Source organism: Drosophila subpulchrella, unplaced genomic scaffold (genome assembly GCF_014743375.2).
Source record: "Drosophila subpulchrella strain 33 F10 #4 breed RU33 unplaced genomic scaffold, RU_Dsub_v1.1 Primary Assembly Seq18, whole genome shotgun sequence".
Taxonomy (NCBI): domain Eukaryota; kingdom Metazoa; phylum Arthropoda; class Insecta; order Diptera; family Drosophilidae; genus Drosophila; species Drosophila subpulchrella.
The window spans coordinates 1825288-1897376 of NW_023665515.1; the positions used below are offsets into that span (position 1 = coordinate 1825288).

Consider the following 72089-nt stretch of genomic DNA (forward strand, 5'->3'; position numbering starts at 1 on the left):
TAAATACAAACTTCTTTCCACCTATCGAATTGAATGGTCGATATGAGTGTGCTCTTATCGATTCTAATATGTATAATTCGATTCCAAATATTGATGAAAAAAATAACCTCTTCCACATCGGTGACAACGTTATTACAATTGAATGATATTACCGATTTCATTTACAATAAACTAAAAGACTATAACCTTGAAAATACATTTAAAATTCAAAGTAATAATAATACACTTCAAGTTGAAATAACTACCATGCGAGAGTCAGTTTACTTTAATAAGGAAAGATCGGTTGGACAACTGTTTGGTTTCCATCAAAAAGTACTAGAACCACATCCTACAAAAACCTATCGATCAGATCAGACCGTGAACATATTAAAAATAAATACAATTCGTTTGGAATGTAATATAATCAGCGGTTCATATGTAGATAATACACCGAATCATACATTACATGAGTATGGCATTAATGTTCCGCCTGGGTATAAAATGACAGTGACACCACATAACCTAAGTTATTCACCAATCAACTGTGAGGAAATTAGCACACTATCTATACGCATAGTTGATGTAAACGGCGATTTGAAAACGTTTTGATTCGCATGCACATTCGGTTAATAGAATGATTATTTCTAATAAAAGACGTAGCTTAAGTCCTCAGCCAAGCATTACTAATTGTAAAGCTATAGAAAGAGGATCAACAGTAAAAAGAAGCTCACTTACTTTGAAAAATAAATTTTTTTTAAAGTCGTTAGGCTTGAAGCTTCGAGTATAATATAAAAGGTGGAAAGGAAAACAATGAATGAAATTTTAAATGTTCGAGAAAAGGTTTACTCAGATGAGAGTATTTCGAAGAAAGAGTTTCATACTTATTCATTGTATAATCAAACATTTAAACCAAACGATGAAACTCGAATTACTATTCAAAATCAAGACTTGTACGTGCTTCCTCACGAAAGTTACCTTAATTTTCAAGGAATTATTAGAAAAGATTCACCGAATGGACCTACAACTGATAATGTTACCACTTTTTTTAAAAATACTTTTTGGATGAAATTAAGTACGAAATAAAAGTAGGGTAAAAGTAAACAAAAAGATAAAATCTGCAAAGAAAGAGCATTATAACATACAATTTAATAACTGTGTTAACTCAAAAAACAGATGGAACAAACTAAAACGGTTAGGTATTGGAAAATGTAAGCAACAGACAGAGTCTGAGGTGGATGTCGAATTGTTAAACAAAAAGTTTTTGGAAATAGATGTACCTGAAGCAACATGCAATCCGTACCTGAATACTCAACCCCTCTGTGATAATAGTTTTAGCTTTATATGTATAAACCAAAGTGATGTCCTAGATAGTATTCTGCATGTCAAGTCCGATGCTGTTGGTCTCGATAATATGAGTCCCAAATTTGTTAAGCTTTTGCTCCCCTTAATGTTGCCCCATGTTACATATACTTTTAACACGGCTATTACAACGTCTTTTTTCCGACAATATGGAAAAACGCCAAAATTTTCCCAATTCCTAAGCTAAACAATGACTATAGACCTATTTCAATATTACCTTTTCTATCAAAAGTCTTTGAAAACCTTATGTCCTCACAGATTCAACTATACTTAGCTAATAATTCTCTACTTGATGAAAAGCAATCTGGATTCCGTAAGAAAAGGAGTTGTATTACTGCAATCACTAATATTGTTGAGGATATAAGACAAAAACTGGACAGTAACTGCGTAACGTTTTTGACGCTACTTGACCACAGTAAGGCTTTTGATTCTGTGAATCATAACATTCTCTGTACCAAGCTTAGGAATATGTTTAATTTCTCAACTAATGCGACGAAGCTTATTAGGTCGTACTTAACGAATAGATATCAAGCTGTCGTCTCTGGGACACAAGTTTCTTCTCTCCGGAACTTATCCAGGGGAGTGCCACAGGGATCTGTGCTAGGCCCATTATTGTTTTCTATATATGTCAATGATCTCCCTAGTATCCTGTCTGAGTGTGAAGTACATTTATATGCTGATGATGTCCAAATATATGTTAGTAGACCCGTAACTGAAATACATGCCTGTGTTCGTATAAGTAATAAAATGTTGTGGCTAATTGAAAAATGGGCAAAGGAAAATGGCTTGGGTATAAATCCTAAAAAATCAAAGTGCTTAGTAATTGGTAAAAAGCAACTTTTAACACTTTCACTCCAAAAATTATATATAAACCATACGCCGATAATGAAGTGAATGCAGTTAATATAGGGATAACATTTAACAATACTTTATCATGGAGCAACCATATAGTCAAAGCGACAGGGCGTACATATGCTCTGTTGAGAAAATTTTCATTCTCTAAATCGTTCCTAACTGAGGAAGTTAGACTATTAATCGCCAAAGTTATCCTCCTGCCCACTCTCTTTTACGGCATAGAAATTTTTGGAAGTTGTGATGCGCGGGACTTGCGCACATTAACTGTAGCTTTTAATTCAATTGTCCGTTATGTGTTTAACTTAAGACGTTTTGATCATGTATCAGAACTGACATATAAAATACTTGACCTTAACTTGACCTCCTGGATCGATCTCAGAATTTTAATCTTCTTTCACAAAATAGTGACGAGTGGAGAACCAAAATATCTTTTCAGTAAACTTACCCCAGCCACATCTGTAAGAACCATATTACATATGCCCTCGAATACAAACACTGTGTTCCAGAAGGCAATTTTTAATAAATGGTATCCGGTTATGGAACAATCTACCGCACCAATACAAATCAATTAGGAGCGCAACTCAATTTTACAATAAATTTAAAGATCTTTTAAAATACCAGTACACATAAGTATAAAAATTAAATAAAATGAAATAAAATAAAAAAAAAAAATAAAAAAATAAAAATATATTAAAAACAATAATAATAGTAACTAAGAAAATTTGATGTTAGTCATTAATATTAATTAAGAGAGCGAGAGAAATTGTTTAAATGACTTAAAAATAATAATAATATAAAATATCAACTCAATGTGACTAGCGCGAGATTTATAAGTGTGCACTTGTAGCGCTAGGATATAAACAAATAAATAAATAAATGGGTGTGAGATTGATAAAACACGATTAATCGGTATGACTACAACCCTAAAAAATTATATATCTCTGGATAATCTTCAAAGTCAAAATCTATTAAATTCCGGTTGGAGCAGTGGAGACGAAATTTCTACGGGACCCCACTTTAACTTTTCTGTACCATTAAAAAATTTGTTGGGATTTGCTGAGGATAATAAAAAAGTTTTGTTAAATTGTAAACACGAACTAGTGATGGTCCTAACTAAGAATCTTGGTGATGTGTTTGAACAAACCAGAAATGAACAAACTTTTAAGTTGGAAATGATGAATATAACCTGGAAAATTCCCCATGTAACTCCGAGCGATTTTGCAAAAATTAAGATGTACGATATAACTAAAAGTGGTGTAAACCTACCAATCGCATTCCGGAGTTGGGATTCATATGTTAACCCCAAATTGGGGTATGGCAGTCAACACAGCTGGAATGTGAAATTGTCGGCTAACCGCGAAAATCCAGGATTTGTAATAATTGGATTTACACTAAATGGAGAACTTATCACAAATAACTTATCAAACTTGAAAGTTCACTTGAATTCAGAGTCATATCCATATGATAATCTGAATGTTAATTTTAGTAAGAATCAGTATGCACACCTATATGAAATGTATAAAAGATTTAAATCTAGTTACTATAATCGTGAATCACAACCATTTTTGACCACAAATGAATTTAAATTAAAGGCCCCTATTATTGTGGTTGATCTTTCATATCAAAACGAATCAGTGAAAACTGGTCCTATTGATGTGAGAATTTCAATAGAACTGAAGACACCAAGTCATGAAAGTACCCAAGCTTACTGTCTCCTCATACATGACCGTTTAGTTGAATATAACCCATTAGACGGACTAGTACAACGAGTTGTTTAACATTAGAAAAATGTTGAAAGATACTGTTTCGATTGATGTTCAAGGTGTCTTTGATAATAATAATAATTTTATTCTAAAGGAAATTGGAATTGTATTCGAAAAAGATCCAAACTTGAATAATTATACCCGTTACTCGTAGAGTAAAAGGGTATACTAGATTCGTCGGAAAGTATGTAACAGGCAGAAGGAAGCGTTTCCGACCCCATAAAGTATATATATTCTTGATCAGGATCACTAGCCGAGTCGATCTAGCCATGTCCGTCTGTCCGTCTGTCCGTCTGTCCGTCTGTCCGTCTGTCCGTCTGTCCGTCTGTCCGTCTGTCCGTCTGTCCGTCTGTCTGTCCGGATGAACGCTGAGATCTTGGAAACTATGAGAGCTAGGCTATTGAGATTTGGCGAGCAGATTCCTGAGCTTCTTACGCAGCGCAAGTTTGTTTCAGTAGAGTGCCACGCCCACTCTAACGCCCACAAACCGCCCAAAACTGTGGCTTCTACAGTTTTGATGCTAGAGTAAAAATTTAAACTGAAATGAATTGTTCTTAGCAATACCTATCGATTGATCCAAAAAAAAGTTTGCCACGCCCACTTGGACGCCCACAAACCGCCCACAAACTTCAAAAAATCGTAAATATGAACGCGGATATCTCGGAAACTATCAAAGATAGAGTATTGGGATTTCAGATTTAGATTCCGTAGCTTTGTACGCAGCGCAGGTTTGTTATGCGAATATGCCACGCCCACTCTACCGCCCACAAACCGCCCAAGCCTGTGGCGCTCAAAATTTTTATGCTAGATAAAAAATTTTAACTGAAATGTATTGGTCTCGTCAATACCTATCGATTGATCCAAAAAAAAATTTGCCACGCCTACCCTAACGCCCACAATGCTTAAATCTGTCTTCCGCCGGTAGGTGGCGCATTTAAATCTCGCTTTGCTGCTTGCATATCTCCATTTCCCTTTGGTCCCTTTAGCTGAGTAACGGGTATCTGATAGTCGAGGTACTCGACTATAGCGTTCTTCCTTGTAGTTTTTATTAGAACCACCATATGATTTTACTTTGCTAAATACAAAATCTCGAAAGACTGCAATTTGGTTAACCAATACACATCACAAAATTTTTTGGAACGATGGAGAAAACAGTTTTCCACAAACTCGAAAGTATCTTAGGACAATTCCAAGCGGAAAACAAATTATTTGTAAAGGTGTGGAAAAGAAACGATTTCTACAGAAGTTTTTTGGGAGTCGTCAGCTCATTAATGTCGAGGAAATGGGCTGTCCGTCATTAAACAGGTTTAAAGGAAATCGGTTTCCCTATTGTTAAACACACCTTAAGGGCGGGGTTTGTGCTCTTAACAATGCATACATTATTTTGACATTTTTTAAAAGTAGCTCCAAAACAAAAAAATAATTTTCATACATAATTTTAAAGTTGAGACTAGATGTGTAAAGGCCACAAAAAAATAAAATTAACAAAATGAAATTTCATGAGGAAATTGACCAATTTATTGAACAATTTAAAGAACAGATAGTTGGTCAGCATTTTCAATACCTTCTAAACACAAAAACTATGTTCACGAATCGAGGTGGACATGATCTCAAAACTACGAATTATGGTGAAGACTTTACATTTTGTAATCCAGAAATGACGTCGGAAACGTGCGCCTGCTTCTTCTATGCAAATCGCCGGAATCAAAGCAGAAAATTAATTTCTATATATAATAAAAATTTTCGCAATACCAAAATAAATGAATAAATGTATGTATGTAATGTGAATAAATACTTACTTGCGAGTTGTTGCGCGGTCGAGATTTCAACCCCTATTATGGGACGTATTAGAGCTAGCAGTCAGCCGTGAGGTCGTTGCCGCGAGGCTCATGATCTTGTCAATGAGCGTGCGCCTTCAGGCTTGTGCATGTGTCCCCTTTTATTGCGCTTGTCAATGAGCGTGCGCCTTCAGGCTTGTGCATGTGCCCCTTTTTGCGGTCAGGTAATGGACAGGTGCGCATGTTCGGGTAGCTCTTGCTTGAATCCCTTTTATGACATGTTTATGACCCATTTGTGGAAAGGAGAGAATCTTAGAGAATTCACCAGTTAAACGTTCTGCGGCGAAAACAAAAATGTTTTTGAAAATATTCCACACCTGAGAATCATTAACTTGTGAGATTTATTTTATTGGGGTTCTTTCGATTTCTAAATTAGTTTTACAATCATAGGAAACATTATTCCCCAACATGATCGGACATGTTCTCTAAGATAACCATCTTTGAATACTTTGGGTGTGCGACCTTTCACACGGGCACAGCAACACCTGTGATAATGAGGCAAAAGGGTACGTGATCACACCTTTCCCCAACATGATCGGATATGTTCCTCTAAGCTAACAACCTTTGGATACTATGGTTGTGCGACCTTTCTCACGTGCACCTTTCTCACCTGACTATTAATTGCACATAATGAAGGAAGGATACATGATCAATATTGTTACATGGGGATGTGGGGGCGATGGGGGCAATTAAGTATACTCTTTATAGACATGATCGTGACATTTGTATGAGTCCAAAGACCATTAAAATCACTTAATTTATTGGATTATGCTAATTGTCCCAGAACCCGCATACGTTAATGAGGTTGGGAGGGGGGGGCGGGTGCCATTAATATGCTAATTGTCCCAGAATCCGTCTTTCCCAACTACTTATAACTCCACGGTTCTACTTTCAACCTTCGGGAATAGAGCTTGTAATCCTACACTATCTCAATTAGCAGCTAACCACGTTAGCTCAACCTCAGCCCAGCTCTAGCATCGCCTGTGGTCTGGCATCGCAGTAACCATTGTTACCATTGTTGCGACACGATCGACCTGCCAGCAAAGCGTCCCCGTGCCAGCGACAAGTGATCATTACACCCTTGTCATTACACCAAATGTCCTAGTAAGTCTGCCATCCAATTTTTTAAGCGATAGTTTGTCGTAAACGATCACAGCATCCGACATTGGCCATGTTTACAAATTCGCAATATTTGTTAACCAGAGAAGGAGGAATTATGAGTTAGGGAGGTTAGGCACCACCTCCGTAAGCCATTTATACATGCATTTGTTATAGTATATATTTGAAAAGTTCAAAAGAATTTAAACCAGAGCTCGTAAATAACTATCGACACTTTCGATCTGTTCGTAATTAGTTCTGAATTTCAAATTAAATTTTATCAAAATCGGAAGACTATATCATATATCTGCCATAAGAACGATCGGAAAATTGGTGGAAAAAGAATATGAAACAAATTATAGTTTCGGTGTTTTTTGACATATTATCTTATACTATTGGGAATATCATTTTTTGTACTCTTAAATTTAATAATTAAAACTGCAAGCGAATACAAATATCGGCTTGCCGAAGTTACCTTCCTTTCTTGTTTTTATTATACCCTTGCAGAGGGTAAATGATATTCTTAAGATTAGACGCGAATTTGTGAAAAAACACCAAAGTTATATATTTTACATTTTCACTCTTATGGGAGCTATAAGACATAGTTGTCCGATCCGGCTGGTTCCGACATATATACTACCTGCAAAAGAAATAAGACTCATGGGAAAGTTTCAGCCCGATAGCTTAAACTGAGAGACTAGTTTGCGTAAAAACGAGCGGGTAGAAGGCCAGACGGACAGACGGATAGACGGACCTGGCTAGATTGACTCATCTAGTGATGCAGATCAAAAATATATATACTTTATGGGGTCGGAAACGTCTCCTTCACTGCATTGCAAACTTCTGACTGAAATCATAATACCCTGTGCAAGGGTATAACAAGGAAAAACGCTATGGTCGAGTACCTCGACTATCAGATTTCTGTTACTCAGCTAAAGTGACCAAAGGGATATGGAGATATGCAAGCAGCAAAGCGAGATTGTAATGTTACCTCAACATATGGATATGTGGGCGGCAGACAGATTCTTATGGGCGTTAAAGTGGGCGAGCCAAACTTTTTTTGGGTCAAACAATAGGTATTGACGAGACTAATAGAATTTTTTATTTAGCATGGCAATTGTGGGCGCCACAGGCTTGGGCGGCTTGTGGGCGTTAGAGTGGGCGTGGCATATTCGCGTAACAGACTTGCGCTGCGTAAAAGTTTGTGGGCGGCTTGTGGGCGTTAAAGTGGGCGAGCCAAACTTTTTTTTTAGGTCAATCGATTGGTATTGATAAAAGCAATACATTTCAGTTAAAATTTTTAGGAGCCACAGTTTTGGGCGGCTTGTGGGCGTTAGAGTGGGCGATGCACCCTGCGCTGCGCAAAAAGCTCAGGAATCTGCATGCCAAATCTCAACTCTGTAGCTCTTATAGTTTGCGAGATCTCAGCTATCATTCGGACAGACGGACATGGCTAGATCGACTCGGCTAGTGATCCTGATCAAGAATATATATTTTTTATGGGGTCGGAAACGCTTCCTTCTGCCTGTTACATACTTTTCGACGAATCTAGTATACCCTTTCAATCTACGAGTAACGTTTTATGCACTCAAATAATCTAAATGATTTAATTGCTACTTTTCCAATTTTTAAGCAAGCCTGTAAGCCTTTTGTTTTATCCGTGTTGTTTTGTATATTAGTTGTTGTGTTTTTGTGTATTTTCTGCCTTTATAGATATTATGCTTATTTTATTTTATTTGTATACATTTTTAGATAGGTATTGACTTCGAAAAACGATTTCTAGGGAAGTCCTACCGGCTAATGACTTTATGAGATAATACCATTGAAAAACTAACTTCGTTTTTCGATGAAAATCTTACAAATCCATATTATATCAGCTTATTTTCCGAAGTTAAGGATGGTGCATATGTCAGTGCCCTTTTTCAGTTAAATATAAATTAACTTTAGAACATAAAATGTTACTTATACCACAAATACCATATAATTTCAATTCTCTCCTCAATTGCACTTACTTTAAGTTGCTTATTGAAATAAGCTCTATTAACAATCTGCAGGAGGAGCAGGAACGGAAAAGCGCAAGTCTGAGATAGACAAAATTCGAGTACAACCCTATATGGTGGTGGCTGATAAAAATGATGGCGAAGATCAAGAGTTTTTTTTTTTGTTTATACCCGTTACTCGTAGAGTAAAAGGGTATACTAGATTCGTCGGAAAGTATGTAACAGGCAGAAGGAAGCGTTTCCGACCCCATAAAGTATATATATTCTTGATCAGGATCACTAGCCGAGTCGATCTAGCCATGTCCGTCTGTCCGTCTGACCGTCTCACACCGTCGATTTAAGCAATCTGGCGGATAGAAATTGAATTTTTTACTTTTAACAAATTTCAAAAATAGTTTGTCAGTCGATAGCTAAATGGTTATTTAGCATATCGATAACAACCAAATCGATAGTTGCACTTTAAATTATCAGCTGTAAGCTTTTGATCACAACATTTGTTGAAACTGCTGTTGAAAATACAATGTGTACGTTTGCAAATTGTGCTGCAAAATTTTTTAAAATATAATTTTTAACTGGTTTTTTGCTTTTTTCAATAATAAAGGTATGTAATTACATAACAATAAATGTTTTGTGACCTGTGGATATATGTTATAATTAGTTTATGGTAAAACAAACAACTTTGGTATCTTCTTAAATGTGACTATTCTTTAACTTCTGTAGAGTATAAATAATTATATGTTAATGTCGTTCGTCTTCTTTGTGAAATGTCCAAGATCTGCCGCAGCCATGTGCAGCTCACAAAATGGTTTTTTTTTAGAGACCATGTCAGTCTGCAAGCGTAGTCTTTTTTAAGTATGGCGCAGCGAAAATGATTCTCGAAAAAGATTTTCAGCCCTGGAGAACTATATTTATTCAAATGCTATTGAAAAATCGAAATGCGCGGAGGAGAAGCATGGCTTAATAGCTGAAAGCATTCAAAATTTTTGCAAAAGGCTTTCTGTAATGTGGAAAGAATGCCATAGAGTTTTGAAACGATTCGATCAGAAATACAAAGTTTGGTTAGACGAAGACTTAGTTCTTTTAAAACCAAATACTCACACAGGTTCAGATCGAAAACAAAAGAATTTTGCAGATTGCAGCGCAAAACGTCAGGTAACCAAAGTTTCGGAGCTAGTGAATGGCAACACATGCAATGAACTCATGACAGCGACACGCGTCAGTTTGTACAAAGCTGGAAAACGGAGCTCATCACAAATAGTTTCAATGGCAGTCACTGATTCCACAGCGTCTTAAAAAATCAAAAAGAGTCTTGAATCAGATCGACAGGTCCCAATGAAGTACACTCCAGACAAAGCTTTGGCCCTTTATACTGATGGAGACTTGACCAAGCACTCCTATAAGCTTTTGCAAGCTAGTGCAAAAAAAAGAAACTGTAATATCTACCCATCATACGATGTTTTACTATCTGCCAAAAAAAATATTATCCAAACCAAATCAAAATCGATAAATGTTGTGCTGAAGTTCGTCTGCAAGAAATGTTAGATCACACAGTTATACGCATAGTTGAGGCCCACCCGGATATATTCTGGCAAATATTTGATGAAAACAAATATGAAATTTTTATTGTCTTTTACAAATGGGGATGCGATGGGAGTTCGGGATACTCAACCAACCGGCAGAGCTTTACCAATTCTGATCACAATATGGTAGATCAACATTTATTTGCTGATTGTATTGTGCCACTACAATTACAACGGGGAGGCAGCATACTCTGGAAAAATCCCCGGCCATCATCAACACGGTATTGTAGACCACTCAAAGTAATGTTTGCAAAGGAGTCTGAAGCTTTAGTTCGCGCTGAAATTGAAAATATTAAATCTCAAATTCTGAAAATTGAGCCCACCCGTCTCAGCTGTTTTCAAGTTCAACACAATTTGCAGCTTACAATGATCGATGGCAAAGAATTCAACGTGATTGCAGAGTGTTCTCCGCAAGAATGCGGCATTTTTAAAGCCACGCCCAAAATGATGAATGACTTAGATTTCGTTGCGAGTTTGCCGAAATGCAAAGACTTATATGAATTTGGAATATCGACTTTACATGCCTAGATTCGCTGTTTTGAGTGCATGTTACATGTGGGATATCGACTTCCAATCAAAAAGTGGCAGGTCCCAGCTTGGACAAGAACACTGTTAATAAAAGAAAAGAAGAGATCCAAGAAAGGTTCAGAATCGAAATAGCTTTATTAGTGGATATCCCAATGCAGGGTTCTAGCCACACAAACAGTGGCGATACAGCTCGAAGGTTCTTCGAACAATATGAACTGTCTGCTGCAATAACTGGCGTAAATGAAAACTTAATAAGAAGACTTGGTGTGATTTTACGCAGTATGGCTTCAGGATATGCCATAAATATTGACAGCTTTCGTGAGTACGCCTTACAAACCGCAAAAATATTTTTAAGTTTTTCGGAAGTTTCGGCTAAAGCACTGTCGTAAAACTTCACGCACACAAACAATGGAGGATTTGATGAACTCATTACTTATATGTTCAGATCCCCTAATAACAAGTTAAAGCAAAAGTCTGTCTCGCCATTCAAATAATGATATTTTTTGGATGAGGAGGTAAAAAATCAACTTTGCAATGTCTTTGATGAATATATAATACATGAATTAGACAAGGAGTTAAAATTGAAAAAATCAGAAAAATTTCCTTCATGCAGAAAAAATACATTTTTTTTAGACAACAAAATTAATATAAATATAAGAAATTACGAAAATAAAAACTTGTGACTTAAACCAACAAAATATATATACCTCGACTATCAGATACCCGTTACTCAGCTAAAGGGACCAAAGGAAAATGGAGATATGCAAGCAGCAGAGCGAGATTGAAATGCGCCACCTACCGGCGGTAGACAAATTTAAGCGTTGTGGGCGTTAGAGTGGGCGTGGCAAAGTTTTTCTTGGATCAATCGATAGGTATTGACAAGACCAATACATTTCAGTTAAAATTTTTTTATTTAGCATGAAAATTGTGGGCGCCACAGGCTTGGGCGGTTTGTGGGCGTTAGAGTGGGCGTGGCATATTCGCGTGACAAACTTGCGCTGCGCTCAAGACTAAGGAATCTAAATCTGAAATCCCATTTCTCTATCTTTGATATTTTCCGATTTGTTTCAGCAGAGGGCCACGCCCACTCTAACGCCCACAAGCCGCCCAAAACTGTAGCTACAGTTTTGAAGCTAGAATAAAAATTTTAACTGAAATATATTGTCCTCATCAATACCTATCGATGGACCCAAGAAAAAGTTTGCCACGCCCACTTTAACGCCCACAAACCGCCCACAAACTTCAAAAAATCGTAACTTTGAACGCGGATATCTCGGAAACTATCAAAGGTCGAGAATTGGGATCTCAGTATTAGATTCCGTAGCCTTGCACGCAGCGCAAGTTTGTAACGCGAGTATGCCACGCCCACTCTAACGCGCACAAGCCGCCCAAGCCTGTGGCGCCCACAATTTTCATGCTATATTAAAATTTTAACTGAAATGTATTGGTCTCGTCAATACCTATCGATTGATCCAAAAAAAAATTTTCCACGCCAACTCTAACGCCCATAACGCTTAAATCAGTCTACCGCCCACATAACCATATATTGAGATCACGGGTAGGTGGCGCATTTCAATCTTGCCTTGCTGCTTTCATATCTCCTTTTCCCTTTGGTCCCATTAGCTGAGTAACGGGTATCTGATAGTCGAGGTACTCGACTATAGCGTTCTTCCTTGTTTTACCCGTTATTCGTAGAGTAAAAGGGTGTACTAGGTTCTTCGAAAAGTATGTAACAGGCAGAAGGCAGAGTTTCCGACCCCATAAAGTTTATATATTCTTGACCAGGATCACTAGCCGAGTCGATCTAGCCATGTTAGTCTGACCGTCTGTCCGTATGAACGCTGAGATCTCGGGAACTAAAATAGCTACAATACTGGGATTAGGCATGCAGATTCCTGAGATTCCTGCGCAGCGCAAGTTTGTTTCAACAGAGTACCACGCCCACTCTAACGCCCACAAGCCGCCCAAGACTGTGGCATCTACAGTTTTGATGCTAGAATGAAAATTTTAACTGAAATGTATTGTTCTCATCAATACCTATCAATTGACCTAAAGAAAGTTTGCCACGCCCACTTAAACGCCCACAAACCGCCCACAAACTTCAAAAAATCGTAAATATGAACGTGTATATCTCGGAAAATATCAAAGATAGAGAATTGGGATCTCAGATTTAGATTCCGTAGTCTTGTACGCAGCGCAAGTTTGTAACGCGAATTTGTCACGCCCACTTAAACGCCCACAAACCGCCCAACTGAATTGAATTGGTCTCGTCAATACCTATCGATTGATCCAAAAAAAATTTTGCCACGCCCACTCTAACGCCCATAACGCTTAAATCTGTCTTCCGCCGGAAGGTGGCGCGATTTTATCTCGCTTTGCTGCTAGCATATCTCCATTTCCCTTTGGTCGCTTTAGCTGAGTAACGGGTATCTGATAGTCGAGGTACTCGAATATAGCGTTCTTCCATGTTTTAATTTAAAGTATTCAGAAGAATTTTATTGGGTATGGAGTTTTATATAACACTATTTATACCCGTTACTCGTAGAGTAAAAGGGTATACTAGATTCGTCGGAAAGTATGTAACAGGCAGAAGGAAGCGTTTCCGACCCCATAAAGTATATACAAGGGTGGTCAAAAGTATTTTCACAAAAAAAAAGTTAAATATACTCATAATTTGAACTTACATCTTGTTAACTTTGGCATCAATGGAAAGGTAATTTAAATGCCGTTTGAATGATACAATACATTTCTTAACCCATTCAGTACTTATTGAAAAGGACGAATTTGTGTGAAAATGTCCTTTTTGAACTTTTTTCCTCGACTTGCAAACTTAAATTTTTTGATGCAAAAAGTTTCTTTAAACAAAAATAATAGTAACTGCAAAAAGAATTTTTCAAAAATCAGTTTGCCTTTATTTTTTATGATTTTTTAAAGGTGACAATGTCGGAAAAAATGTGTATGAAAAAGAGAAAAATATGGCTAAAATGCATGTTCCTAAGCATTTTCAAAAAATCTTAAAGAATATAAGCAAAATGATTTTTGAATAATTCTTTTTGCAGTTACTATTATTTTTGTTTGAAGAAACTTTTTGCATCAAAAATTTTAAGTTTTCAAGTCGAGGAAAAAAGTTCAAAAAGGACATTTTCACACAAATTCGTCCTTTTCAATAAGTACTGAATGGGTTAAGAAATGTATTGTATCATTCAAACGGCATTTAAATTACCTTTCCATTAATGCCAAAGTTAACAAGATGTAAGGTCGAATTATGAGTATATTTAACTTTTTTTTTGTGAAAATACTTTTGACCACCCTTGTATATTCTTGATCAAAATTACTAGCCGAGTCGATCTAGCCATGTCCGTCTGTCCGTCTGTCCGGATGAACGCTGAGATCTTGAAAACTATGAGAGCTAGGCAATTGAGATTCGGCGTGCAGATTCCTGAGCTTCTTACGCAGCGCAAGTTTGTTTCAGTAGAGTGCCACGCCCACTTTTACGCCCACAAACCGCCCAAAAACTTTGGCTCCTACAGTTTTGATGCTAAAATAAAAATTTTAACTGAAATGTATTGTTCTCATCAATACCTATCGACTGACTTACAAAAAAATTGCCACGCCCACTTTATCGCCCACAAACCGCCCCCAAACTTCAAGAAATCCTAAATATGAACGTGGATATCTCAAAAACTATCAAAGCTAGATAATCGGGATTTCAGATTTAGATTCCGTAGCTTTGTACGCAGCGCAATTTTGTAACGCGAATATGCCACGCCCACTCTAACGCCCACAAGCCGCCCAAGCATGTGGCGCCCACAATTTTCATGATAGATACAAAATTATAACTGAACTGTATTGCTCTCGTCAATACCTATCGATTGATTCAAAAAAAATTTTGCCACGCCCACCCTAACGCCCATAACGCTTAAATCTGTCTACCGCCGGTAGGTGGCGCATTTCAGTCTTGCTTTGCTGCTTGCTTATCTCCATTTCCCTTTGGTCCCTTTAGCTGAGTAACGGGTATCTGATAGTCGAGGTACTCGACTATAGCGTTCTTCCTTGTTTTTAATATTTTTTTTTTACGTGCATATAGATTTAGCTACAATGTTAAACAAACAAATCAATTTTTTTTTAATTTATGTGAGTTTTTTTATTTTGTCAAAGATGCAACTTTTTATCATAATTTGAACATTGTGTATTTCAATGACCAAATTATGAAAAAACCTAAAACCTTTTTGTTAATTTTTTATTTCAATAAAAATACATTCAAATTCAAACGCTATAGTCGAGTACCTCGACTATCAGATACCCGTTACTCAGCTTAAGGGACCAAAGGGAAATGGAGATATGCAAGCAGCAAAGCGAGATTTAAATGCGCCACTTACCGGGAGAAGACAGATTTAAGCGTTATGAGCGTTAGAGTGGGCGTGACAATATTTTTTGGATCAATCGATAGGTATTGACGAGACCAATACATTTCAGTTAAAAATTTGTATCTAGCATGAAAATTGTGGGAGCCACAGGCTTGGGAGGTTTGTGGGCGTTATAGTGGGCGTGGCATATTCGCGTAACAAAATTGCGCTGCGTACAAAGCTACGGAATCTAAATCTGAGATCCCGATTCTCTATCTTTGATAGTTTCCGAGATATCCACGTAAATACTTACGATTTTTTGAAGTTTGTGGGCGGTTTGTGTGCGTTAAAGTGGGCGTGGCAAATTTTTTTTTGGGTCATTTGATAAGTGTTGATGAGAACAATACATTTAAGTTAACATTTTTATTGTAGCATAAAAACTGTAGGAGCGACAGTTTTCGGCGGCTTGTGGGCGTTAGAGTGGGCGTGGCTCTCTTGCGCTTGCGCTGCGCAGGAATCTCAGGAATCTGCATGCCTAATCCCAGTATTGTAGCTCTTATAGTTTCTGAGATCTCAGCGTTAATACGGAAAGACGAACAGACGGAAAGACGGACAGACGAACATGGCTAGATCGACTCGGCTAGTGATCCTGATCAAGTATATATATACTTTATGGGGTTGGAAACGCTTCCTTCTGCCTGTTACATACTTTCCGACGAATCTAGTATACCCTTTTACTCTACGAGTAACGGGTAAAAATACAAAAAAATGATATTCCCAATAGTCCCAATAGATAATATGTCAAAAAACATCGAAGCTATAATTTGTTTCATATTATTATCCCACCAATTTTCCGATAGTTCCTATGGCAGCTATATGAATAGTCGTCCGATTTTGATAAAATTTATTTCGAAATTCCGAACTAATTAAAAAATGTTATTTCCAAGCGTAGGAGGTTATATGTTAAAAAGCACCGAAGCTATAATTTGTTTCATATTATTTTCCCACCAATTTTCCGATCGTTCCTATGGCAGCTATATGATATAGTCGTCCGATTTCGATAAAATTTAATTCGAAATTCAAAACTAATTAAAAAATTCTATTTCCAAGCTGAGGAGGGTATATGTTAAAAAACACCAAAGATATAATTAAAAAAAATTTTTTTTTCGATTATTTCTATGGTAGCTGGTTCCGACTTATATACCTGCAAAGGATATAAGACTTTTGGGAAAGTTTCAGCCCGATAGCTTTAAAACTGAGAGACTAGTTTGCGTAGAAACGGACGAGCAGACCGACAGACGGGCAGATGGACAGACGGACAGACGGACATGGCTGGATCGACTCGACTAGTCATGCTGATCAAGAATATAAATACTTTATGGGGTCGGAAACGTCTCCTTCACTGCGTTGCAAACTTCTGATTGAAATCAATATACCCTCTGCAAGGGTATAAGAAATAAAAAATATTTGTATCTTTTCACTTCTGAAAGTTTTCCACGGAATGATGGAAATAGATAAGTTTAAGTGCACTCAAAAAAATAACGAGTGTTTTAAGGAATTTTGAAGTTTTAAAAAATTTAAAGAGCATATTTAAAACAACACAAAAAAATAAGAATGTATTAAAACAAGAAAGGAAGTTAGCTACGGCAAGCCGAAGTTTGTATACCCTTGCAGTTATAATTATTAAATTTTAATATACAAAAATGATATTCCCAATAGTCCCAATAGATAATATGTCAAAAAACATCGAAGCTATAATTTGTTTCATATTATTATCCCACCAATTTTCCGACAGTTCCTATGGCAGCCATATGAATAGTCGTCCGATTTCGTTAAATTAATTTCAAAATTCCGAACTAATTAAAAAATGTTATTTCCAAGCGTTGGAGGTTATATGTTAAAAAGCACCGAAGCTATAATTTGTTTCATATTATTCTCCCACCAATTTTCCGATCGTTCCTATGGCAGCTACATGATATAGTCATCCAATATTAATAAAATTAAATTCGAAACTCAGAACTAATTAAAAAATGTTATTTCCAAGCGTAGGAGGTTATATGTTGAAAAACACCGAAGCTATAATTTGTTTCATATTATTTTCCCACCAATTTTCCGATCGTTCCTATGGCAGCTATATGATATAGTCGTCCGATTTCGATAAAATTTAATTCGAAATTCAAAACTAATTAAAAAATTATATTTCCAAGCTGAGGAGGGTATATGTTAAAAAACACCAAAGATATAATTACAAAAAATTTTTTTTTTCGATTATTTCTATGGTAGCTGGTTCCGACTTATATACCTGCAAAGGATATAAGACTTTTGGGAAAGTTTCAGTCCGATAGCTTTAAAACTGAGAGACTAGTTTGCGTAGAAACGGACGAGGAGACGGACAGACGGGCAGATGGACAGACGGACATGGCTAGATCGACTCGACTAGTCATGCTGATCAAGAATATATATACTTTATGGGGTCGGAAACGTCTCCTTCACTGCGTTGCAAACTTCTGATTGAAATCAATATACCCTCTGCAAGGGTATAAGAAATAAAAAATATTTGTATCTTTTCACTTCTGAAAGTTTTCCACGGAATGATGGAAATAGATAAGTTTAAGTGCACTCAAAAAAATACCGAGTGTTTTAAGGAATTTTGAAGTTTTAAAAAATTTAAAGAGCATATTTAAAACAACACAAAAATATGAGAATGTATTAAAACAAGAAAGGAAGTTAACTTCGGCAAGCCGAAGTTTGTATACCCTTGCAGGTATAATTATTAAATTTTAAAATACAAAAATGATAAAAGGGTATACTAGATTCGTCGGAAAGTATGTAACAGGCAGAAGGAAGCGTTTCCGACCCCATAAAGTACATATATTCTTGATCAGGATCACTAGCCGAGTCGATCTAGCCATGTCCGTCTGTCCGTCTGTCCGGATGAACGCTGAGATCTTGGAAACTATGAGAGCTAGGCTATTGAGATTTGGCGAGCAGATTCCTGAGCTTCTTACGCAGCGCAATTTTGTTTCAGTAGAGTGCCACGCCCACTATAACGCCCACAAACCGCCCAAAACTGTGGCTTCTACAGTTTTGATGCTAGAGTAAAAATTTAAACTGAAATGAATTGTTCTCATCAATACCTATCGATTGACCCAAAAAAAAGTTTGCCACGCCTACTTTAACGCCCACAAACCGCCCACAAACTTCAAAAAATCGTAAATATGAACGCGGATATCTCGGAAACTATCAAAGATAGAGTATTGGGATTTCAGATTTAGATTCCGTAGCCTTGTACGCAGCGCAAATTTGTTATGCGAATATGCCACGCCCACTCTAACGCCCACAAACCGCCCAAGCCTGTGGCGCCCACAATTTTTATGCTAGATAAAAAAATTTTAACTGAAATGTATTGGTCTCGTCAATGCCTATCGATTGATCCAAAAAAAAATTTGCCACGCCTACCCTAACGCCCACAATGCTTAAATCTGTCTTCCGCCGGTAGGTGGCGCATTTAAATCTCGCTTTGCTGCTTGCATATCTCCATTTCCCTTTGGTCCCTTTAGCTGAGTAACGGGTATCTGATAGTCGAGGTACTCGACTATAGCGTTCTTCCTTGTTTGTTTCATATTATTATCCCACCAATTTTCCGACAGTTCCTATGGCAGCCATATGAATAGTCGTCCGATTTTGATAAAATTTATTTCAAAATTCCAAACTAATTAAAAAATGTTATTTCCAAGCGTAGGAGGTTATATGTTGAAAAACACCGAAGCTGTAATTTGTTTGACATTATTTTTCCACCAATTTTCCGATCGTTCCTATGGCAGCTATATGATATAGTCGTCCGATTTTGATAAAATTAAATTCGAAATTCAGAACTTATTAAAAAATTTTATTTCCAAGCGTAGGAGGTTATATGCTAAAAAACACCAAAGATATAATTAAAAAAAAATTTTTTTCGATTATTTCTATGGTAGCTGGTTCCGACTTATATACCTGCAAAGGATATAAGACTTTTGGGAAAGTTTCAGCCCGATAGCTTTAAAACTGAGAGACTAGTTTGCGTAGAAACGGACGAGGAGACGGGCAGATGGACAGACGGACAGACGGACATGACTAGATCGACTCGACTAGTCATGCTGATCAAGAATATATATACTTTATGGGGTCGGAAACGTCACCTTCACTGCGTTGCAAACTTCTGATTGAAATCAATATACCCTCTGCAAGGGTATAAGAAATAAAAAATATTTGTATCTTTTCACTTCTGAAAGTTTTCCACGGAATGATGGAAATAGATAAGTTTAAGTGGACTCAAAAAAATACCGAGTGTTTTGAGGAATTTTGAAGTTTTAAAAAATTTAAAGAGCATATTTAAAACAACACAAAAAAATAAGAATGTATTAAAACAAGAAAGGAAGTTAACTTCGGCAAGCCGAAGTTTGTATACCCCTGCAGTTATAATTATTAAATTTTAAAATACAAAAATGATATTCCCAATAGTCCCAATAGATAATATGTCAAAAAACATCGAAGCTATAATTTGTTTCATATTATTATCCCACCAATTTTCCGACAGTTCCTATGGCAGCCATATGAATAGTCGTCCGTTTTTGATAAAATTAATTTCAAAATTCCGAACTAATTAAAAAATGTTATTTCCAAGCGTAGGAGGTTATATGTTAAAAAGCACCGAAGCTATAATTTGTTTCATATTATTTTCCCACCAATTTTCCGATCGTTCCTATGTCAGCTATATGATATAGTCGTCCAATATTGATAAAATTAAATTAAAAACTCAGAACTAACTAAAAAATGTTATTTCCAAGCGTACGAGGTTATATGTTGAAAAACACCGAAGCTGTAATTTGTTTCACATTATTTTTCCACCAATTTTCCGATCGTTCCTATGGCAGCTATATGATATAGTAGTCCGATTTCGATAAAATATAATTTGAAATTCAAAACTAATTATAAAATGTTATTTCCAAGCTTAGGAGGTTATATGCTAAAAAACACCAAAGATATAATTTTTAAAAATTTTTTTTCCGATTATTCCAATGGAAGCTATAAGATATAGTTGTCCGATCCGGCTGGTTCCGACCTTTACACTACCTGCAAAAGATATAAGACTTTTGGGAAAGTTTCAGCCCGATAGTTTTAAAACTAAGAGACTAGTTTGCGTAGAAACGGACGGACAGACGGACATGGCTTGATCGACTCGTCTAGTCGATTTATTGTTTTTGATGATGAAAATGATAAGCAAAATTTGATTTGATGACCATAATTTTAGTGAAGGAAATATAGTTTTTTAAAGTCCGAACGAAGATAATGTAAGTATCAACGAATAAGCTTTTTCAATGTTTCAATCACAAATTGCTTCAGTTTTTCAAAACATTTTACTTGACTTACATTTCACAAAATCTTTTTGTCGAAAAGTTGTACTCGTCATTCAGGATAAAATTCAAATTGTAACAACGACTATAGCTAATGCTCTAAGACATGTATTTTTACAAAGTGTTCCAGATACTGTTAAGTAACCAGTGGAAAATTTTCTTTCTTTTTGTTCAAACCCTTTTCAAAATATTGGCAGCATTACCTTTGCTAAGCCTATTATTTTTGACGTCAATAATGAAATAACAGAATTTATTAATAACAATAGACCAACGTTAGATGAGGCTAAAGTGAAAGACTTTTTTTGAACTTCCTCACGTGCTTGACAAAACTTTAGACAATATGTAAAGGCTAAGCAAGTCCACAAGTTCACTGCGTTGCAAACTTCGGACTGAAATCATAATACCCTCTGCAAGGGTATACAAAAAAAATATTAACGTTCATAAGAAATGTAGTTATTTATTTCAAAATAATGGCGCCATCAAAATATTTATAGATGCTTTTGTTACACATTTAGATTTTAAGGGTTTAGTATACAAGCCCGGGTATTACATTACAAACAAGAAAGAAGATACCCGTTACTCAGCTAAAGCGACCAAAGGGAAATGGGGATATGCAAGCAGCAAAGCGAGATTGAAATGCGCCACCTACCGGCGGTAGACAGATTTAAGCGTTATGGGCGTTAGATTGGGCGTGGCAAATTTTTGGAACAATCGATAGGTATTGACAAGACCAATACAATACAATACAAGAAAGAACGCTATAGTCGAGTGCCTCGACTATCAGATACCCGTTACTCAGCTAAAGGGACCAAAGGGAAATGGAAATAAGCAAGCAGCAAAGCAAGACTGAAATGCGCCACCTACCGGCGGTAGACAGATTTAAGCGTTATGGGCGTTAGGGTGGGCGTGGCAAATTTTTTTTTGTGGTCAATCGATAGGTATTGACGAGATCGATACAGTTCAGTTTAAATTTTGTTTCTAGCATGAAAATTGTGGGCGCCACAGGCTTGGGCGGTTTGTGGGCGTTAGAGTGGGCGTGGCATATTCGCGTATCAAAATTGCGCTGCGTACAAAGCTACGGAATCTAAATCTGAAATCCTGATTCTATATCTTTGATAGTTTCCGAGATATCCACGTTCATACTTACGATTTTTTGAAGTTTGGGGGCGGTTTGTGGGCGATAAAGTGGGCGTGGCAAACTTTTTTTGAATCAATCGATAGGTATTGATGAGAACAATACATTTCAGTTAAAATTTTTATTCTAGCATCAAAACTGTAGGAGCCACAGTTTTGGGCGGTTTGTGGGCGTAAAAGTGGGCGTGGCACTCTACTGAAACAAACTTGCGCTGCGTAAGAAGCTCAGGAATCTGCACGCCAAATCTCAATAGCCTAGCTCTCATAGTTTCCAAGATCTCAGCGTTCATCCGGACAGACAGACGGACAGACGGACAGACGGACAGACGGACAGACGGACAGACGGACAGACGGACAGACGGACAGACGGACAGACGGACAGACGGACATGGCTAGATCGACTCGGCTAGTGATCCTGATCAAGAATATATATACTTTATGGGGTCGGAAACGCTTCCTTCTGCCTGTTACATACTTTCCGACGAATCTAGTATACCCTTTTACTCTACGAGTAACGGGTATAACTAGCATACAAATTGTGGACGCCACACGCTTGGGCGGCTTGTGGGCGTTAGAGTGGGCGTGGCATAATCGCATAACAAACATGCGCTGCGTACAAGGCTACGGAATCTAAATCTGAAATCCCAATACTCTATCTTTGATGGTTTCCGAGATATCCGCGTTCATACTAACGATTTTTTGAAGTTTGTGGGCGGTTTGTGGGCGTTAAAGTGGGCGTGGCAAACTTTTTTTTAAGTTAATCGATAGGTATTGACGAGAACAATACATTTCAGTTAAAATTTTTATTTTAGCATCAAAACTGCAGGAGCCACAGTTTTGGGCGGCTTGTGGGCGTTAGAGTGGGCGTGGCACATTGCTGAAACAAACTTGCGCTGCGTAAGAAGCCAAGGAATCTGCACACCAAATCTCAATAGCCTAGGTCTTATAGTTTTCGAGATCTCAGCGTCCATCCGGACAGACAGACAGACGGTCAGACGGACAGACGGACATGGCTAGATCGACTCGGCTAGTGATCCTGATCAAGAATATTTATACTTTATGGGGTCGGAAACGCTTCCTTCTGCCTGTTACATACTTTCCGTCGAATCTAGTATACCCTTTTACTCTACGAGTAACGAGTATAATGATATTACCGAAATATCGTTTTCTACCATTTTCGAGCATATCAAATTGATATGTGCCGTATCAAGGTCGAATTAATACAGGATTTTATCAAATTGACCATCATATCATATCAATTTTTCTTTATGTGCAGCTCTTTATTGAACCAAGGTGGCATCATCCAAATCTTGGGATGAGTAGAGATCGGTGCAATCAAAGCCTGATATATAAAGATTAAGCCACTGAAAGTAAGCCTTGCGAAAACAATGTTATCGCTTAGTTGACTTCTTAGATTTTTCTCCTAACACAGCTCCAGACCTTGAAAGTAGGATGATAAAGATCTTCGGGTTGAGTAAGAGGTCCTAATTTGGACAGAAACACGCAGTCCGGATTAGTTACAAAGCACAGGTCCAGTAAACGGCCTAAGGAATTTTTAATGTAGTTAACATGAGATAATGATATGTCAAGCAAACCTTCAGTGAAATCATTATGAGCTCAAGGGGGTAAAACATTCATTTTTTCATCTGTGGACCACGCAATTCCAAGAATATTAAAGTCTCCCAACACTACAAGATGGTTCTATTGGACAGCTTATTAGAGACTGCCTGTATAGCAACAAGATGATTTAAATACTCCGGGAACTCAGATGCAGGCGGAATGTACGAGCTGGTGATATATATAAAACTACCAGGAATCGACATCTTTACACATTCGATTTCAGTATTATTGAATTCCTCAACACGTATCTCATCCGACTTGAGGGTGGAGTCCACGGCGATCGCCTGGACGGTCGATCATGCCTATAAATGGTGTACTGGGAAAAATCTCGGAGTTTGGGATATGTGGTTTTAAACAGGTCTCAGTAAACACAATAATGTGATGCTAAAGAAAGTTTATTCGAATACAATTTAGTTAGCTTGCCACGCTGGTACTCTGATCGGAAAGATTTAAGCTAGTTTTTAGTTTTTTGAAGAAGGTATATCGGTAGAAGATGAAGGTGCGACACTACTGGGGAGTCTTGTTTCTACAGGTCTTTTTCTTTTACTTAAATTCCCATTCCTAGCTTCGAATTTTTTCACCACCATAAGTGCAGGCCAGAAATCTGCGGAACATATGGCTTGGAACAGTGATCTTAAAAAAACAAGGTGTCCTGGCATAGGTTAAATTAAATTTTTCCACGGTAACATCTTTGGCCTTTGTTTTATGATGTATATAGTCCATCCCCTCAGAGGCCGTTTGGTCAGGGGGATGTGGTTTTTTGGCAGAACTACTGATAAGGGTTTTGGTGCGGCAGATTGTGTTTCTGCAGAGCCAACTTGTTCCGGTGGAATAGAATCAGTCAACGGTCGATGGTTTGTTATTGAGTGAATTGTTAAATTGTATTTTTGTGCTGCTCTAATTATAATTTCGGAATAATCAATTAAATTAAGCTCATCTTTAGTGCAGAGAGCAATATCTGTTATGGTAGAGTGTGCTCTTTCTATTTGTCCTTTGGACGTACTATGTCGAGGATCTGCGAAGAATAGAGATATCCCATTTCTTTGTGCAAAAGATTTAAATTGGGATGAAGAAAAACTTGGTTCGTTATCTATCATCGAAGATTTGGCTAATGGAAAATGTTGTACAATTTCTAAAGCTTTATTTTCTATATTTAGTTTATTAGGGATTTCTTTTACGACTAAGTATTTCGAATACGAATCTATACAAGTAATAAATATAAGATTTTAGGCGTAATATATGTCAAGATGCAAATTTTCACCTTCTCTTTCTGGAATAGGTGCTTGACCGATAGGAATCTGTACTGGGTGTCTGTTGTATTTGTTTTGAATGCAGATTGTGCAATTTTTTATAAGCTCTTTAAGCTTTTTGTATAAATTGGGCCAATAATAAAGTCTAGTTATTTGTTTATAATTTTCATCAAGCCCTCTATGAGCTCTACAATGAGTTTCTGTGATAATAAGAGATCTGTCTTCGTTCTCGACATCCTGGACAAATGTCTTAGTGTATAAAAATGTATTTATAAAATTTTCCTTAAGTGGTTTTTGAATTCTGTAAAAATCTTCTAGAGTCCAGTGAACTCCTATTGTTATATTGGGTGGAATATATTCCCTTAAGATTGATACTAAATTTTCTGGAGTGTCATACTCTATTATATGTCTAGTATTTCCGAATACATTAATCGACTCATGTATTGTATACCTCCCCGTTGCTATTAGCAATTGTTGCTTAAACTGGTTTAAGGGTTTTCGGGTTTCTTGTATAACATTCTCAAAACTACTCTCTGCTGAATGCTGAGTATTTTGATCTGAGACCGATTCATTACTTTCCGTTAAGTTATTAATTTGGATCCGTGATAAAGCGTCCGCAACAACATCTGTTGCTCCTGGCTTATAAATAATTTTGGGTGAATACTTTCAATAAAGGAATACCATCTTTTCATCTCAATATTTGGATTTTTTTGAGAAATGGAAAATGAAAGAGGTTGATGATCGGTATAGATCTCGATGTTGTTAACCCCATATAAGTAATTTCGAAGATTTTTAAAAGTCCATACAATGGCTAAAAGTTCCTTTTTATTTGTTGCGTATAATTGTTCGGTTTTTGTCAGAGTTTTTGAAATAAATGTAATTAGTTTTCCTTCCTGAGAAAGAATAGCACCAATTGCTAAGTCAGATGCGTCCGTTGTAAGCGTAAATTTTTTATTATAGTCCGGTTGTACTAGTTCTCCTTGTGCAATTAAATTTTCTTTGAGCTCGTTAAAAGCTCTTACAGCTGAATCATCAAACTGTATTAAAGTTTTACGTGATGCCTTTTTTGATACTTTGCCGTTTTGGCCTTCTAAATATTTTGGTAAAGGTTTAGCTATCTTTGCGTAATTTTGCACAAATTTTCTGTAATATCCTGTAAGGCCTAGGAAGCTTCTAAGCTCTCAAATATTTTTAGGGATCGGATATGTTACAATTGTAGAGATTTTTTCGGGATCGGTTTTTTTCACATTGTGTGAAACAACGTAACCGAGAAAATTGGTTTCTAATTTAAAGAGCTTTGATTTTTCAATTGAAATTTTCATGTTTGTGTTCAGCAAAATTTTAATAATGAGAATTAAATCTTTGTAATGTTGTTCAATTGTTTTTGAAAATATAATTATGTCATCCATATAAACGTGACATGTTTTACCCACATGTTCTTGAAGCGTTGGTCAGACCGAAAGGCATTCTTAGGAATTCGTATTTCCCATTGTTTATTGAAAATGAGGTTTTCTGAATATCTGGTTCATTCATGAGAATCTGATGAAATCCAGATTCCAAGTCAATTGTTGAAAAGTATTTGGCTTTTCCAAGGTTTGACAAAATCACTGAAGGGTCCTGCATTGGATATCTATCAGGTATTGTATTTTCATTAAGTTTTTTATAATCAATTACGAGTCTGAGTTTTGGAGTTCCGTCTTTATTGAAACCCTTTTTTGGTACTACTAGTACTGGTGAATTATAAGGACTTCTTCTTGGCCTTATAATTTCTTCTTTTAACATTCGACTTATTTCAGAATTTACAAAATCTGAAGCTGATAGAGCATAAGGGTATTGTTTGCTGTAAATGGCCCTATCATTTACGCTGTTTATTTCACCGCGGATATCTGTCCTAAATGGAATCTGCATATTTATTTTTGAATGCTCTTCATTGATAATATTTAATATTTCGTTCTCCAGATCTTTTCTTTGATCTGCATACGATATTTTTATGTTGTTTGTTTTTTGATAGTCGGATAGTTCAACGACGGCGTATTCAGAATTTTTAAATTCCAAGCTTTTATTTTTGTCGGATTTCTCAACGACGGCGCGTCCAGGATTTTAATTTCCCAAACGTGTATTTTTGTCGGATATGTTACGTACGCCCTCCCCCATACCAAGATTAACCCCGGCAAACAACTGCCATAAGTTGAGGGTAGGGGCCCTAATGACTAACCGCACTCCGATTGATAAAGGCAAAACAGCAAAAACAAATCGACAACTCATGGGTGTCGCGTGGCAAGAACAACGACCACGATCGACCTGCTCGTAACCGTACTCCAGTAAGGTGGCAAAGTGCACCAGCCGGCCTTTGACTCCTAAAATAGGGGAAATGGAGAAACAGTACCCCTAGGTGGGAACACCTAGTTAATTCATCCAATATGGGGGGCTAGCGAAAGCTCTAGTCCGGTATAAAAGACCCCAGCCAAATAGAGAAGGCAGACAGAAATTGTTCTGATCTCTCCCTGACAGTGGTTTAGAAGTACAACTACCATCAACACAGACCACGACTGGAAGAAGGCTGGTGTCCAGAAGGATGTCTTGACGTTTCCCTAGGATCAGCTTCACCCAGGAGAAAGTCCCGATAGCCGGCCCTGCGATCGACCACAATCTGGAGGAAGTCAACCTGCGAAATCCTGAAGGACGAAAAGAACTAGTGAACTAAGTGAATGGCCTAAGGACCCCAAGATGGGTAGCAAAACGTCCAAATTGGCTGGCAGCACCGCCAATGTGATAAACACAGTAGATATCGTTGACCACCAAGATGATATTCAAGATGTCAACAAGACCATGAAGCTCATCGTTGGACTACTCCTGGTAATAGTGATCCTTAAGGTTGTAAAGATCTACAAGCGCTCTGTTCAGAGACGCCGCGACCAACATCATGCCCTGGAGAAAGTGGTGACCCACATTGGAGCATAAGCAAAGCAGATACAGTGAAGTGAAGCAGCAAAAAGACAATAGAAACAATAAAATAATAATAAATAAATTGCACTCCAATAAAAAGTATTCGAAATCATGGTGTGCTAAAGCTTTATTAAAGGGGTGTGCTGGCGCGAGAAGTGGAGTAGGTCAAGAACAATGACATAACTTTTGACGGACAACCTTGACAATAGGGGATCGTATTGCGCGGCCCGCGACGGTCCATTGGCACACGAACGTGTGAAGGGGAGGGAATATGGCCAAGACACAGCCCGATCGTATTGCGATCAAGCGACAGCTAAGCTTGTGGGGCAGTGTGGACTGACGACTGACGAACTTTATGAACTAATATTATTTTCCAGGCACTTTTAATATTTATTCTCGTTATGTGGGAGAGGAGGGAGGCTTACCAAGATCCCACGGCCCGAATACGACGTAGCTTATGCCGGCAAATGGTGCCAGAATATCGGACGCCTCTCCCTCGGCCCAAGTCCCTGTCAGGACTTGGGCACTAATATGCCCACGTAACAGATATTTCAACGACGGCGTGTTCGGAATTTTTGAACTCCAAACTTTTATTTTTGTCGGAATTTTAAACGCCGGCGTGTTCAGGATTTGTATATCCCAAACTAGATTCGCTTTGATTACCCATTTCAGATTCAGATCTGATTTGGGCTTTTTCATCAAAGTATTTTTTTAATATAAATTCTTTTAATGGAAGAATGGTGTTTTCTTCTGTTAAAGAATGTTGGTTTAAAATGTTCCCGTATCATAATTTAATTTTTCTTCTATTCCATTATATTTAATTACTCCCTTAGCTGTATCAATTACCGCTCCTATTTTTATACCCGTTACTCGTAGAGTAAAAGGGTATACTAGATTCGTCGGAAAGTATGTAACAGGCAGAAGGAAGCGTTTCCGACCCCATAAAGTATATATATTCTTGATCAGGATCACTAGCCGAGTCGATCTAGCCATGTCCGTCTGTCTGTCCGTCCGGATGAACGCTGACATCTTGGAAACTATAGGAGCTAGGCTATTGCGATTAGGCGTGCAGATTCCTGAGCTTGAGTTTGCCACGCCCACTTTAACGCCCACTTTAACGCCCACAAACCGCCCACAAACTTCAAAAAATCGTAAATATGATCGCGGATATCTCGGAAAATATCAAAGATAGAGAAATGGGATTTCAGATTTAGATTCCGTAGGCTTGAGCGCAGCGCAAGTTCGTCACGCGAATATGCCACGCCCACTCTAACGCCCACAAACCGCCCAAGCCTGTGGCGCCCACAATTTTCATGCTAGATAAAAAATTTTAACTGAAATGTATTGATCTTGTCAATACCTATCGATTGATCAAAAAAAAACTTTGCCACGCCCACTCTAACGCCCACAACGCTTAAATCTGTCTACCGCCGGTAGGTGGCGCATTTCAATCTCGATCTGCTGCTTGCATATCTCCATTTACCTTTGGTCCCTTTAGCTGAGTAACGGGTATCTGATAGTCGAGGTACTCGACTATAGCGTTCTTCCTTGTTTTTAATAGGTTATAGCCGACCAGTAAATCTGAGTCTAGCCCATCTATTTCATAAAAAGTATATCGCGTATCAAAAATAGTTATCATATGATAAAATTTTATTATTGAATATCCATTCACTGTGGATACTCTTTTGTATATTGGAAGCTTGTTCTTATTTTTATAAATTCCTGTTCTTATATAACACGAGGTTGCCCCAGTGTCAATTAATATTTTTATTTCTTTATTTATTTTTGGGTCATTTCTAATTAAGTAGGGTAAGCCTACTCCTGACTTTTGTCTAAAAAATGGTTCTCATTAATGTTATTTAGTCTCATCGTCTTGTTAGCCGGTTGGTTAACAGTTCCAGTTGGTACCCTTTTATTTTGGGCTTGGCCTTGCTGAGTGTTCTGGGTCTCAAATTTTTTTGTTTGATCCCACTTGTTCTGACTATAATTATTATTTTGATATTTATTATAGCCTTGATTATATCCGTTGTTAGCCCTATTCTGAACCTGGATAGACTCGCCTACCTCCATTGGTTCCGACTTATTTTGTGGCTGCCTATAGGTGTTCCACTGATTTTGTTGGTTATTATTAAATCTACCCTGACTCCAAGAATTATTTTTATTCTGATTATAATTACCCTAATTTTTTTTGTTCTGGTTGTTGTCATGATTATTGTCATTATTGTTTCGCTGGTTACTGTAACTATTATTTTGCTGTCTTGTCTTGTGGTTGAAATGTGTTTGTCCATTTCCACTAGAGTATGGCTCGCTATGTTTTCTCTGAGTAGTAGAGAAACTATTTGCGAAATGAACCCTCATGTTGTTGCTTTCCAACTCCTGAACTATGACCATTGCATTTGGTAGGTCAGGTGGATTCATTGAGAAAATAGTATCTGAAATTTGGCCGTTGAGGCCGGTAATGAAAACTCTAAGAGCTGTCTTCCTATGTTTCTCATTCATTTCCGCTGTTATAGGTTTGTTTCCAGGTCATAATAGTTTTATTGATTAGTAGAGTTAATTTTCTATTAACTGTACCATAATAATCCATTATGGATAATTTTCCCTAACTCAATACACTTAATTCCTGTTCAATAATGTGAATTGGTCGTTTGTCGCTATAGACAAAGTCAAGTCTGGCCATTATGGCATCGAAATTTAATACCGTACCGTTATGGGTTAAGGCATCGTTTGCTATTCCTGTTATTTTGTTTCGTAATATAGATAAGGCAGAATAAAATCTTTCACTCCCTCTGGCATGTTGCCCCATGGCTACTTCAGCCGATTCTCTCCAGCTTACATATTTATCCTCTTCACCTTTATATTCCCTAACAGATTTGATGATCTCATAAGATGTGTCGCACTTTATATTTGGATCTACAATCTCTATCTGATAATCCTCAACCGTTTTAATTTTGTAAGAAAGGTGCGATCTTAAGTTAACGATCTCCTCCTTTAATGGATTTAATTCAAAATTTACAATTTGCTTAGTTAAATCTCCTACATTTAACACGGTATTGTTTGTTATTGCCTGATGGCTTGTATTTTCTTGTGGCGGATTCATGTGGAGTCTTTTATTTGCTCCAGACTGGCTTACTGAAGGTTCTGACATTTTGAGCACTTTTTCGAAATTAGAAAATACCTCTTCCACTTTGTATATTTTATTTCCTTTCTTACAAATTTTTTATATAATAATAATAATAAAAAATATATATGATAATAATAATAAAAAAGATAGTATCGCTCACGAATCGTCCTTATTTTTTTTTTCTCGTTGTTTTTTGCCTGTTGGGGTCGTCCTTATCTTGAATGATGATCCTGATTGGGGTCGTCCTTTCTTTTTTTCTTTTTAGATTTTGTCTTGGAGTCTTCCTTCTTTAATTCTGTTTTTAAATTGGGGTCTTCCTTCTTTTCCAATATTTGGCGAGGGATTGCCCTTCAGCCTGTTTTCTTAGAATGTCTTTTGTTGATGATTTTGAAGATTTTTTTATTTTTTGATTTTAAGCATTTGTTTAATTAAATTGTTTTTCACAATGGTTATTTATTTCGATGAAATTTTTTTGTCACTTTTTGATTTTTATATTGGCCGAGCAGTGAATTTATGTTACGATCACTATTTTGTAATTTAAGATTTTAAGGGGACTATTTCAGTAATTATTTTCCACCTTAGTTTTTTGACCAACACAAACTTTTTATTTTTTTGCCGGTTGTATAGAGCTTAAGGGGATTATTGCATTTATTAATTTCCACCTTATTTTTATCAACACAGGCTTTATTTATTCGTCGGATGTATCGGGTTTTTTAGGCCGCGCTAAATTCCTTTTTTTCTCTTTAAAACTTTTTTGTGTTTATTTTAAAGCTTTGCTTTTTTATAATTTTTTAATCGCACGGCCCCACGTTGGGCGCCAATTAAGTTTCTCACTCGTGATTTAATTAAAAAAATTTATTTTTATTTTTTAATCACTTAATCACTATTACAATTTTTCAATAGGTCGAACTTATTTTATTCACTGCTCGTTTACTTTTTCTCGATTTGTTCTACTTGTCGATTCGGATCTCCAAAACGGACTGACTGATCTCCAGTTCAATGATCAATAATCAAACCTCGGCTTATGAGAATTTATCCCCAAAAATTGATAAAGAGAATGACTCAAGAGAGTCGGAAATTAGGATGATGCAATTTGCCAATTAAATTTGAAGTCCAATCTTGGCCGGAAATTGGTGTTTACATTAGCGGGGCTTAGGGACCGCTTTGGGGATCTTTTTGTTTACGTTAGCGGACTCGGGGCTCGCTTTGGGGATCTTTTGTTTACGTTAGCGGACTCAGGGCTCGCTTGGGACTCCGATGTTTACAATATCGGTTTGGATGTTTACAGCATCCGTTTGATTTGGGCTGCGTGAAGTTGATCTGGGTGGGAATGATTCGGAGGCCTGTTTGACAGAAATAGCTGACCACGGATATATCTCGGGTCTGTCAGAGTTATTTGGAAATTAGCTCTCGGCTCAAAGTTGTTTATAAATTGGGTAAGAGCCCCTAAATAATGTGTCATATAACTTGCATGCAGAAAACAACAGCACAAAAATAGCACTGCAGCTTAGACGGACAACGCGCAAAGCAATATAAATCACAAAAACGAAAAACATAACATACAACTCAAATTGTAAATGGATTTACTAAGAGTTTGCACAGAATAGAATAAATACACTCGCGAAGCGACCGAAATAGTGATTCATACATTGATACATTTCAGTTAAAATTTTTTTCTAGTATGAAAATTGTAGGCACCACTGGCTTGGGCGGTTTGTGGGCGTGGCATATTCGGGTTACAAACTTGCGCTGCGCTCAAGGCTATAGAATCTAAATCTGAAATCCCAATTCTCTATCTTTGATATTTTCCGAGATATCCGCGTTCATATTAACGCTTTTTTTTTAAGTTTGTGGGCGGTAAAGTGGGCGTGGCAAACTTTTTTTTGGGTCAATCGATAGGTACTGATGAGAACAATTCATTTCAGTTAAAATGTTTACTCTAGCATCAAAAATGTAGGAGCCACTGTGTTGGGCGGCTTGTGGCTGTTCAAGTGGGCGTGGCACGCTGCTGAAAGAAACATGCGCTGCGTAAGAAACTCAGGAATCTGCTTATAGTTACCGAGATCTCAGCGTTTATCCGGACGGACGGACAGACGACAGACGGACATGGCTAGATCGACTCGGCTAGAGATCCTGATCAAGAATATATATACTTTATGTGGTCGGATACGCTTCCTTCTGCATGTTACATACTTTCCGACGAATCTAGTATATCCTTTTACTCTACGAGTTACGGGTATAAAGACACGACCGTTCACTTTGAAAGTCAAATTCAAATTTTAAGAAGGAACTGCTGGGACATCGAGTGACTAGCGAAGGAATAGGAACAGATCCGGAAAAAGAAGCCGCGATCGCTGAACTGGATCCACCCTCGACCCTCAAATACCTGGGAGTACCTTCGTGGTACCGCCGATTTGTACCAGATTTTCCAGAAGCGTCAAACCCCTTTATGACTTGCTATGCAAAGGCAGTGGGAGTGGACACCGGAGCACTAGATGGCGTTTGACAAAGTGAAGTGCTAGCATGCCCGGACTTCAGTAGAACTTTCACCCTATAAACAGACGCCAGCTACTACTGCATCGGAGCATACAGCATACTGACCTAGAACACTAAACGGCGCGGAAAAAAACAATTCAACAACGGAGAAGGGGTGCTTGGCAATTGTCTGGGCGATCCGAAAGCTTAAGCCGTGTTTGGAAGGTTACCACTTTAAAGTTGTAACCGAACATATGGCTCTGAAGTGCCTCAACAGCATTGAAAGCCCTTCAGGAAGGATCGCCAGATGGGCTCTGGAGTTACAACAGTACAACTTCGAGATAGCGTACAGAAAGGGTGCGCTAAACGTGGTGGCTGACGCCTTGTCAAGACGACCACTACGCTACTAGGCTTTAAAGAGACATGCGCGAAAAGATAAGGACCTAGCCGCAGAAGTACCCAGACTATGTGATGGAAGGCGAGACGCTTTATAGAAATATTCCACACAGAGCGGGCAGCAATGACGTCGCATCATGGAACAGTGTTGAGGGAAAACCACGACGCACCATCGGCGGGACACGTAGGAAGCCGAAGGACAATTTCACGGTTGACAGCCCGATACTACTGGCCAGTCATGCATAGAGACGCACGAACCCATGTGAGGAAGCGCCAAACATGTATGAGATTTAATCCAAATCAAATGCAAGCGGCTGGAAAAATGCTAACCCAAGTGCCACAGGAACCATGGCCAACGGTCTGCGCAGACCCCTACCATGACCTTAAAACGGACACCAAATGCTGCTGGTCCTAATAGATAGATTCTCGAAATGGACGGAACTGATGCCACTGCGCAGTGCGACAGCCTAGTCGCTTATCGGAGTCTACCGGCTATACTCACTATACTATAGACTCACCAGCAGCCTATATGAGAGGGAAGCTCTAGGCATGGACGAGCTACGGAGACCCCGGAGGAAAAAAAGCCAACAAACTTAGGGAGATCCTTGAGAGCGTACGGCGATATCTGGTAAAGGCATCTCAGGACCAAGCTAGACACTTTAATATAAGGAGGAGGCAATAGACGCCAGCGGTAGACGAAGTAGTATGGGCCAAGGAACACCACTTGTCCAAAGCGGCCGAAAGATTCGCTGCGAAACTAGCCTTGAGGTTCGATGGTCCGTACCAGGTAGTAGATTTTGTCTCTCCGATGATCTGTAAAATACGCCGCATACATACAAAGAAAGAGTAGGCTGTCCACGTTAGCGAGATTAAGCAACAACAAACACAAACCGCAGACGATCAGACGGCGGACACATCGGTGGACTAACAATAAGTGCAGATCCAGTCCGCAAGGCAGCAGGACTATGTGTCAGGCCAAAGCGAGATTCACCCATACGCCATGCAAAAAGGTTATACACTAGAATTTTACATTGATCCAGTCCGCAAGGCCACAGGATTCAGCGTCTGGCATTGGCCAGAGCACCCGTGATTACGACAGGCGGAAGGGACACTTACGAGGACGGCACAAAGATTCGGTTGGGGTATAAGGGAACCAGACCGCAAGGCAACAGGACTCAGCTTCGGGCAATGGCCAGGTGGATTACGCCAGATGGAAAGGACACATACGAGGGCGGCACATGGATACGGTTAGGGGATAAGGGATCCAGACCGAAAGGCAACAGAATTCAGCGTCGGGCATTTGCGGACAATGATCTATGATTTATGACACTTGCTCAGCGTTTTTGTCGACAAGGACACACAAGCCCTAGTCGTGATGTTAGTATTTTGTATAACCAAAACCAAAGCTTATTTTTAAGGTTTAATTTCTCTCAAATTGGTACAGGTTGCACCCTAACTAAAGAACGAGCAGGCAACATACCGTAACGACCCTGCAGACTGACAAGCTTTTGAAGGTAAAACCAGTCTTAATTAAGCTTCTGCTTTTATTTATATTATTTGTCCGTAAGATCAAATAACATATGTATGAAATAGGTTATTTTCCAAAGTGTACCGGTGACGTAAAGATGCGATGCCGAAAAGGTCCAATTTGAGAAAGTTTTCTAATTGATCTGGTTGAATTGTTGCTGCTACTTAGTCCCTTGTGATCCCTCGCATCGGAATTGTTAATTTTCAGGACAGCAGTCCTGTCGTGGTTGCCAATGTTTGTCCGCTGCCTATTGGGAGGCAGCCAAGAGCGATCCTTGCCCTTGTGCAAATGTCAGTATAGTTGTTGTTGTTGTTCCGCTTCGATCCAAAAATAATATAACGAAGGCAATGATGCTTACTTCACGAAGTTAAATGGCAGACTGTATTCTTATTTCGGCTATGTATGTGGTTCTGTTACACATTACAAGAAAGCTTATGACTTACCGTTATCAATGTGGATCATAATATTTACTTTACAATAGAGGGTGACAGTTTATCATACAATATCAAATAAAATAAAGAGGCAAGCGTGAACAGGGCTGTCACCTGGTGAACAATTCCCCATTTCTGAAGTTGTGCCTTAATCTTGTTGCTCGTGAATGAGAGATGAGATGAGTTTTTTTGGTGCTTCATACCGTGTTAGGGCTCGCTCTAGCTATTTCGAGAACTTGTTGAACACAACCAATACCATGTTGATGCCGTGGCTAGATCTCGGTAGATGGACAACTATATCTTATAGCTCCCTAGGAATAATCGGAAACAAATTTTTAAAAAATTATATCTTTGGTGTTTTAAAACATATAACCTCCTAAGCTTGGAAATAACATTTTTTAACAGTTTTTGAATTTCGAATTAAATTTTATCGAAATCGGACGACTATATCATATAGCTGCCATAGAAACGATCGTAAAATTGGTGGGAAAATAATATGAAACAAATTATAGCTTCGGTGTTTTTTAACATAGAACCTTCTACGTTTGGAAATACCATTTTTTAATAAGTTCTGAGTTTGAATTTAATTTTATCAAAATCGGACGACTATATCATATAGCTGCAATAGGAACGATCGGAAAATTAGTGGGAAAAAAATATTAAACAAATTATAGCTTCGGTGTTTTTTATCATATAACCTCCTACGCTTGGAAATAAAATTTTTTAATTAGTTCTGAATTTTGAATTTAATTTTATCAAAATCGAACGACTATATCATATGGCGCCATAGGAACGATCGGAAAATTGGTGGGAAAATAATATGAAACAAATTATAGCTTCGGTGTTTTTTGACATATTATCTTATACTATTGGGAATACAATTTTTGTATTTTTATACCCGTTACTCGTAGAGTATACTAGATTCCTCGGAAAGTATGTATCAGGCAGAAGGAAGCGTTTCCGACCCCATAAAGTATATATATTCTTGATCAGGATCACTAGCCGAGTCGATCTAGCCATGTCCGTCTGTCCGTCTGTCCGTATGAACGCTGAGATCTCGGAAACTATAAGAGCTACAATACTGGGATTAGGCATGCAGATTCCTGAGATTCCTGCGCAGCGCAAGTTTGTTTCAGAAGAGTGCCACGCCCACTCTAACGCCCACAAGCCGCCCACAAACTTCAAAATATCGTAAATATGAACGCGGATATCTCGGAAAATATCAAAGATAGAGAAACGGAATTCCAGATTTAGATTCCGTAGGCTTGAGCGCAGCGCAAGTTCGTAACGCGAATGTGCCACGCCCACTCTAACGCCCACAAACCGCCCAAATCTGTGGCGCCCACAATTTTCATGCTAGATAAAAAATTTTAACTAAAATGTATTGGTCTCGTCAATACCTACCGATTGATTTAAAAAAAACTTTACCACGCCCACTCTAACGCCCACAACGCTTAAATCTGTCTACCGCCGGTAGGTGGCGCATTTTCTGCTTGCATATCTCCATTTTCCTTTGGTCCCTTTAGCTGAGTAACGGGAATCTGATAGTCGAGGTACTCGACTATAGCGTTCTTCCTTGTTAAATTTAATAATTATATCTGCAAGGGTATACAAACTTCCTTAAGTTAACTTCCTTTCTTGTTATACCCTTGCAGAGTCAGAAATTTGCAACGCAGTGAAGGAGACGTTTCCGACCCCATAAAGTATGTATATTCTTGATCAGCATGACTAGACGAGTCGATCTAGCCATGTCCGTCTGTCCGTCTGTAGTCTCTCAGTTTTAAAGCTATCGGGCTTAAACTTTCCCAAAAGTCTTATATATTTTTCAGGTAGTATATAAGTCGGAACCATAAGTATATAAGTCGGAAGTCGGACAACTAAATCTTATAGCTCTCAAAGGAATAATCGGAAAAAAAATTTTTAAAAAATTATATCTTTGGTGTTTTTTAGCATATAACCTCCTAAACTTGGAAATAACATTTTTTAATTAGTTTTGAATTTTGAATTTAATTTTATCGAAATCGGACGACTATATCATATAGCTGCCATAGGAACGATCGGAAAATTGGTGGAAAAATAAAATGAAACAAATTATAGCTTCGGTGTTTTTCAACATATAACCTCCAACACTGGGAAATAACATTTTTAAATTAGTTCTGAATTTCGATTTTAATTTTATCAAAATCGGACGACTATATCATATAGCTGCCATAGGAACGATCGGAAAATTAGTAGGAAAATAATATGAAACAAATTATAGCTTCGGTGTTTTTTGACATATTATCTTATACTATTGGGAATATCATTTTTTATTTCATTTAATAATTATAGCTGCAAGGGTATATAAGCTTCGGCTTGCCGAAGCTAACTTCCTTTTTTTTTTTTTGAATTACTTTTGAACGGGACATCGGATTTCAACAAATGAGGTGTCCTTCGACGCGTATTCTCAGTAAGAAAAAAACTAGCTAAACAGCCGGGTGATTTTATCCCCACCGTATCCAGCAGCTCCAATTTTCTACATTTTAACTTTTACACTTTCACCGCCTTTTCTCCCAAACAAATCTATATTTCGAAAGTCTTGGTATGCAATCTTCTTAGTTTTTGCGATACCTTTCGATTGGTGTATCACTTGTTACGATCGGCTATAATGGCAGATTTTCAATTCTGCGGCTATATATAGTAGTTGTCTTCGCAAGCTCTCTTGCGCGCTTCGCCACTACGTGTACTGCCGTCCACAGTGATATTCGTCCGATTTTGATCAAATTAAATTCGAAACTCAGAACTAATTAAAAAATGTTATTTCCAAGCGTAGGAGTTTATTTGTTAAAAATTACCAAAGAAATAATTTAAAAAAATTGTTTTCCGATTATTTATATAGGAGCTATAAGATATAGTTGTCCGATCCGGCTGGCTCCGACTTTTATACTACCTGCAAAAGAAATAAGGCTTTTGGGAAAGTTTCAGCCCAATAGCTTTGAAACTGAGAGACTAGTTTGCGTGGAATCGGACGGACAGACGGATGTGGCTAGGTCGACTCGTCTAGTGATGCTGATCACGAATATATAGTATATACTTAATGGGGTCGGAAATGTCTCCTTCACTGGTTTGCAAACTTCTGACTGAAATCATTATACCCTCTGCAAGGGTATAAAAATGTGGTGCTTAAAAAAATTTTTTTTGGAATATTACTAATTTGTGGGTAATTTTGGGCTAATTTTATAGGGCATGCTTTTCCTTATCAACATTTCAAGTTTTGCGACTACAATTTCCTTGCTTTAGTTTATGCCAAACAATCGGCCATTCTATCCACGGCCCCAAACACCATTACCTAACACATGAGCTGAGTCGTAAATTGTTTTAGTTTAGAACAGATATCATCATTTCTGTCAGCTTATTACATAATGGTAATAAACCGCGGTCATTTTTCAGCTTTGTGGACGGAAAAAAAGAGATTACAGCGACGCCCTTAATACCGTTGTAAGAACTCAGTCCGTTTCAGTTTGGCCAGAAAATCGAGGAGAGATTGACCGTGTGCTCTGAAATAGAACTGGCGGATGTGGGCCAACAAACCTTGCCGAGTGACCAGATAGTCCCTCTGCCAAAGGCCCTGCTCGGAACTCTCGGCAAGGACGCTTCGAAGAAGTCAGTGTTGGTATGGCCATTTGGATGTGCAGCCTGCTCTGAAGGAAGATGGATGGAACACCAATCCCTTTGAGCTCACAGAGGTAGATGGAAAGTTGTTAGGACGCGGGGCTTCCGATGACAAGGGACCTGTGCTGTGCTGGATCCATGCTTTTGAGGCTTACATTAAGCTTAATATTCCGCTGCCACTAAACGTGAAGTTTGTTTTTAAAGGGATGGAAGAGAGCGGTAGCGAAGGCTTCGACGACTTGTTAATGGAACGCAAAAACGATTTCCTTGCCGATTTTGATTATGTCTGCATTTCCGACAACTACTGGATAGGGAAGAAGCGCCATTGCCTAACATATGGGCTCCGTGGACTGGCAACTTTCAAGTGGAGGTGGAATGCTCAAAAAAAGATTTGCACAGTGGAGTTTATGGGGGAACCGTCCACAAAGCTATGCCGGATCTGTCACTTGCTCAGCGTTCTTGTCTACAAGGACACAAAAATCCTGGTCCCTGGAGTGGATCGTGATGTTAGTACTTTGTATAACTAAAACAAAAGCTTACTTGTAAGGTCTAATTGTTCTCAAATTGGTACAGGCACACCCTAACCAATTAAGGAACAGGCAAAATACTGTAACGACCTGTTTCGGGAGGCAGTATAGCTCGACGGGGCTAGGGTTGAAAACAGAAATTTATTCCCTCTATAGATCGGTTTACCTCCCTTTACCCAATAATGATACAGAGAGAGAACGCTATGAAGTATGCTTATATATACAACGATCGTAAGGGCGAGTTGCGTACTGCCTTGCTTCGTGGTGACGGAGCTGCGTGTCTCGCGTCTTTCGGGTAGATCGTGTTCTGGTCGTTGGAAGGAACGATCTACTTGGATATCGAGTGGGATTTTGGAGTGTGGGGCATCGTTAGTTTCGATCTGCCGGGCATCGTTAGTTTTGAACTGCCGTCTACTCCGAGTCGGGAGCTGGAAACGTGACTTCTGGGGGAACTCACTGAGATGGGCCTGAATTACAAAATTCGGGCCGGGCTCGGTGATCACGACCGCGCCTGGGCTGATTTCCTAGATACCTAGATACCTGGTGAGCAATTCTGCCTCAAACTGGTCGCGAGAACCTTCTCCCAAATCTAGTTCCTCGATTTTGTGTTGAACTTGGCACAATTACCGGAAGTCCGATTCCAAAGGGGCCAAGTGACACCCTGCCGATGCAACATCCATCGATGTGTCTGCGACCGCTCGATCCGATGTTCGTACCATGTTTCGTTGTAGCAGAGTTTTTTTTGCGCCCAAGTGCAGCTAAGTGGTTTGATACAGGTGACTTGGTCATGTTAGCAAAGTGATTAAAGATCATCCAAAATGTATGGGAAATGCGAATGATAGGCTTTCTAAAAGTTTTGAAGCCATTGCCACAGCTTTAGAGTAACTGTGAAGCTTTTGAATGTAAAATTGGAACGCGGCAACTCGCGTTTTCTGAAAAGTTTTATTGAAATAGGTTAAATAAACTTCAACTATATAAGGCTTTTGTTTTTACTTGTACTATTTGTCCGTAAGATCAAATAACATATGTATGAAATGGGATAAGTCTGTTGATCTCAAAGCTTACGTGCTGCAGGTAACTTTCCAAAGTATACTGGTGACGTAATGATGCGATGCCGAAAAGGTCCAAATTGAGAAAATTTTCCAATTGATCCGGTTGAATTGTTGCTGCTACTTAATCCCTTGTGATCCCTCGCAGCGGAATTGTTAATGTTCAGGACAGCAGTCCTGTCACGGTCGCCAATGTTTGTCCGCTGCCTATTGGGAGGCATCCAAGAGTGATCCTTGCCCTTGAGCAAATGTCAGTATGGTTGTTGTTGTTGTTCCGCCTCGATCCAAAAATAATATAATGGAGGCAATGATGCTTACTTCACGAAGTTAAGTGTGAGACTGTATTCTTATCTCGACTATGTATGTGGTTCGGCTACACATTAAAAGAAAGCTTATGACTTACCGTTTTCAATGAGGTTCATAATATTTACTTTTCAATAGAGGGTGACAGTTTATCATACAATATCAAATAAAATAAAGAGGCAAGCGTGAACAGGGCTGTCAGCTGGTGAACAATTCCCCATATCTAGAGTTGTGGCTAAAACTTGTTGCTCTTCAACTGAACCCCGTTATCCGAGATGAGTTTTTCGGTGCTCTTTGCTGTGTTAGGACTTGCTTTCGTAGTACTTGTATTACGAATTGCTAGCTCTACCCATTTCGAGAACTGGTTGACCACAACCAGTAGCATGTTTTTGAAGTGGCTAGAACTCGGTAGATGGCCAACGAAGTCTATGCAGAGGGTTTCCCAGGGTGCTTTTGCTATTTGTGTCAGCATTTTTCCGCCGCCTGTTGTTGTGAAGTCTTGTAACGTTGGCATGTTTCACAGCGTCGTACGTACTGCTGTATGTCCCTGTGCATCCCTTGCCAGTAGTATGACGGCATTATCCGGTGCTTAGTTATCAGGAAAACTAGGTGTCCTGCTGTTGCTTCGCTGTGGATTTCCCTCAGAACTCGTTCCTGTCGGTTTTTTGCTATGCATAGTTTCCACGGTTGCGTATCCTCTTCAGCGGCCCATTACGGTAGATGTCCGTATAGTTTACCTTCCATTACTGCATAATCTGGCCACATTTCTAGATCTCTTTAAATGGCCAGGAGTCTCTGCTTTATCCACTCGTCTTCCTCGACTTCGACTCCGTGTACTTCTTCTGTGGTTTTGTTAATGAATAGATATAATACAATTAAGTATTAAACAGACAACCTCCCAATGAACAAATAATAATGCAAACTTAGATTGTGTAAACCGCACGCTCTCAACGCCAGAATCGAAGTGAACGAGAATATCAAAAGAGAAAAAGAACAACGAGAAGATAGGAAGAAGAAGCACGATGGTCCCGTTTCCTTAAGCGGTTTCCTAGGAAACCAAGACATCGGAATGTGCGTCTACCTCTCGTACACATACATTCATGCAAACATGTATTGCACAATTATCCATGTGACTTTTGTATATTTGAACATGCAAACTCCAACACGCCGCCTCAAAAGTTACATTGTTTATCACTTCAATTCCTGACGTGAGTTTGTGCTTTAGTTTTAATTTGTTTCTTCATTTCATTTATTTTCTTTTTCAATTCTGGGGATACATTAGATCCAGCATTTGCTGCAAGAGTTGGGGAACCCAGTAAAACCCAACTAGATCCATACAAAAAATTAACATAATTAAAGCTTCGACAAATGAAATTAAACAGGAATAAATAGTAAATATGAAAATTGAAATTAATTACAAGTACTTCATGAGATCCATTTGAAAAAATAAACAAGAATATGGATTCAATTCAATTACTTAAGTCTTAGTAAGTAAAAAAAATAATCATAAATGACTTCATTTGATCCATTTCATGTTTTGCTTCTAAAAGCGATGGATTTTCAGCAACAGTTCACAAGGTTCTTAGTTGGATTATTCAAAAAGTCCCAGCTGGCTTCTCAGGGAAATAAACCGGGCAGATGGTAATGGCTTCGTCAATATGTCGGCTAGTTGCAGATCTGTGGGAATATACTTTACACAAATTAGTTTCTTTTCAATTTGCTCTCTTGTAAAGTGATATTTAATATCTATGTGCTTTGTTCTCTTATGGCAAGTAGGATTATTTGCAATACTTACACAACCTTGGTTGTCTTCAAAAATATCAATAGGACCACTTAATTCTAGATTAATCTAATTTATTAGTGATTTTAACCAAAGAGCTTCTCTTACACCTTCAAACAAGGCCATGTATTCTGCTTCAGTAGATGAAGCAGCAACCGACTTTTGCTTCATGGTACTCCATGAAACCAAACAATTTTCAAACATTTTAAAAAGATACCCAGTGGTACTTCTTCTGTCAGTTTCATTTCCAGCCCAACCGGAATCTACATAGCCTGTAAGAATATTATTAAAATTAGCTACCTTCTTGAATCTAAGCTTGATATTAACAGTTCCCTTCAGATATCTAAGAACTCTCTTAAGGCATTGCCATAGTTCCTTATTGTTGTTGTTTGTATATCTGCTTAGAATACTTATTGAAGTACTTAAGTCGGGCCGTGTACATAACATTATGTATATCACACAACCAATTAAATTTCTACACGGTGCATCACATAATTCTTCTGATTGCAGAGCTGTATAGTCTAACTTACTTGGGAGGGGAGTACTAACTGAATTACACTCTTCCATATTAAATTTTCTCAATACATTTTTAATATATGCTGACTGACTAAGACAAATCTCTCCATTAGTTCTATCAATTTTTATGCCAATAAAGTGTCTAATTTCACGTAAATCGGTCATTTGAAACTTGTCATGAAGGTAAGATTTAAAATTGGACATTCTATCAGATTTGTTTGTAGCAATTACTACATCGTCCACATATAACAAGATATATATATTTCTCAAATATCTCCCTTATCCAAAATATAAATGCACCGATCAACTCCTAAGTTTTTAAATCCAACATCCTTCAACACACTTTCAAAAACTTCGATCCAACATCTAGCAGCTTGCTTAAGACCATATATAGCTTTATTAAGTTTACATACTTTATTCTCATAAGAGTGATTCAAGCCTTTTGGAACGCTCATGTAGATTTCATCCTTTAGAGTTCCGTTTAAAAAGGCAGTTGTTACGTCCATATGATGAACCATTAAATCGTATTGACTTGAAAGTGCCAACAAAAATCTAAAACTGGAAATTCGTGCAACTGGTGCAAATGTCTCATCGTAATCAGTCATATATTCTTGAGTGAAGCCCCGCGCTACAAGTCTTGCTTTGTACTTTACTAAGTTCCCAAATTCATCTTGTTTTATACTAAATACCCATCTGCAATCAATTATGTTTTTATTTTCTGGCTTATGCACTAGGGACCAAGTATAATTTTGAAAATGAGAATTATGTTCATCTTGTATAGCTTTCTCCCAGAAAGATCTGTCCTCACGAAACTTAATTTCATCAAAGGTATTAGGAATATCATTTAAGCATATTTGAGTATTCATGAGACATCTTTCTAAAAATCGATATGATAATTTGGGTCTACTTTTAATTCTTTCACTGCATCTGATTTCTTCTTCACTTTTATTATCTTTTAATTTATCACCAGCTTCAACAACTGGATCGGCATTCTCTAGACATGTGGAATTTTCATTGAGTTGTTCACTTAACTCAGAATCAACAGATTCATTATTTTCTATCAAAGGAAAAACCAACTCTTCATTTCCTTTACTTAAAGATTCATTATTTTGTTCAACAGTATTTCTTTCTTATTATTTCTATTATTTCTTTCTAAAACTCTTGATTTTAACATGTTTATTTCATCCACCACAACATCTCTTGCTGTCATAAATTTCCTCGATTCCTCAGACCACAACCTGTAACCATGTCCTCTGCGTCGTCTCCTGACCAGTACCTTGTCGTTCTTGCACTCGGGGAGTTGGGCAGTTGCTATTCGGGAACTTCGCCGGTAATCGCAGGGCTCTCCAGGCGACCGCCTCTTGAAACCGCAAGTCGATCTACCGCTCGTCCGTCACGCCAGGTCCTGCTTGGTCAGGCAAAGTACGCTGGGTCTCAGACAACTTTCCTCCCCAAACTGACGGTTCTTCGTCGTAGGACTCTTCCGCTTGTCTCTGACAGACCCGCCGGGCGACTCGCCAGGGTGTGGTCATGACAAAGTTGGAAAACGAAAGCCTTGACTTAGCCGTGTGATGCCTTCCGGAACTCAGCCACTTGTGTCTCAATTCGGAGATTCCTGATGTCCCAATCCCGAACGTCTCGACGTGGCGATCTTGCTCCTTGTGTGCTTCCCACGGCGCTGCTTCCGACGACTCGCTTGGTTGTAGCTCCCTCGTAGATTACTTGCTTGACTGACTGTTCACTTGGTACTTTAACTGATCTTGAAGGTTTGACTCCTCGTGATCGACTGATCCAGCTGCCAGCACTCTGCGGCCTTATATAGAGCCTCCGGGAACCGTTATTTTCCTTTTGCGCACGGCCCGCTGGATCTCTCCACTCCGGGTCCAAAGTTCGTGCCTCCTGGTTGACCCACTTGTCCTTCCCGTACCGCTTCCAATCGATGCTCCGCCCACTGCTGCCATCCCGCTGATTCCCGTGATGCTTGTGGCACGCCTGTGTGCCGCTTCACCGCCGAGATGTGGCACTTCCTCTTCCGGTCCCAAGTTCACGGGAGAGTCCAAAGTCCGGTGGAGTGCCGTTATCCTGTTTTTGCACACGGCACTCTTGCCTTGCCCGCGAAGTCTCCATTCTCTCTCGATATCCATGCTTGGTCTGCCAACTCTCTCGCTCTCCGTCCTTAGTCTCCAAACTCTCTCGATCTCCATCCAAGTCTCCAAACTCTCTTGTTCTCCATCCAAGTCTCCAAACTCTCCTCGCCGCGCCGTTACTACGCGAATTCGCCGCGTATCTGGTAAGCGGCCGGCCATCTGCTGCTGCTTCTATTTGTGGGGAGTTATTCAACTCCTCACAATTTCTCAACATGAAGGCAAAACTACGCTCTGCTTGGGGTGTTGCTGCTGTTGCCATCTGAGCCTGCCCATCTTCTCTTTTATTTTCACAAAAGTTCTGATTCGGCTGCCTTTTCAAAAGAAAACAATCTTTCTTTAAATGACCTGGCTTACCGCAATGAAAAAATTTTGGTTTCGGTTTGAAACTTGGCTTAAACTGAATCTTCTTGAACTTTTGCATTGGATTATTTTTAAATTTTATTGTTTTTACAAAAGCTAATGTTAAGTTACTTTCAGATAGAGTCTCTATTGCGGTTATAACTCCATCATAACTGGGTGGAAGAGTTAGGAGTAAATGGGAAATTTTATCCATATCATCTAACTTTGCTCCTGACGCGATAAGTTCAGTAACGAGATCATCGAAGAAATTAAAATGATTAAGGAGTGAAGTGTCACCTTTTAATTTCATGGCTAAAAGTTTCTTTCGCAGAGATAGTTGCGGTGCCAAGCTTCTTCTCTCATAAATGGCATCTAAGTTTGCATAAATCAGCTTAGCAGTGCTTTCACTGTTAGCGTAAGATAAGAACGCATCACTTAAATATTCAATTATTAAGCTTTTTGCATTTCGTTCTGCCTTTTTTATCTCATGGGTCACTTCTGCAAGAGTTTCATCTATGACCCTCAAAAGATCGTACTCTTCTAACAGCGCTCACACTCTGAACTTCCATATTAAATATTTTCCACCGTCAAACGGTTTGATATTTCTTTTCCTTTTATCCATTTTATGGTTCTCTATCAAAACAGCACCGCAACAACTACCTCCTCAGCAACACCAAACAGCAACCCTTCACAGCAATAATTTCCACAACAACAACTTTTCACAGGAATATTTAGCAACAGCGGCCAGCAACTTTCAACAGCATTAACGTCGCTCAACACTGTCCAGCAACAATGTCTTTCAGCAGCAGCACTGTCTGGCAACACTGTCCCATGGCAACGTGAAGATTTGCGGCAAATTTGTCGAAGCGTTTGTATGTGTGTGTTCAGGAAAGGTTTCTCGGCGAATTCGTAAAAGTGTGTTCTAGAAAGATCACGGCGAATTGTTGATATGTATGCGCTTCTTCCTGGAAATAGAAAAATGTTTTGCCACGAATTTGTCGCAGCGTTATACATAAAACCAATTTAATCCTCTTTATTGTTCAGGAATTGCTTTTTGTTCTTCATGGACCACTCCGCACGTATGTACATATATGTACATACATATGTAAATGCGCATACTCGAATGCACACACACACATATAATTAGTTCACTTTTATGCACTTTCATATTGTAACAATTAAAGCACTATTATTTATTCACTGCAATTGTGTCTGGGCCGTTTCCTTAAGAGGTTTCCTAGGAAACCAAGACATCGGAATGTGCGTCTACCTCTCGTACACATACATTCATGCAAACATGTATTGCACAATTATCCATGTGACTTTTGTATATTTGAACATGCAAACTCCAACATCTTCCTTGAGCATCTACGACGTTAAGCTTTCCTTTGCGATACCATACCTCGAATGAGTATGGCTGCATTGTCAATGCCCTTTGATCGAGTTGAGCCACTTTAGAACTTGGTGGTTCGTGATGACGACGAAGTGGTATCCTCCCAAGTACATTCTCAGTGCCCCAGTGGATAGCCAGGCACTCCTTTTCGGTGGCCGAGTATTTTTGCTGTGTCTTTTTAAGTTTTCGACTGGCGTTTTAATATTCTTAAGTTAAGACTGCTCCTAATTCGCAGTTACTGGCGTTCGCCTGGAGTACAAAGGTATTTTCAAACCTTCTGTGCCATGAGGCTACCCCCAGGAAGCTGTGTGCCTGCTTCGTCGTCTGTGGGCTGGCATGTTGAGGATCGCGCCTATATTTTCTGGATCGGTGTGTATGCCTCTTGCGCTGACTAAGAGTCCAAGATATCTTAGCTCTTCTTTGAAGAAGTGGCATTTCTCCGTGTTGATCCTTAGGTTAGCCTTGCAAAGTCGTCTCATCACTTCTTGCAGTTTCTCCAGGTGTTCCCGTTTCGTACATCCGATGACCACTATGTCATCCAGGTATGCGAATGGTTACATCTCTGGTCCGATGACTGAGTGCAGTGCTTTTTGTAAAGTGGCTGGAGCTATGTGTAATCCGAAGGGCATTACTTTCCACTGAAACAGTCCGCATCCTGTTACATTAAAAACGGTGTACTGATTACTACATTCGTTCATTGGTATCTGCCAGTAGCCACTTTATAGGTCTTGTGTGCTTATGTATTCTTCTCACGTAGTTGGTTGAGTATGTGCTCCATTCGCGGTACTGGGTATGCAAGATTTTGTGGCTTGCAATGTGACTGACTCCCTTCCTTCGGCTAATCATCTCCAATTCCGATTGAACTCTGGTTTCTCTGTTAAATCGCCTGTTGCTAGTGATCCAATGCGGTGTCTCTTGTGTTTTTTATTCCTGCGTTGGTTTATCTTCTTCTTCTTTATGCTTGCTGTGATGCCTCCGCATTCTACTACTACGAAATCTACTCCTAGTAGCAGCCCTTCAGTTCCAAAAAAAAAAGTTTCACTTGTGAATCACCTTGGGAATCACCTGGGACATGTCCTCGTGCACAAGTGAAGAACAAGTGACGCTCCATATAGAAAATTGTATGGGATGTCCGCATTTTCACAAGTGAAAATTCAAATGAAAATTTTTCGAAGTCCTACGGGATTTCACTTGTTCCTTATACTCATTTTTCGTATAGCCTGTCACTTGCCGGTGACTCGTCCCAAGTGAATCACTTGGGAAAATCAGAATTTTTCCTTGAGTTTTCACTTGTGAAATCACTTGCAAGGGACACGTCCCAAGTGAATCACTTGTGAAAATCAAAATTTTTCCTTGAGTTTTCAATTATAAAAATATAGAATTTAAAATACATACCTATTTAATTTCATTTTAATTCATTTTAATTATATGGTATTATTTAGATTTTCAAAAATGGTACAATTATTGTTTCTGTTTTTTTTGCTTTGTAAGCTTATTTTTAACGTTAGTCATCGCCGTTCTTAAGCCTTTGTCCGGGTCCTCTGAATCCTTGGCCAACGCTCCTGAAAAAACATATGTTTAAAAAATGCGTTTTATTTGTTTAATTGTATATTTACCTTTTATAGCTGTGTTTAACCCTTTGCAGGATTTTTATTGGCACAAAACATTTCGTCATCCACTTTCGGCTAACGGAACCCATTGAATACCTTCAAAACTTACGTACTTTAAACTAAGATCAATGCACAACATCTTAAACTTAATGTAGCACTTACCTGACTTTATTATATTAACTAAACGATTAAAGTAACTCTGCTGCGCACCATTAAAATGGATGCTTCCCTTTCAATCACTCAAACAGAATGCACCAAGTCTTCTCACCCCTTTACTTGATTCCTTTTGTTTTCTCTTTGCTGTTGGCGCGTGCCACTGCACTTATACCCTTTCTAAGGCGAAAAATATCCGACTATATAATTTGTACTTCTTAATTAAAAAATACAATACGAATTTTTTAAAAATTTTAATTCTAATACTACTAATGTTTTAAATATTGAAATCAATTTTAACGGACTAATTTTCTATAATTACACTAAAAAAATATATTGTAATAAAAATGTATAATAAGTAAACATAACATTATAAGTAAATCCAAATTACATAATTTTACTATAATTTACTTTTATAAAACAATATAAGTTGTGTATTTTCGATACACAATAATGCTCCTAAAATATTAGGGCATTCACATGTCGCTGCTCCACGAAAATTTTTCGGCCGAAATATTAGTCGCTAGCCGAACATAACGGAGAGACGCAAAAAAAATAACGGACCGGCCGAGTTTGTCTCTGCGAGCGCGGAGTGCAGGCAGATTATAAGACAAGAAAGAGAGGGAAATCTCCGAATATGTGCCTCTCTTTGTTGCACGATCGTTTTCGTAGGCAGTCTTCTACGCTGCGCCGACTGCTCTGCTGACGTCAACAGCGGCACAGCTTTTTGCCTTGAGCCATGTCACCGCGTCCCTACTGCAGAACTGAAGGGAGGTCTCCGGTCACCTCGCCGAGGACTAGCAGTGTCGTTGTGCTTGCCTGGATCCCGAGCTGTATTGGTACTTCCAGAGCCTCTGTGACTGTTCGGTTTGTTCCGTCTGCTAGTCTAATGGCTTCGATTACTCGCTTTCTTTTCCCGTGTCTGGGTATTCTTTTGGCTAGTTCTCTGCTTATGAAACTCCGTGCCACTGGTTTCTTGGTGGTCTCCAGAAAATTCCAGGTGGTTGTTGTTGTCCACAGCGAGTTTCCGGCGTTTGTTCTGTTCTGTGCTGTGTTGTGTGTTCATATGATTGGAGGGCCTCGAATTCCTCAGCTAATCGGAGGTATTCCGCTAGTAATCGGCATTCTCCACGTTCAGTATACCGTTTGAACTCTACTCGACTGTTTCGGTAAACCTACTCCAGTTTTTTCTCTTCTGTAAGCGCAGTAAATCTCATATTTTTCCGAAGTTATCGTGTTTATTCCATCGCTCACTCATCCTCCACATGGTGCCTACGTGTAATGGCTTCCATTGCATTTTCCTCGTGGTCCGCTGGTCTCTAGTACTCCAGGAATTATTTTCTGAAGATACTCCATAATGGCATTGGGGTTGGGTGGGTGTGCCACCAGTGCAAGGCACAGCCTTTGAGTAGTATTACCATGGCTCCTGCTGCGTGATCGAGATCTATCCCGTAAGCCTCTGCTAATTCCTCCGTCCTGCTTATGAACTCTGCCGAGTCGCCAGTGCCGTCGTATTCTTCTCCCCAACTTCGTATCACTTCCATTGTAGCCACTTTATTCCTGTCGGTCCTTTTGGGTTCGGGTATTGGTTTTCTCTCAGCATATCAGTTGTGTTTGGTATTTGCAGGTATTTTCGTGCCTTTCGGTTGACTTCCTATCCCGTCGGGAGTTGGTGATGGGCTTCTTGCGTGCTTCTGTGACAGCTCTAGAAGGCGTTTGATGGTTCCCTCGCTGTGGTTGCCGTTCCTTATAAACTCCGACATTTGCCACCGCATGTGGCTGGAACTGGCTGGAATTTAAGTTCTATCAGATAGGCTTCCAGTTGGGCATTATTGATGTTGCTAATCCAGCCTTGAGTTAACTTGTCTGCCATTGTGTTTATTTTGTGTTGTGTTGAGGAAGTCTTTTTGTCATCAATTTGTTCGGGCGCCACTGTTACGACCCTATTTCGAGAGGCAGTATTGCTCGCCGTGGCCAGGGTTCGAGACAGAAATGTATTTCCTCTATAGTGATACAGAGAGATATGTGGTATGCTTATATTTACTACAATCGGATAGAGCTAAGGTATAATAGATAATGTTGACGGCTGGGTGCCTCTGCTGCGGAAGGACCGAGTTGTATACTGCTTTCTTCCTTGTGTCGGCGCTGCGGAAGGGTCAAGTTGTGTACTGCTTGCTTCGTTGTGTCGGCGCTGCGGAAGGGTCTGGAAGGAACGATCAACTTGGATTTCGAGTGGGATTTGGGAGTATAGGGCATCATTAGTTTCGATCTGCCGGGCATCGTTAGTCTCCTCCTTGTTGATGCTTTCTCGATGCTCGTCGGAACGCAAGTCACTGGCCTGAGGTTGGGCCTTTGCTTATATAGGCGCCGTTTAGTGTGACCAGGGCGATCGATAATAATAAAACCGCTTCGATAACTGGATATCGGGTCACAGTTCTGGTGATGACTATCGACACTCGATATCTCAGCTGAATAAATGTGACCAGATGTCGTTCGCTTTAGGCTCGCGCTTAAATAGTTGAGCGGGCGTAGGATTTCCATATAAAAGACCATTGTTTTGGAATGTTCTATGTTTGATTTTAATATTCTGAGTACAAGTTAGTTAATCTTATATTCCTATCGACGCATTAATTATATGAATAGCTGTAATCGCTTAAGGAAAGACATTGGTGTTGACCAGCTGCCGCATAATGGCGACAAAACCAGGCTGCTTCAAGCCAGGTAGCGTTATCCCAGCCTGTCTATCCATGGAATCGAAGGTGCACTTTGTGGGCAAGGGGCACAGACCGTCATTTCTCCCTTGGACTTGTGCCCAACCAGGACCCAAAGCAAATTAAGTGTGTCATTAAATACGTTAGTGATAAATGGAAAGAGCGAAGCTCGCCTAATTGTTAGTTTTTTTTTGAATTCCTCTAGATTATAATGATTGTGATGAATGGGTACTATGCTCTCAGCTGGGAATCCCTGGACAAAGAACCAAACCACACCATTATGAGGCTGCGAAACGGGCCATAAGGCATATTTTCAATGTAGAACCGGACACGACATGTGAGACGGGATCCATACCGGTAACATTGACATTGCAGGATTCCACCGGCAACAATGTCATCCTTGTGCCAGTTGGAGCATGTGAAGACGGCGCCCACTCCCAAAATGAATAAATCGATTGCTACAACTACCTTAAAGGCGTAAGCTATGTAAGGATGCTTTCTGGCCGGGGCACAACTCCCAGCGGGTCAAGAGGTCCTTTTAGAAGAAATTTGTAAAATCACTGAGACACTGGGCTAGAGAGTAATTTCCGCAGGGCGAACCATGATTTTTAATTAATTATCCCGGAGATTTACGCCTATCCGCTCGAGGGGGTTATTTCAGGCGGGCGTAGGACTTGCAGTTCTCGAAGGACCTTCGAGGTTACGGTGATCTCGGGACACTAAGACCTTTCGTGATGAAAAATTCCACGGGCTGGACCTTCGGGCGAGGCCGCAGCCGGATCTTATTGTAAGTGGCGGAGATGCGAGTCGAGGGTCTCGGGGGCTGAAAATCCTTCGGGCTGGACCTTCGGGCGAGGCCGCAGCCGGATCTTCTCGTGGATGGTCGAGGTACGAGGCGAGCGTCGTGGGGTCTGAGAATCCTACGGGCTGGACCTTCAAGTCAGGCCGCAGCCGGATTTTATCGTGATTTGCCGGCTGGAAGCAAGTTTGATGCGGGAGTTAGTCGGACTAGTAGGGTTCTACCGCTTCGCTTCGCACGCATGGTGCGTGAGGGTTAAAATAATAAACACTGAGACCATCCTTTGTCGTTTTGCATATACATATCTTTCACTTGTTGTCATTCACTGTCACCTTTCTTCGAGTTTGCATTGTATAATGCATTTTTGTTTCACAAACGCCTTGCGTTGTTGCTCGACTTTCTGCTTCACTGCACCGATTGCACTTCTTGGTTATGGTGACCTTAACCTTACTTTCTACCGACCGCGCTCTTGCTCCCCGCGTGCTTCACTTGCAACCTTTTCTTTTTCGTTGTCCGCGTGCGCGACCGTCTGCCTCGTGGTACGTGAGAAGGAGGGAGCCGGAAGCCGCAGTGTGCACCACTCGTACTCTTCGGTCTTTTCCTTGCAAGATCGGTATTTCTTCTAATTATACCCGTTACTCGTAGAGTAAAAGGGTATACTAGATTCGTCGGAAAGTATGTAACAGGCGGAAGGAAGCGTTTCCGATCCCATAAAGTATATATATTCTTGATCAGGATCACTAGCCGAGTCGATCTAGCCATGTCCGTCTGTCCGTATGAACGCTGAGATCTCGGAAACTATAAGAGCTACAATACTGGGATTAGGCATGCAGATTCCTGAGATTCCTGCGCAGGGCAAGTTTGTTTCAGTAGAGCGCCACGCCTACTCTAACGCCCACAAACCGCCCAAAATGTATTGTTTTTATCAATACCTATCGATTGACCCACTTTAACGCCCACAAACCGCCCACAAACTTCAAAAAAAAGTTAATATGAACGCGGATATCTCGGAAAATATCAACGATAGAGAAATGCGCTTTCAGATTTAGATTCCGTAGGCTTGAGCGCATCGCATGTTTGTTACGCGAATATGCCACGCCCACTCTAATGCCCACAAACCGCCCAAGCCTGTGGCGCCCACAATGTTCATGCTAGATACAAAATTTTAACTAAAATGTATTGGTGTCGTCAATACCTATCGATTGATCCAAACAAAATGTTGCCACACCCACTCTAACGCCCACATCGCTTAAATCTGTCTACCGCCGGTAGGTGGCGCATTTCAATCTCGCCTTGCTGCTTGCATATCTCCATTTTTCTTTGGTCCCTTTAGCTGAGTAACGGGTATCTGATAGTCGAGGTACTCGACTATAGCGTTCTTCCTTGTTTTAGTTGAAATTGTATGCTAAGAGATTACCCTCTATTGTAAAGCATTATGATCCACAATGAAAACGGTAAATCATAAGCTTTCTTGTTATGAACAGCCCAACCAAATGTATAACCAAAAGCAGAATATAGTCTCACACAGAACTTCGTGAAGTAAATATCATTGACTCCGTCGTTTTAATTTTTGGATCAAGCTCCGCCATCTGCACAGGGGCAGAGGCGGTGCAATAACAACAACCACTGGCATTTGCACGAGGGCAAATTTCACCTTTGGCTGCCTCCCATAAGTCAGCGGATTATACATTGGCGACCGTGGCAGGACAGCTGTCATGAACCGGCTGCGAGGGTTTACAAGGAATTCAGTAGCAGCTACAATTCAAGCGGATCAGTTGGAAAGTTATCTCAACTTGGACTTTTACGGCATCACACCATTACGTCACCAGTACACCTGAGACACTTACTGGAGCACGTAAGCTTTTAAATCGGCAGATTTAACCCAGTTCACTTGTTATTCGATCTTTCAGACGCAAATAATACAAATAAGAAAGAAGAGTCTGGTTATATATAGATACATAGGTGTGATTTATTTAACCTATGTCGTAAAAGCTTCTCAGAACACGCAGGCTTGCTGTACCCCAGTTTTACATCAAACAGTTTCGCAGTTACTCTAAAACTGTTGTAGGGTTTCAAAACTTGTCAAAGCCTCTCAAACGCATTTTCCTTACAGTTTGGCTGATCTTTCATCTCTTTGCAAACATGACCAAACCATCTATAGAAGAACAGCCAGCTGCACTTAGGCGCAAAAGAACTCTGCTGCAACGAAACATGCAACGAACTTCGAATCGAACGGTTGCAGACACAGCAATGGATGGTGCATCGGCATGTTGACACTTGGCCCTTTTGGAATCGCACTTTTGGCAATTGTTCAAGTTCAACAGCAAATTGAAGAAATAGACTGCGAAGAAGATTCTCGCGATCGGTTTGAGGCAGATTTTATAGCAACAAAATCTACGCTTTTAAAACGTGCAAATGTTAGCAAGCGCAATGGCCCTGAGGACTCCGTCTTGATAAATTTCACCTGCTTAGGGGCCAGTTCCCATAATCGATTACCCTCTCTAAAACTTCCAAAACTAGACGGAAAATATGGCGAGTACAACCGTTTAATAGAAGCCTTCAAGCATATGGTTCATGATGATGTCTTACTTTCTGATATTGACAAGTTTACGTATCTACTCGGATGTCTTTCTGGTCCTGCATTGAGTGTAGTGGCTGCATTTCAAGTATCAGAAGAAAATTACAAAAAGGCATTGGAGCGCCTTAAGGAACGATACGATAAAAAAGTGTTGATCTTACTCGAACATGTATCTAGCCTTTTTGTCATTTCTCAAATGAGAAAATCTGATTCTTCATCCCTTCGAGAAATTTTAGATACAGTGGCAGCGTTCACTGGTTCACTGCTCTCTCTTGGCACCGAACAAAATGCATTTGAAGCCATTTTAATTCAGCTCGTTCTGCAAAAGGCCGATTCAGATTCAAAACATGCTTATGATCGAGGTCAGAACTATGAGCAGTTTCCAACTTGGGATAATTTCTAAGGGCCACATCGCATCTGATTGTCGTTCGAAATTTGTAGGACTTGTCTCAGGTTGCACCATTCTTCGTTACATCGCAGGAGTGAAACACAAGAAACTTCTCAACCAAATATAGAACAGACAAACGAGCAACCTCGTTGCTCCACACAGGTAGTCGCATGTCTTTCTCGTAAACCAAATCGAGCTTTTATCCCAACCGCTAAAGTTTTTTATAATTTATAATTTATTTGTTGAAGGTTGATGCACTAAGAACAGTACAAACAAGTGGCCCAAACGACACCAAGCACGTGCTTGTTACGCGCGGGCCCATTTTTATTTCGGGCAAATACGGTTCGCGAGGAAGGTACATAGAACAAACAAAGACAGGACAAAACATAGATCAACAAGACTAAAGCAAATGAGCTAAGATTTTAGTTTTTAATACAGGGATAGAAGTTGAGGAACAAATTAAATGGTATAGGTTATTATAATTATTACAAAGAACGCGAAAGGGCTCATGCTGACTAAAATTAGATGAACATCGTGGCAAGTTGATAGGATAGTAGTTTCGCATTAGTCTAACAGGAACATTGAAAGTATGGCGGCTTACCAAATCTACAGAATCAATATCGCCTCTGATAAGATTATTCATAAAAAAAGTACCAAGCATATTTCTACGGCTTACTAGACTAGGCAAATTAATTAAAAGCAATCTACTCGAGTAAGAAGGCAACCTGACGTTTTGATCCCAGTTCAAACCACGTAAGGCAAAAAGAAGAAATTGTTTCTGTACGGACTCTATACGGTCAATGTGCAATTGATACTGAGGACTCCAAACGGAAGAACAGTATTCTAAATTAGGACGGACAAGGGAGGTAAATAATAATTTGGTAGTGTATGGATCATCAAATTCTTTAGATCAACGCTTAATAAACCCAAGAGCACTCATAGCTTTATTTACAGTAGAGGTTATGTGGGAGTCAAATTTAAGTTTAGGATCTAGGAGAACACCTAAATCGTTTACTGAGTATATTCGGTCCAGGGACATGTTCTGAAGAGAGTAACTTATAAACGTTGGCGTACCCCTATAAAAAGTCATAACGTTGCATTTAAGATAGTTTAAATTCGAAAGGTTGTACTGACACCATGACTGCAAGCAGAAACCAGACTCAATTTTATTATATGAAAAACAAAACTTAACATCATCAGCATACATTAGTACACGAGAGTGAGATACTATAGAGGGAAGATCATTTATAAACAGAGTAAACAGCAAAGGCCCTAAATGACTGCCCTGAGGCACTCCAGATGTCTCGTTAATCATCTTGGAAACAGCGTTTTTGAATAAAACCCTCTGAGATCTACCATTCAAATAACTTGAAATCCAAATTAACAGATTATTCGGAAACCCGAGCTGATCTAATTTGAATAAAAGAAGAGAGTGTTTTACAGAGTCAAAGGCTTTATTAAAATCTGTATATATAACGTCTGTCTGCAATTTTTTGTTAAAACCATCTACTACAAAAGATGTCAATTCGAGCAGGTTAGTGGTGGTCAATCTTCGCTTAACAAAATCATGTTGACACGGCGATATTAAAGAGAGAAGCACAAGTGTTGCAACTGAGAGGTAATACTGCGTTCAAATGTTTTAGGAATTGTAGACAATTTGGAGATTCCTCTATAGTTCTGAACATTAACCTTCGCACCCTTTTTGTGGAGTGGAATAATAAAAGAATCTTTCCAGATAGTAGGAAAAACAGATGATGAGATAGACAAATGAAAATGATTAAGAATGGGTTTACAAATAGTTCGGGCACAAAACTTAAGAACACACCCAGGGAGTCCATCTGGCCCCGGAGAAAAGGTTGGCGTTACAGTTTCCAAATCACTTAAGAGAGAACTTTCGGTGATTACAGGAGAAAAAATACAATTTGCCCTGTTAAAGTGATTAGGGTAGCTAGACTTAGACCAAGAAACAGAACTATAAGTAGATTGGAAGAACTCAGCAAATAAATCTGCAATTTTGGGATCCGTAGATGCCTCAATAGAGTTTAATCGTACAGATGATGGCAATGCTGAAGACTTTCGCTTAGCATTGACAAAGTTATAAAACTGCCTTGGATCCTTTGAAAATTCAAATTTACATCGGTTCAAATACATGGAATAGCAATGACTGTTAAGTACATTAAAATTAGTACGAGCCACCACATATCTTGAAAAATCGGATGGCCTACCCGACTTTTTGTACTTTTTATAGAAGTTTGTTATTAGGTTTCTAAGTCTAAGTCTAAGTCTGATTGGTAAACCAAGGAGGCCTGTCTAACTTAGGAGGAAAACTATCAGGAACACATTCACAGAAAAAAGAGTTTAGGACACTATAAAATAGATCCGTAGCACTTTTAATATCCAAGCAATTATATAAATTTGTCCAGTTATATTGTGAAATCAAGTTATTGAGTTTACTAAAGTCACATTTACGAAAGCATCTACTTTTAGTTGGTGAAAGAGAAGGAGAGAGGGTATCAACGCAGGGAAGACAAATTGTAAGTTCTAATATGGGATGATACCGATCTTCTGGCACAACTAGTGGGTCAATTCTAGATACCGTGACTTCAGACGGATCTACTTATCCAGGATAAGTACGGAATGTTCCACCCGGCAAGGGCCTTTCTTGTTTTTGGCTCGGAAATGAACTTTATCACAGATACTTTGGCCAACAAATTACAACTTCAGCGAAAGCGTCAACATATTGATGTTTCTGGTATAGGAGCTGTTACAGCAAAACTTCAGTTCTCAGTCTCGACGACCATACGCTCACGTTTGTCTGCTGACGAATGGTCATTGCGATTTGCTATTACCAAGACAATAGCATTGACTCAACCCGCCACTCGAATAGAATCATCAACGTGGCCAATCCCTGACGGAATAGATTTGGCTGACCCATTGTTTTTTAAGCCACAAAAAATTGAAATTTTACTAAGCACCCAGGAATTCTTCGAATTGCTCACTGGCAGAAAATTATCACTGGGGCCTGGGCTGCCATGCCTACTTAACACTACACTCGGATGGATTATTGGTGGACAAGTTGTTGACAATCCGCAATCTAGGGCGAAGGCTAATGTTTTTATGTGCAAAATCTCGCAGTCCCAATAGCTGAATGAAAATCTAAAAAGGTTTTGGGAAATCTAATCGTTTCCAGAATCATCTCAAAACCAGTACACACTGAAAAGGAAGAATGTGAGCGCCACTTCTGTAAAAACCCTGCTTTTCTCGAGAATGGGCGAGTTCAAGTTCGGCATCCCTTGACGAAATCTACACAACAATTGGGAAGTTCAGTGGATATTGCCAAGCAACGATTTTGGAAAATAGAGCGTCGTTTACAACGTTTACCCGATCAAAAAAAAATGTATTCTGATTTCATGCAAGAATATATTGATCTGGGGCACATGCAACCTGTAGATAGTTTTGACTCAAATCAACCTCACTATGTAATGCCGCATCACGCTGTACCGCGTCCAGACAGCTCAACAACAAAGTTGCGTGTAGTTTTTGACGCATTTGCGAAGTCGTCGACAGGAGTATCACTAAATAACATTTTAATGGTTGGACCGACAGTTCAGCAGGACCTTATCTTAACCCTGCTTTCATTTAGGTTGTATAGGCATGCTCCAACAGCTGATATAACAAAAATGTATCGGCAATTCATTGTAGATTCCCAAACCGCAAGTTTCAGTTGATTTGGTGGAGGCACAATATTTGTGACCCGTTGAAATTATATCAGTTGAATACTGTCACATATGGGCTTGCTTGTGCACCGTTTCTCGCCATCAGAAGTTTGTATTTCATAGCAGAGAAATATAGTAAAGAATTTTCTATAGGATCTGAAATTATATCTAAAGAGATGTATGTCGATGAGCTCCTTACAGGAGCTGACTGCATTGAGGATTTAAAATTGAAGATTGATCAAGTTACTGAAATCTTGTTTTGTGCCGGATTGGAGTTAGCCAAATGGAATTTTAGCAAGTTGGATGATAATATCAAAGAACATCGAATCAAGTTAGACAGCAAAGATATCACAAAAACCTTAGGAATCTCGTGGAGGCCCCAATTGGATGAATTTTGCTTTCGGTTCGATTTGCCAAAAACTAACGCTATGACGAAAAGGAACATTCTCTCAATTATGGCACGCTTGTGTGACATACTTGGCTTGTTAGGACCAGTGGTTATAAGATGCACAATTTCTGTGCAGGAGCTGTGGATGAGTCATTTGGGTTGGGACGAAATATTGCCTCAACAATTAATAGATCGTTGGCAATCTATTTATCCTGACTTGCTCAATTTAAACCAAATCGCCATACCCCGATATGTAGGACTTTCCCCGAAACATGACTGCGAAATACATGGATTCGCAGATGCTTCACTCCAAAATCGTATTACACTGGCTCACTATGCACTCTTCCCAATTAAATTGCTTTGTAGCCAATCGGATCTCAGGAATTCAAACTAAATCATGGAACATTTCTTGGCGTCATGTGCCAGGAAAAGAAAATCCGGCTGACATCATATCTCGTGGATGCAAGGTCAGCGAACTTCAAAATACAAGTTGGATTACAGGACCAACCTTTCTTAAGTTGGAAGAACATCTTTGGCCGCAGTCGTTGGATAAAATCGAAACCATAGATGCGGATTTGGAAACAAGAAAAATTTCATCATTCAAATGCACCGAATCTAAAGAAAATATCCTCGATCAAATTCTGAATCGAATCTCTTCGTATCATCGTGTTCTTCGAGTCACAGCTTACGTTTTGCGGGCGTTTAACAAGATCCCTGCAAGCAAAAACCTCTGCGTGTCGCAAGCGGTTAAAATGCCAGCAACTGAGTTGCAGCACTCGTTCCTGTTTATTGTAGGACTTATTCAGCATCAAACGTATCGGAGTAAATAGATTGTTTAAATAAGGGTAAAGTCCTCAGCGCAGATCTTCAAGGGCTGACACCTTTTCTGTCGGAGTCAGCTCTAGGAACTCGCACGGTGACACTGATTCGTGTTGGCGGGCGTCTAGAAATTGCGCAAATCCCGGTAGAAGCCAAGTACCCACATTTACTGCCAAAAGATTACAAATTCACATATAAACTCGATTAATTTCTTCACATTCGAAGACGGACAGTGAAACAAAGAAGGATTTATACAATGGAAACTCGAAGAAAGGTGACAGTGGATGAAAACAAGTGAAATATATGTATGAATATGCAAAACGACAAAGGGTGGTCTTAGTGTTTATTATTTTAACCCCCACGCACCCTTTTCCCCAAATAACTTAGGTTGCCGATGGCCGGCAATCCGACTGAGCGAGGTAGCGATATTCACACTTTATATATATTCCCCCAACTTTCCGTTAATTCACCTGCGCAGGACTTCTCCTTACTCTCCCACTAACGCCCTACAGCGAAGCGGTAGAACCCTTCGAGTCCGACTAACTCCCGCAATTAGACGGAAGAATTGGAATGAAATTTTTCATAACGAAAGGACTTAGTATCCCGAGATCACCATAACCTCGAAGGTCCTTCGAGAATTGCAAGTCCAACTCCCGTCTTAAATACCCCCTCAAGCGGATAGGCGTAAATCTCCGGGATAATTAATAAAAATCATCGTTCGCCCTGCGGACATTACTCTCTACCCCAGTGTCTATGTGATTTTATAAATTTCTTGTAAAAGGACCTCTGAACCCGACTGAGAGTTGTGCCCCGGCTAGAGAGCATCTTTACAAGTGGCGCCCGAACAGGGACATTGGGGCTAACTAGAGCAACACCAAAGTGGCCTAAAGACCCACAAAAATAAAGATCCTTATCGCGAAGAATCGTACCACTGCCGAACCCCGCAAACTGTAGAAGTGAAGGACTGCGACGAGCAGTCGACGAAGGGTTTACGCCGGGACCCAAAATTACCCAAGTTAGCCAGCGTCAGGTTCCATATGTCGCCGGCCATGCCTCTCCCGGAAGACTGACCAGTTATCGAGGAGTCCATCCCGGCACGTCACGAGATTTAATCGCCCCACCACAGGGAAACCACGGCGTGCCGGAGCCGCCAGATTCAGAAGTCCCAGTAACCATCACTTTGCCCCGACATTTATTAGCCGAGCGGTTGCACAAATGGAATCTACGGTTCGACGGAGCGTCTGACCCGTTGACCTTGATCGGCGAACTTAAGAAGAAAATCGCAACATACGGAATTAACCAGGAGGAGATACCCCGCGCCATGTCAGAAATTTTGGAAGGTAGCGCAGCACGATGGTTCCGCACGAGCCGCTTACAGACGGCTACGTGGACAGAATTTCCGGCCGAATTCTTGAGATTCTTCCTCCCCCCACGTTACTTCGAGCGATTGGAGGACGAGATCCGAGCCCACATCTAGGGAGTGGACGAGACATTTAAGGATTATTTGGTCGAGTTGAGGACCAAGATGCAGCAAGTCGGATACCAAAAAGAAGAAGAACTCTATCGGGTCTACGAAATATGCCACCAAAATATCGGCTTTATATAAGACGCCACGAGTTCGAGACGCTGGAGCAATTGAACCACATTACAGCTGACGTCGAGCCGCGCAGGTATTCCCAGGATGGGGACTACAGACCGGGATAGGTCCAACCCTCGTCTGACGTCGAACCCCTTGCGAAGTCCTGTGGTACCCATTCAAGGAGGCAATGCAACTCATCGGATGATCAGACCGCCCCTATCAAACATCGACGTACAGCGAGCTTGTGGTAGATGCGGAGAAGTCGGTCACTTTATGCGGGGTTGTACTAATGCACGCCTGAACTTTTGTTGGGATTGCGGAAACGAACAACGTCTTCGCTGAGATGCGGGCGCAGCGGAGACGAGCGAAGTAACAGCCCGACACCCAGAAACCCACCGTTAAGGATCAACAATAGCCTGATCACCGCTACCGTGCGTCGAGGAGTTTTGCGAGCGAAGGATACGCTCGCACGGTAGCAAGACCTGAGGAGATGCAAGAGATAATCACTACAATAGCGTAAGCTGATCGGTCAAGCCTGGCAGAGAAGAACCCTGCAGTTCCACAATTGAGTTAAGCGCCCAATTATCACGAAGCCGACTGCGACGTCGGCAGAGCAGCCAGCGACGCCGGCAGAGCTGATCGCAACGGCGGCAAAGAGACGCGCTCTCAGTCGGGGTCCGCAAAGAGAACGCACAAAAAGTATGTTTAATCCGTTGCCTAATGGGAGACAGCCAAAGGTGAAATTTGCCCTCGTGCAAATGCCAGTGGTTGTTGTTATTGCACCGCCTTTGCCCCTGTGCAGATGGCGGAGCTTGATCCAAAAATTAAAACGACGGAGTCAATGATATTTACTTCACGAAGTTCTGTGTGAGACTATATTCTGCTTTTGGTTATACATTTGGTTGGACTGTGCATAACAAGAAAGCTTTTGACTTACCGTTTTCATTGTGCTTTACAATAGAGGGTAATCTTTTAGAGACAATCATCAATTCAACTAAACTAAAGAGGCAAGCGTGAACATACTTCGCCCGTTGGAGGGACGGTCGTTCTTTTAAGATACAGGTGAGATAGGCAAGGGCGCAACTTTACGAATTGGACGACGAATGACTCCTTTTGCCGTCTTAATATCGACGACTCGGACTCTTCCGTCCGCTTCAGAGCAAGTATTGGTAATGCGTCCCAAGGGCCATTGCTGAGGTGAAGCCAAGTCATCTTCATGGATCATGACCAGCTGCCCCGGGACTATGTTCGCCTTTGGAGAAAGCCACTTGCTGCGGGCCTGCAAGGTGTGCAGGTAATCTCGTCGCCAAAGCTCCCAGAATTGTTGCTTGATGTGGTTGACCCGTTGCCAACGTGTCAAGTGCGATAGGTTGCACTCCTCCAAACTTGGCTCTGGATGTGCCTTTAAAGACGTCCCGACCAAAAAATGCGATGGAGGGAGGGCTTATCCATCGTTTGGATCTTCTGAAAGAGATGCGAGGGGTCTTGAGTTGACAACCGCTTCAGCATCAACTGCAACAGTTTGGAGTTCCTCGTACGTCAAATGTGACTGACCAGTGTTTTTTACCAATAAAAGCTTCATGGACCTTACCGCCGCCTCCCACAAGCCGCCAAAATGTGGTGTACGGGGTGGAATGAATCTAAATTCTACGCCATTGGATGAGGGGAACATTTGTTAGTCCTTCAACGCTTGCTAGCTGAAGAGTTGCATTTTAAATTCCTCTAATTGAGTGCGGATTCCAACGAATTTGGAAAACTTCTCCGCCCGATGAAGCGCTTTAAACAGTGAATAAATGTATTAGTTGAAAGATCAGATAATAGTTCTACATGTACTGCTTTGGTGGCAAATCAAACGAAGACGTCCATATATGTTTTGTATGGCTCCTTTCCGCGAATGCGATAGGACGTCAGAAATGGACCACACAGGTCGACTCCAGATACAGCAAAGGGTTTTGTGAGTGACTTCCTGCTGACCGGTTGTCACTCACAAAACCCTTTGCTGTATCTGGAGTCGACCTGTGTGGTCAATTTCTGACGTCCCATCGCATTCGCGGAAAGGCGCCTACGTCTCCAAGTATGGATCGTTAATTCTCGTCGACTAGTTAGCAAAATGGTGCGCAACTGTGTCCACTGCTATCACTACAAGCCTCATTTGCTGGACCAGATCATGGGATCACTTCCTGCTGACCGGTTGTCACTCACAAAACCCTTTGCTGCATCTGGAGACGACCTGTGTGGTCAATTTCTGACGTCCTATCGCATTCGCGGAAAGGCGCCATACAAAACATATATGGCCGTCTTCGTTTGCTTTGCCACCAAAGCAGTACATGTAGAACTAGTATCTGATCTTTCAACTAATACCTTTATTCACTGTTTAAAGCGCTTCATCGGGCGGAGAAGTTTTCCAACTTCGTTGGAGTCCGCACTCAATTAGAGGAATTTAAAATGCAACTCTTCAGCCAGCAAGCGTTGAAGGACTTACAAATGTTCCCCTCATCCAATGGCGTGGAATTTAGATTCATTCCACCCCGTGCACCTAATTTGGGCGGCTTGTGGGAGGCGGCGGTAACAATTCTGAGAGCTTTGGCGACGAGATTACCTGCACACCTTGCAGGCCCGCAGCAAGTGGCTTTCTCCAAATGCGAACATAGTCACGGGGCAGCTGGTCATGATCCATGAAGATGACTTGGCCTCACCTCAGCAATGGCCCTTGGGACGCATTACCAATACTTGCTCTGGAGCGGACGGAAGAGTCCGAGTCGTCGATATTAAGACGGCAAAAGGAGTCATTCGTCGTCCAATTCGTAAAGTTGCGCCCTTGCCTATCTCACCTGTATCTTGAAAGAACGACCGTCCTTCCAACGGGCGGAGTATGTTCACGCTTGCCTCTTTAGTTTAGTTGAATTGATGATTGTCTCTGAAAGATTACCCTCTATTGTAAAGCACAATGAAAACGGTAAATTATAAGCTTTCTTGTTATGCACAGTCCAACCAAATGTATAACCAAAAGCAGAATATAGTCTCACACAGAACTTCGTGAAGTAAATATCATTGACTCCGTCGTTTTAATTTTTGGATCAAGCTCCGCCATCTGCACAGGGGCAAAGGCGGTGCAATAACAACAACCACTGGCATTTGCACGAGGGCAAATTTCACCTTTGGCTGTCTCCCATTAGGTAGCGGATTAAACATACTTTTTGTGCGTTCTCTTTGCGGACCCCGACTGAGAGCGCGTCTCTTTGCCGCCGTTGCGATCAGCTCTGCTGGCGTCGCTGGCTGCTCTGCCGACATCGCAGTCGGATTCTGCGCTTAACTCAATTGTGGAACTGCAGGGTTCTTCTCTGCCAGGCTTGACCGATCAGCTAACGCTATTGTAGTGATTATCTCTTGCATCTCCTCAGGTCTTGCTACCGTGCGAGTGTATCCTTCGCTCGCAAAACTCCTCGACGCACGATAGCGGTGATCAGGCTATTGTTGATCCTTAACGGTGGGTTTCTTGGTGTCGGGCTGTTACTTCGCTCGTCTCCGCTGCGCCCGCATCTCAGCGAAGATGTTGTTCGTTTCCGCAATCCCAACAAAAGTTCAGGCGTGCAAGTTATATGACACATTATTTAGGGGCTCTTACCCAATTTATAAACAACTTTGAGCCGAGAGCTAATTTCCAAATAACTCTGACAGACCCGAGATAAATCCGTGGTCAGCTATTTCTGCCAAGCAGGCCTCCAAATCATTCCCACCCAGATCAATTTCACGCAGTCCGAATCAAACGGATGCTGTAAACATCCAAACCGATATTGTAAACAATCGGAGCCCCAAGCGAGCCCTGAGTCCGCTAACGTAAACAAAAGATCCCCAAAGCGAGTCCCGAGTCCGCTAACGTAAACAAAAAGATCCCCAAAGCGGTCCCTAAACTCCGCTAATGTAAACACCAATTTCCGGCCAAGATTGGACTTCGAATTTAATTGCATCATCCTATTTTCCGACTCTCTTGAGTCATTCTCTTTATCAATTTTTGGGGATAAAATCTCTTAAGCCGAGGTTTGATTATTGATCATTGAACCAGAGAGCAGGCAGTCCGTTTTTGAGATCCGAATCGAGCAGAACAATAATTCGAGAATAAATACAAGAGCAGTGAATTAAATAAGTTCGACCTATTGTAAAATTGTAATAGTGAATAAGTGATTGTTAAAAATAAAAATACATTTTTTAATCAATACAATACAATACAGTACAACCCCGCATAAAGTGACCGACTTCTCCGCATCTACCACAAGCTCGCTGTACGTCGATGTTTGATAGGGGCTGTCTGATCATCCGATGAGTTGCATTGCCTCCTTGAATGGGTACCACAGGACTTCGCAAGGGGTTCGACGTCAGACGAGGGTTGGTCCTATCCCGGTCTGTAGTCCCCATCCTGGGAATACCTGCGCGGCTCGACGTCAACTGTAATGTGGTTCAATTGCTCCAGCGTCTCGAACTCGTGGCGTCTTATATAAATCCGATATTTTGGTGGCATATTTCGTAGACCCGATAGAGTTCTTCTTCTTTTTGGTATCCGACTTGCTGCATCTTGGTCCTCAACTCGACCAAATAATCCTTAAATGTCTCGTCCACTCCCTAGATGTGGGCTCGGATCTCGTCCTCCAATCGCTCGAAGTAACGTGGGGGGAGGAAGAATCTCAAGAATTCGGCCGGAAATTCTGTCCACGTAGCCGTCTGTAAGCGGCTCGTGCGGAACCATCGTGCTGCGCTACCTTCCAAAATTTCTGACATGGCGCGGGGTATCTCCTCCTGGTTAATTCCGTATGTTGCGATTTTCTTCTTAAGTTCGCCGATCAAGGTCAACGGGTCAGACGCTCCGTCGAACCGTAGATTCCATTTGTGCAACCGCTCGGCTAGTAAATGTCGGGGCAAAGTGATGGTTACTGGGACTTCTGAATCTGGCGGCTCCGGCACGCCGTGGTTTCCCTGTGGTGGGGCGATTAAGTCTCGTGACGTGCCGGGATGGACTCCTCGATAACTGGTCAGTCTTCCGGGAGAGGCATGGCCGGCGACATATGGAACCTGACGCTGGCTAACTTGGGTAATTTTGGGTCCCGGCGTAAACCCTTCGTCGACTGCTCGTCGCAGTCCTTCACTTCTACAGTTTGCGGGGTTCGGCAGTGGTACGATTCTTCGCGATAAAGATCTTTATTTTTGTGGGTCTTTAGGCCACTTTGGTGTTGCTCTAGTTAGCCCCAATGTCCCTGTTCGGGCGCCACTTGTAAAGATGCTCTCTAGCCGGGGCACAACTCTCAGTCGGGTTCAGAGGTCCTTTTACAAGAAATTTGTAAAATCACATAGACACTGGGGTAGAGAGTAATGTCCGCAGGGCGAACAATGATTTTTATTAATTATCCCGGAGATTTACGCCTATCCGCTTGAGGGGGTATTTAAGACGGGAGTAGGACTTGCAATTCTCGAAGGACCTTCGAGGTTATGGTGATCTCGGGACACTAAGTCCTTTCGTTATGAAAAATTCCATTCCAATTCTTCCGTCTAATTGCGGGAGTTAGTCGGACTCGAAGGGTTCTACCGCTTCGCTGTAGGGCGTTAGTGGGAGAGTAAGGGGAAGCCCTGCGCAGGTGGATTAACGGAAAGTTGGGGGAATATATATAAAGTGTGAATATCGCTACCTCGCTCAGTCGGATTGCCGGCCATCGGCAACCGTTATTTGGGGAAAAGGGTGCGTGGGGGTTAAAATAATAAACACTAAGACCACCCTTTGTCGTTTTGCATATACATATATTTCACTTGTTTTCATTCACTGTCACCTTTCTTCGAGTTTCCATTGTATAAATGCTTTTTTGTTTCACAAACGCCTTGCATTGTTGCTCGACTTTCTGCTTCACTGCACCGATTGGACTTCTAACCTTACTTTCCTACCGACCGCGTTCTTGTTCCTCGCGTGCTTAACTTGCAACCTTTTCTTTTTCGTTGTCCGCGTTGTCTGCCTCGAGGTACGTGAGAAGGAGGGAGCCGGAAGCCGCAGTGTGCCCCACTCGTACTCTCCGGCCTTTTCCTTGCAAGATCGGTGCGGAACTGAACTTGGCCTATTCTGGTTCCATACCCAAAAATCCCGTCTTTTCGCTTTCCGACTATTAAATAATAATGTTTCATATCATTTCCCTTACAAACTAATGATTATAATAATATTCAACTTAAATAACTATTTCCTATAACTATTGTGGCGGCCCGGCCGTCAGGCAGGATCGTCACAGCTAGAATCGGATCAATTCGATAATCTTTATTCTTTTAAACTAATCTGCTTAGCGCTTATTTGCACGAAGTGGGATAATTGTAAACAAGCTGATATACTATATACCGCCTTTAAACGTTGAAACATCACAATGCTGCACTTATTTTTATAAATGTTGTATTAAAATATCTTACATTTCAGTAAATTCCGAAAATGTTGTTCGTACCCAAGGGTGCTCAACATGACCAGCACCCAACAAATCAAGCAGTAGCCAAGTTGGAAACAGTACCAGGCGCTCAGTAGCACCCACTGCAGATGAGAATTGCTGATCAGCATATTATATGTCTCACTAACTGACCGTCTCACCGACTCAACGGTACACTGACCCGCCAATGCAGTCAGCACATTTTGCAGTGTCATCGTCATCGCAGTAACCATTGCACTATGGGGAATTTGCCCACTTTTTGTGGCATTAATTAATAACTTAAAAACGAAGCAACACTTAAAAGTTTTGTTTTTTGAATTAAGTATATAAAATTAAAAGGAAGTAAATTAAGAAAGATGAGCAAGGTCCCGCCTTTTTTTTAGGAAAAAAAAATTTTTTTTCTTGTCAAACAAATAAAAAATGTTTTTCTTAGTTTGTTTTTTTTTAAGACCAAACTGATTTAAAAAAAAATGTTGTCGTTTTTTACTTCCCATTTTTTAAGTGAAATGGTAATTTTTTGTATTGTCATCACTATAATTGTTGGAGAAAAACGGGCTTTCACAGCTGATTACTTAACAGTGGTGCGCACTGTTAAACTTTTCTGTTAGTAACATTAGATATTGATGTTATCCTGATGCATTCTGATAAACAAAACCAATTTTTAACGACTTTTAAAAAATGGGTTTTGGCATTGTTACCATTGTCGCGACAAGTGATCATTACCTCCTTGTCCCGCGGTGTGACCCAGAAGTGTCAACTTCAGTTAGGCACAAACAAGCGTCCTAGTAAGTTTGCCATCCAATTTCGACGCACTTTTTTATGCGATAGTTTGTCGTAAACGATCACAGCATCCGACATTGGCCATGTTTACAAATTCGCAATATTTGTTAACCACAGAAGGAGGATTTAGGAGTTAGGGAGGTTAGGCACCACCGCAGTAAGCAATTTATGCATGCATTTGTTGTAGGATATATTTGAAAAGTTCAAAAGAGTTCAAGCCAGAGCTCGTAAATAACTGTCGACACTTTCGATTTGTTCGACAAATAACATAAGTTTCCTGTAAAATTGGGAGTATTGTCAAAACGAAAGTTTTTATTTCTGATTTCAGTTTTATCGGTCTTTGCTAAACAGATAACTGTTTTGTTTCAAACCTGTTTCTGTTTTTTAGAGACACTTATTCTGGCACCCAAATAATAATTGTTTTTTCTTTTTATACCCTTGCAGACGGTAAATGATATTCCCAAGATTAGACGTGAATTTGTGAAAAGAATGTGTATATTTAATGGGGTCGGAAACGTCTCCTTCACTGAGCTGCAAACTTCTGAATGAAAACGTAATACCCTCTGCAAGGGTATCATCATATAGCTGTCATAGTAACGATCGGATAATCAATGTCAAAATAATATAAGGATCACATTGGTCGCCCAAAAAAACACCAAAACGTTTTTTCTTTTTAAGGCCTAGTACTTAAGCTAACAAAAATTGGCCCATAAATATACTATTTTCAGATTTGAGGGTCCAGTGTTGACTAATGTGGTAATATCCGCGTTTACATTTACGGTCACACTGGGTAGAATAAAAACAAAAACTTCTAAACAGCAAATAAAATGGATATTGCACTTCCAAAAATAATATAAACGACAGCATTCGCTACTGTTCTTAAAACATTAGTTATTAAGGTCGAAGACAATAAGAAGCGACCTAGATAATGTTGGGTTAATCCGTATTTGGCTGACCGTCTTAAGAAAGGACTATTTTCAACAGATATAAGATTTGCAAAAACAAAAGAAGGACAGCGTTGCTTTCGCTATGCTTCGGGTTAGTAAGGTACCAAATTGAGCCATGGCCTTGAACGCAATGAATTAGTGAACTAATTTTTTTCATCACTTGAGAACCCTTTGCTGCGCAGGCATAAAGACTGCCATCCAAAAACTTCACCCAAAAATGTTGTGACTTTTTATACCCGTTACTCGTAGAGTAAAAGGGTATACTAGTGTTGTGTGAAACTCCTTGTGTTGGAAATGTTAATAATCTTTATCCATTTATTGAGAACACATCCTTTTGAGTAGTTTTATTATATTCTTTATTTATTTGGTTTACATGATTGGAGCAGTGTTAATGCCGCTTCCAACGTCAAGTTGTTTCTCATTTTACAATTTGCCTTAGGATCTAAGTAAGCCTAATTCTCGTAGCTGCGCTGCTTACAGATGGGCGGCAGAGAGATGGCTATGTATATCTTATGTATATAAAGTGTATTTAATTATGCTCTCTTTGGCTGGAGCGCGAGGGCATGTGTATGTACTTGAGTTTGGCTGAGCGGCCGGCGTGTGCAACAGAATGCTGACACTTGCACTTTCTTTAAGCGCGCCGATCGACTCATGTTTCGGCCACTTAGGGTTTTTGACCGAGCCTTTTGTTTACAAAAACAATGCAACAAAGTGTTACAGTGTGTTTGTTTCAAGTACTCTTGGTACAGTAGATATTCGATATAAGTGCATACTACATCTCCCTCCTTTTGAAACATAACGTAATATTATGAAGTTATTTTGTTAATATATTTTACTTAAAGGAATATTTTTTTTTTTTTTTGTTTTTAATCTTTTTTTTTTTTAATTTCTTATTTATTTTTTTTTTTTTTTTAAAGAGAATGGAATTGGGAATAATATACGTATTAAAAGAAGAAGTATTTTTAAACATGGAGTGTAAAAGTATTTCTAAACATGGTTACACTCATAAGTATTTCTAAACATGGCCATGTTAAATGCAATTATGAAATAAACATAATCTATCTTTATGTACTATTTGTTTTTTATTTTTGTTATTTTTTATAGTTATGTTATCTCTATCTCCTATTTGTTCTACCCTATAAGGACCTGTATATTTCGAATCTAACTTATGTCCTGTTTCATTTTTCAATAAAACCTGATCTCCTATTTTTAAATCGAAATCTAAACTAGTTTTGTCGTAACTAATTTTCTGTTTTAGCTTATGAGATTCTAGCATTAGTCTAGCTCTCTTAATTGCCTGTTCCAATCTAAATTTGAATTCCTTAGCATAATCTTCTATATTATAAAGGGGTTTTATTTTATCCATGCTATTAAAGTGTTTTGGTAGATTTGAAGTTTTACCGAAAACTAGCTCATATGGACAATAGTCATGTGCCATAGATGGGGTTGTATTAAAACAATATACGAAGTATCGTAGCCATACATCCCAATCTGTTTTGTCAACTGAGATGTATGAACGAATGAACTCATTTAGTGTTCTGTGGCTTCGCTCCACGGTACCTACTGTCTGGTGGTGGTGTGCAGTTGAAGTTATGTTTTTAATATGTAAGTATTTACATAGATCTTCAATAATTGAATTTTTATATTCTGTTCCCATGTCCGTAATGAACGTCTTCATTGGACCGTACTTTAGAATAAAATCTTCAAATATAGCTTTTGCTACTGTATTTGCACTTTTATTTGGTATAGGTATAGCTACTAGGTATTTGGTTAAATCGCAGATGAGTGTTACTGCGTATTCGTTTCCATTATTCGATTTTGGAAGTGGAC

The 72089-nt window shown here is 39.9% G+C and overlaps 1 pseudogene; it reads left to right on the forward strand.

The window, feature by feature from the left end:
• Positions 1-39044: 39044 nt before the first annotated feature.
• On the forward strand, positions 39045-55685 carry LOC119559167 (annotated as a pseudogene).
• Positions 55686-72089: the final 16404 nt, after the last annotated feature.